This window comes from Oryctolagus cuniculus, chromosome 4, assembly GCF_964237555.1.
Source record: "Oryctolagus cuniculus chromosome 4, mOryCun1.1, whole genome shotgun sequence".
Classification (NCBI taxonomy): Eukaryota; Metazoa; Chordata; class Mammalia; order Lagomorpha; family Leporidae; genus Oryctolagus; species Oryctolagus cuniculus.
This window is the reverse complement of record NC_091435.1, coordinates 39,603,556-39,675,644: the sequence shown is the minus strand read 5'-3', so window position 1 is coordinate 39,675,644 and position 72,089 is coordinate 39,603,556. Positions and strand designations below refer to the sequence as shown.

The 72,089-nt window shown below is 37.7% G+C and overlaps 1 long non-coding RNA gene across 1 annotated transcript; it reads right to left on the bottom strand.

Annotated features, from left to right (window-relative positions):
• Positions 1–36,209: 36,209 nt before the first annotated feature.
• LOC127482967 (uncharacterized) lies at positions 36,210–48,435 on the bottom strand. The gene is made up of 3 exons (XR_011387798.1): positions 48,378–48,435; positions 37,736–37,932; positions 36,210–36,653 (listed from the first exon to the last, which is right to left on the bottom strand). It is a non-coding gene; the product is annotated as an uncharacterized lncRNA (long non-coding RNA).
• Between the last annotated feature and the right edge of the window lie 23,654 nt (positions 48,436–72,089).

Below are 72,089 nucleotides of genomic sequence, written 5' to 3'. Positions count from 1 at the left end.
TTACATATTTTGTTCGAATGTTTATAGAATGGCCTGCATAAAGTATAGGTGGAAACAAAAGAAAGAATAAATGACCAAGATCTTAGAAACCTAGAGTCAGAAGCCTGTCTAGAGTTGATTGTAGATGAATAATCCAGTTCTCTCTTAACGGAATTGTATTTGAAAAGCAATAACCAACATAATAATTAGTTACAATAATTCATATTTGTAAAAAATTAAATATCTACTTTTGTGTGAACCACTGCAAGAAACCTTATCTCCAAAAGCTCCTTCTACCCAAAACTTTTAGACGTAAGAAAGTGCATATATTTTTGAAATTTTTAAAACATTTTTGAAGGCTCTTTTTTCTTACATTTTTAAGATAAACAGGTTTTGTGCATTTTGTGTGTGTGTGTGTGTGTGTATTTAGGAACATAGTTATACTTCCCAGCCTACCCTCCCTCCAACCATGCTCCTACCCTTCCTCTTCCTTCTTCTCTGGTTCCCTCTTAATTTTTTACAATGATCTACTTTCAATTTACTTTATACTCATAATATTAGCCATATAGGCCGGCGCCGTGGCTCAATAGGCTAATCCTCCACCTTGCGGCGCCGGCACACCAGGTTCTAGTCCCGGTCGGGGCGCCGGATTCTGTCCCGGTTGCCCCTCTTCCAGGCCAGCTCTCTGCTATGGCCAGGGAGTGCAGTGGAGGATGGCCCAGGTGCTTGGGCCCTGCACCCCACGGGAGACCAGGAGAAGCACCTGGATCCTGGCTCCTGCCATCGGATCAGCGCGGTGCGCCGGCTGCAGTGGCGGCCATTGGAGGGTGAACCAACGGCAAAGGAAGACCTTTCTCTCTCTGTCTCTCTCTCACTGTCCACTCTGCCTGTCAAAAAAAAAAAAAAATATTAGCCATATACTAAATAAAGAGTTCAACCAATAGTAAGAACAAAGAAAACATTGTGTGGGGAGCAACTCGGACTAGACTAAGTTACTGGAATTAAGACTTATTCTATGCATCTGCTCTCCCACAATATGGCGCTGAGAAGGGAGTAACAACTTCTACGCAGCTGCCTCTCGCCAATTTGATTGACTGAGCTGCAGGAGCTGATCTTGTTCCTGATTGGAGGAGAGCAGCGTACTCGGCGTGTGGGTAGCAGAGTTGGGATTGGTGGAAGAGGACTATAAAGGAGGAGAGAGACAACATGCACCAGGAACATCTAAGGGGAACATCTATCTGAAGGAACACCTGTGCAGCCCCCGAGAGAGCTGGCCGGCGGTGTCCTGCTCCCCCGCGGAAGTGGGGAAAGTGGCTAGGAGGAACCGCCCTTCCACGGAGGTGGAAGGGACGGTAGCCAACCCGGGAAGAACCAGCAGCAAACCCGGGAAGGGCCGAGCAGACAAAAGAACAGCGCAGGGTCCTGTGTCGTTCCTCCACGAAGAGGGGGAGCGACAACATTGCTTGTCAACAGTAGAGACAAGGGCTGTAAAAAATCATTGAATCTCAAAATGTAATCTCACACCAAAGATTATATTTTTTGGTACTCTGTTAGTTACCACAGATCAGGGAACATACAGTATTTGTCTTTTTGGAACTGGCTTATTTTACTTAGTATAATGGTTTCCAGTTACATCCATTTTGTTGCAAATGACAGGATTTCATTCTTTTTTACAGCTGAATAGTTTTACATTCTCCCTCTCTCTCTCCCCATATATATATATATATATATATATTTATAAAATAAAATATATAAATACTATCTAGTCATCAGTTGGTTGACATCTATGTTGATTCTGTATCTCACCTATTGTGAATTGAGCTGCAACAAACACAGGGGTACAGATAATTCATTTGTATGCTGATTTCATTTCATTTGGGTAAATTCACAGAAGTGGGATTGCTGGGTCATATGGTATATCTATTTTCAGCTTTCTGAGCTATCTCCATACTGTCTTCGCACAATGGCTGTACTAGTTTACATTCCTATCAACAATGCGTTAGGATACATTTTCCCCCACATCCTTACCAGCATTTATTGTTTTTTGATTTCTGTACGACAGCCATTCTAACTGGGGTGAGGCGAAATCTCATTGTGGTTTTTATTTGCAAGAAATACCTCTTTTCTAGCTAATCCTGACAGATCTCAATGAACTTGAATTAATATTGTCTTAAATTTAAAATTTTCATCTTTATAGTGACAAACTCTCAGTACATTATTTCGCATGTTTGTTTATTTATTTGAGAGAAAAACCTAAAGATGGAAAGAGACAGAGAGACTTCCATCCACTGGTTACCTCCAATGATGTCCTAATAGCTGGGGCTAAGGCAGGACTCAAACCAGTGGATATGGATTCAATGTAAATCTCCCAGATGAGCGACAGGAGCCTAGTTACTTAAGCCATCACTTCTGTCTCCCAACGTCAGCATTAGCAGAAAGCTGGCATCAGGACACTTGGCTAAGAATGGAAGACAGATATGCTGATGTAAGACATCTTAACTGCTGGGCTAAATATTTGCTCTAGGTAAATTATTTCAATACTTATTTAAGTGTTACACTTCAACAGGTAACTGAGGATAACACTTATTGAAAATATATCCGGCCGGTGCCGCGGCTCACTAGGCTAATCATCTGCCTTGCGGCACCGGCACACCAGGTTCTAGTCCCGGTTGGGGCACTGGATTCTGTCCCAGTTGCCCCTCTTCCAGGCCAGCTCTCTGCTGTGGCCAGGGAGTGCAGTGGAGGATGGCCCAAGTGCTTGGGCCCTGCACCCTATGGGATACTAGGATAAGTACCTGGCTCCTGCCATCAGATCTGCACGGTGCACCGGCTGCAGCGTGCTGGCCACGGCGGCCATTGGAGGGTGAACCAACGGCAAAGGAAGACCTTTCTCTCTCTCTGTCTCTCTCTCTCACTGTCTACTCCACCTGTCAAACAAACAAAAAAAAAAAAAGAAAATATATCCAAGTAAAAACTAATTATTATAATGAGTTCATTTTAATAAGACACTAAATATGTGGAACATTTATTCATATAAATTTTTCCCCAGAAACCTTTTATTTAAGGTATACAAACTTCATGCATTTTATAATACAACTTTAGGCATATAGTGTTTCTTCCCACCATTCCTGCTCTCCTATCCACACTCTCACCTCTCTTGCTCCTCCTTCTCCTATTCTCATTCTTATTTTTTACTAAGATCTATTTTCATTTAACTTTATACACATATGATTTACTATACTAAGAGTTCAAAAAATTGTGTGAAAAATAACTTCCTCAACAGTTGAGGCAAAGGCTGTTCAAAGTCATTGCATCTCAAAGTATTAATTTCACATCTGTAGAATACTTTTTAGGTGTTTCATTAGTTATCCCAGATCAAGGAGAACATATGGTATTTGTCCTTTTTTTTTTTAAGATTTAATTTATTTATTTGAGAGGTAGAGCTACAGACAATGAGAGGGAGAGACAGAGAGAAAGGTCTTCCTTCTGTTGGTTCACTCCCCAAATGGCCACTATGGCCGGAGCTATGCTGATACAAAGCCAGGAGCCAGGTGCTTCTGCCAGGTCTTCCATGTGGGTACAGGGGCCCAAGGACCTGGGCCATCCTGCACTACTTTCCCAGGCCACAGCAGAGAGCTGGATTGGAAGAGGAGCAGCCGGGACTAGAACCGGCACCCATACAGGATGCCGGCACCACAGGCAGAGGATTAACCCACTGAACCACAGAGCCGGCCCCTGTATTTGTCCTTTTGGGAGTGGCTTATTTCACTTAGTATGATGTTTTCCAGTTTCATCCATTTTGCTGCAAATGACAAGATTTCATTCTTTTTTTTATTTTACCGCTGTGTGGTATTCCATGGTGTACATATCACATAATTTATCCATTCTTCGTTGACTAGCATTTGGGTTTATTTCATAGCTTAGCTATTGTGAGTTGAGCTGCAATAAGCATGGGAGTACAGATTACTCTTTCATATGCTGAGTTTATTCCCCTTGGGTAACTTCCCAGTAGTGGGATGGCGGGGTCATATGGTAGGTCTATGCTCAGATTTCTGAGGTATTTCTATACCGTCTTCTATAGTGTCTCTATCAATTTACATTCCCACCAACGGTGAATTAGGGTACCTTTTTCCCCACATCCTCTCCAGCATTTGCTGTTTGTTGATATCTGTATGACAACCATTCTGAGGCTGAAATAAAACCTCATTTAGTGTTATTTGCATTTCCCTGACAACTAGTGATTTTGAACATTTTTTCATGGGTCTGTTGGCCATTTGGATTTCCTCTTTGGAAAAATGTCTGTTTAAGTCTTTTGCCCATTTGTTTTTTTAAAAAAAAACTTTTATTTAGTAAATACAATTTTCCAAAGTACAGTTTATGGACTACAATGGCTTCCTCCTACCCATAACTTCCCTCGCACCCGCACCCCACCCATCTCCCGCTCCCTCTCCCATTCCATTCACATCAAGATTCATTTTCAATTGTCTTTATATACAGAAGATCAACTTAGTATATATTAAGTAAAGATTTTATCAGTTTGCACCCACACAGAAACACAAAGTGAAAAATACTGTTTGAGTACTAGTTATAGCATTACTTCACATTGGACAACACATTAAGGACAGAGATCCCACATGAGAAGTAAGTACACAGTGACTCCTGTTGTTGACTTAACAAATTGACACTCTTGTTTATGGCGTCAGAAATCTCCCTAAGCTCTAGTCATGAGTTTCCAAGGCTATGGAAGCCTCTTGAGTTCGCTGACTTTGATCTTATTTAGACAAGGTCATAGTCAAAGTGGAACTCCCTTCAGAGAAAGGTACCTCCTTCTTTGATGGCCCATTCTTTCTACTGGGATCTCACTCTCAGAGATCTTTCATTTAGGTCTTTTTTTTTTTTTTTCCAGAACGTCTCGGCTTTCCATGCCTAATATACTCTCATGGGCTCTTCAACCAGATCCAAGTGCCTTAAGGGCTGATTCTGAGGCCAGAGTGCTGTTTAGGACATCTGCCATTCTATGGGTCTGCTGTGTATCCTACTTCCCATGTTGGATCGTTCTCTCCCTTTTTAATTTTTTCAGTTAGTATTTGCAGACACTAGTCTTGTTTGTGTGATCCCTTTGCCCATTTCTTAACTGGGTTGTTTGTTTTGTTGTTGTTGAGTTTCTTGATCTCTTTATTTATTTATTTATTTAAGATAGGCAGAGTGGACAGTGAGAGAGAGAAAGTGAAAGGTCTTCCTTTTGCCGTTGGTTCACCCTCCAATGGCCGCCGCGGCCAGCGCGCTGTGGCTTGCGCACCGTGCAGATCTGATGGCAGGAGCCAGGTACTTATCCTGGTCTCCCATGGGGTGCAGGGCCCAAGGACTTGGGCCATCCTCCACTGCACTCCCTGGCCACAGCAGAGAGCTGGCCTGGAAGAGGGGCAACTGGGACAGAATCCAGCATCCCGACCAGGACTAGAACCCAGTGTGCCAGCGCCACAAGGCGGAGCATTAGCCTAGTGAGCCACAGCGCCGGGCTTCTTGATCTCTTTATATACTTTGATTGTTAATCCTCTATCAGCTTCATAGCTTGCAAATAATTTCTCCCATTCTATTGGTTGTCTCTTCACATTGCTAAGTGTATATTTTGAAGTGCAAAAGCTTCTCAATTTGACGTAAATCCTTTTGTCAATCCTGGCTTAGATTGTCTGTATGTCTGGGATCTATTCCAAGAACCCTCTCCTGTGCCACTGTCTTTTAGGGTTTCCCCAATTTGTTCTCTAATAATTTTATATCAGGCCATACATTTAGGTCTTTAATCCATTTTTTGTGGATTTCTATATAAGGTGTAAGGCAGGGGTCTTGCTTCATACTTTTGCATGTGGAGATCCAGTATTCCCAGCATCATTTGTTGAAGAGACTGTCCTTGCTCCAGGGATCAAATTTTGCTCCTTTGTCAAAGATAAGTTGGTTGTAGATGAGTGGGTTGATTTCTGGAATTTCTACTCTGTTCCACTGATCTACCAATCTGATTTTGTGACAGCACCAGACTGTTTTGATTATAACTGCCTTGTAGGATGTCTTGAAATATGGTATTGTGATGCCTCTGGCTTTGTTTTTGTTGGATAAGATTGCTTTAGATATGGGGGGGTCTCCTGGGTTTCCATATACTTTTCAGCATCATTTTTTTCTTTATCTGAGAAGAATTTTGCTGATATTTTGATTAGTATTGCATTGAATCTGTATATTGCTTTTGGTAGTTTGGACAATTTGATGATATTGATTCTTGCAACCATGAACGTGAAAGATTTTTGCATTTTATGGTGTCTTCTTCTATTCTATTTCTTTCCTTAATGTTTCTAATTCTCATCATAGAGATCCTCTTCATCCTTGGTTAAATTTATTCCAAGGTATTTTGGTTTTTTGTAGCTATTATGCATGGAATTGATCTTAGAAGTTCTTTCTCAGCTATGGCATTGTTTGTGTGTACAAAGGCTATTGATTTTTGTGTATTGATTTTATATCGCACCACTTTACTAAATTTTTATGAGTTCCAATAGTCTTTTAGTGGAGTCTTTTGAATTCCCTATATATAGAATCATGTCATCTGCAAATAGGGATAGTTTGACTCCCTACTTCCCAATTTGTATCCCTTTGACTCCTTTTTCTTGCCTAAAGGTTCTAGCTAAAATTTCCAGGACTACATTGAATAGCAATGGTAAGAGTGGACATCCTTATCTGGTTCCAGATCTCAGTTGGAATGCTTCCAGCTTTTCCCCATTCAATATGATGCCAGCCCTGGTTTTGTCATAACTTGCCTTGATTGTGTTGAGGAATGTTCCTTCCATACTCAATTTGCTTAGAGTTTTCCATCATGAAAGGGTGTTGTATTTTATCAAATGCTTTCTCTGCAGCTATTGAGATCATCATATAGCTTTTCTTCTTCAATTTATTAATGTGATGTATAAACATTAATTGATTTGCAAATGTTGAAGCACCGTTGCATACCTGGGATAAACCCCACTTGTTTCAGATGAATGATTTTTGACTTTGCTAGTATTTTGTTGAGGATTTTTGTGTCTGTGGTCATCCAGGAAATTGGTCTTTAGTTCTCTTTCTCTGTTGTGTCTTTTTCAGGTTTAGGAATTAACATGATGCTGGCTTCATAGAAGGAGTTTGGGAGGATTCACTTTCTTTCAATTGTTTTGAATAGCTTGAGAAAAATTGGAGTTAGTTCTTTTTTAAATGTCTGGCAGAATGAAGCAATGAAGCCATTCGGTCATAGTCTTTTCTTTGCCGGGATGGTCTTTATTACTGATTCAATTTCCATCCTGGTTATGAGTCCATTTACTTCTCTGTGTCTTCATGATTCAATTTATGTAGGCTGTATGTGTTGGGGAATCTAACCATTTCTTCTAGGTTTCCCAATTTGTTGCCATACAGCTTTCTAGTAATCCCTGATGATTTTTTTTATTTCTGTGATGTCTGTTATTACATTTATTTTTTTCATCTCTAATTTTATTGATTTGGGTCTTTTCCCTCTTTTTTTGGTTAGTTAGGCCAATGGTATGTCAATTTTGTTTATCTTTTCAAAAAATCAGCTTTTCTTTTGGCTCATCTTACTAAATATGTGCTTTAATGAAATGTCTATGTGATTAAAAATTTAAAAATTAGTAACAAAATAATATTCACCTTCTAGAGATGTTAAAAAATTGCTTTGTTGACTTTACCAATTGACACTCCTGTCTATGGCATCAGTAATCTCCCTATGCTCCAGTCATGAGTTTCCAAGGCTATGGAAGCCCTCTGAGTTCTCCGACTCTTATCTTGTTTAGACAAGGTCATAGTCAAAGTGGAGGTTCTCTCCTCCCTTCAGAGAAAGGTACAACAGGAGTCACTGTGCACTTACTCCTCATGTAGGATCTCTGTCCTTAATGTGCTGTGCATTGAGATTTAATGCTATAACGAGTACTCAAATAATATATTTCACTTTGTGTTTCTATGGGGGTGCAAACTGTTGAAATCTTTACTTAATGCATACTAAACTGATCCTCTGTAAAAAAAAAAAAAAGAAAGAAAGAAAGAAAAGAAAAGAAACTATCAACTCCCAACTTGACTCTCACTGGGATTAAACATGACAATAGGTCTGATCTGATTTCATCATCATTAAAAAAAAATCATCTATTATTTTTCACTTTATGTTTCTGTGTGGGAGCAAACTGTTGAAATCCTTACTTAATGTATACTAAGCTGATCTTCTGTATATTAAGATAATCGAAAATGAATCTTGATGTGAATGGAAGGGGAGAGGGAGTGGGAAAGGGGAGGGTTGTGGGTGGGAGGGACGTTATGGGGGGGAAGCCATAGTAATCCATTATTCGTACTTTGGAAACGTATATTCATTAAATAAAAGTTAAAAAAAATTGCTTTGAAAAAATAATGAAATCATGTATAAAAATGCATGTACATTATATGGAATATACTTTTGAACAGCCAAAGATGGCAAAAGTAAGTCATGATTGAAATCATAGTCCCAGTTTGGTCTCTTTAGTAATATTGAGATTTGATTTTAAAATTACTGAAAATGATTACAAGCAAAGTGTTTAAAGATCATAAAGTGAAAGAGTCCAATTAAGTAACTTCAGAATTCAGAATTTTTTAAACTATTGGTTTCCAATTGTCTTTTAAGTGCAGAACTTTAAAAAATTAATATAGGACAAAACAAAAACAGTATAAATAAATTATGTAGTGGTTAATAAAAAATGACAAGACCATAGGACTACATATTGGATCCTTCTATTCCTATATAGCTGGCTGTGGAATACAACATAATAACAACCACTTTAGATTTTTCCTATGTCTTCTAAGATTTTTCACAACAAATCATAAGCAGATCCAATAGCAACTTGGTACATGTATTTATAGCACTTGGATTCTGCACTCTGTTTTACTTTGCTTCTGAGCTGCTCCTTGATTCATGATAACTTAGCTTTCTAATGGGACGTGTCACAAAGATACAAGAAATTCTGTGTTTTATATGCTTTCCACCATCAAGAGCAGTCAGATCTAGGCTAGAACTTCTTTTTTCTTCACTGGTGACTGAGGAATGTATCAATATAGGTTGAAGAAAATAAGGGTGACTTACCAAATATCTGTACCTGTTTCTTTTTCCTAGAACTCTTTCTCACTCCCTTAGGAAGTCACACTGAAGATTTCTGTTTGCTTTCTTCACTTTGCTGCATTCTAATGATACAACTTTCCAGACCACAACATTTTGACATTCTCTTCAGTATTAAAGTTGGATTGTGCTCTAGCATTCTTGTACTCTGGTTGAAAAAAATATCAAAGAAGATGGTCATTACATTTTATTTTAATCACTTACTTAAATTCCTATTTGTAATACACATTAGTATATTTATTTCACATAATAGGTTTACTCATTGATTAACATTGAATTTAACTGAATTGTGCTTCAGATGGACATTAGAGGTAATTTGATGTAAACGTATATATGAAAGATGTAAAAAAGAACAGGAAAGCAAAAAGGAAGAGGAGGATGATAATGATGGTGATGGGGAGAGGATACTGTGCAGGTGTTCTTTAAAGTGAATTTCCTTTATATTTTACTATGTAATGATAAAACAAACCATAGATTATGAGACTGCAAAAGGAACACTTGATAATAGACTGTTATCCCAAATATGCAAGGAGTTCTCAAGACTCAACAATAAGAAAATAACCAACTTAAAAATGGGCAAAAGATTTGAACAGACATCTCTCACCAAAGATATACAGATGACAAGTAAGTATATGACAAGAGATAAAACAAGATACTACCACTCATCTGTTAGAATGACCAAATCAAAAAATGCACAACCACCAAATACTGGTGAGCATGTGGGACAACAGTGGCACTCATTCATTTCTAGTGAGAAATGGTAATCTGTGTTGGAAGATAACTTGGTAGTTTCTTATAAAACTAAATGTACTTTTACTGCATGATCACTGGCATTTAACCAAATGAAGGGAAAACTTAAATTCACACAAAGACCTTTACATGGATATTGATAGATTTATTAATAATTCCCTAAACCTAGTTGCAAATAATGTGTTCTTCAATAAATGAATACATAAATAAAACCTGGTACATTGAGACAATAAAATACCATTAAACTCTAAAAAGAAGTGAGTTATCAAGGCAGGAAAATACATGAAGGAAACATAAATGGATTTTATGAGTATGATGATTACAGATGCCCAGATAGACATTTAAACATTACTTCTGGGTGTGTCTGTGAGACTATTTTCCGGAAGACAATAGCAACTGAATTGGTGAAATGAGTTAGCAGATGGTCCTTCCCAATGTGAATGGGCTTCATGCAATCTGTTGAAGGTCTAAATAGAACAAAATGTTGCTAAGAAGAAAGTTGAATTCACTCTGCCTGACTGCTGAGCTAGGACATCAATCTCCTGATCAGGGTGCTCCCGGTTCTTGCAGCCTCATTTTCTACAGCAGATGTTTTGAATTTGGTAAACCAGAAAGACAAAGTGGCTCACAGATGCCTTTACTCATGCTGTTGCCATTTATTCACTTTATTAAAATATCAGCCCCTCACTATTTTCTCATGCCTGATCTACCAGTTCCACCAAGGATGGATTTGTACACTTTATTTGGATGTTAACAGAATTTGTGTGATTTTTTTCATTAGTACTTAATCCAATGGTTTGTAATTATTTCTTTATGTGTGATCCCCTCAATAGCCTGAGAGCAACCTGAGTAAGTAATATATCTTAATAATGTTCCTATCCCCAGCATCTAGTTCAAATACTGAAAAGTAACACAGTCATTATTCATTAAATTAAGGAATAAATACATGACATAATTAGTGCAAATAAAGTGACTATTATCATTCCAATCTCGTAGAGGAAAGAATTAACAAAATTCAAGTCAGTGACATAGAAAAAGAATGTTAACAAGAGAACTCGCAGTTTTTACATGAGGAAAAGCAATACTTCTTGTCATTATTCCTAATCTACTTTGTTGTATGAGTCCTGAAATGATGAGTTTAAAAGACGGTACCATGTGATTGTTCATGAATTTATTTTCCTTTAGCATGAATAACTTGAAGCTCATGCATCATGAATCCTTGTAGCTGAAGTTTTCTACATATTTAGTTATTGTATTAGTCAACTTTTCATTACTATAATAAAATAACTGGGGCAAATGACTTGATAAAGATAAATGGACTATTTGGATCATAGTTGTGGAGGTTCAAATCAAAGATGAGGCAGTCCCACTGGCTTAGTGTCTAGTGTCTGCTCAGAGCAACAGACACACTGGACAACCCCATGTAAAGAAACCATCACAGGGTGAGCCAGGAAATAAAGAAAAACCTGGACCCCAAACTCAGACTTTTATAATGACTCTTCAACAGAACTCAAGTGAGTACATGTGATCTACCTTCGCAGGCTACGTCCCCAGTGTTCTTACAACCTCCCACTGGGTCTTGCCAGCTCATGTAGCCAGGCTGGGGTGCCCTCAACACATGGGCCTTTGGGAGACATCCATAATAATATTTAAACTGTAGCATTCTACCTCTGAACTTCAAAAGTCCCTGTCCCTTTCACATTGCAATTACATGCCCCAATCCAAAGTACTGCATTTTTATTTATTGTTAAAGGAATTTACTAATACATTAGATTCTAATGGTCACAGCAAATGTATGATAATTATTACAACACATTTCTCATCAATTATCATGTTAATATCATATTAATACAAACAGAACATATGCCATGGGAGCTCATAGATACATTCTAAGAATATAATAGTACTTTCTTCCCTGCCTCTCTTCATCCTTTGTGCTTTCTTTCTTCCTTTTTAAATTTTTGAGATCATATATTTTAATTTACATTAAAGTTAAAGGCTAAATGCTCCACTAATTAAAGAGTTCAACAAATAAAATTAAAAGTCATAGTTCAACAGGAATATAGGCAAGAGCTATAAACAATAATCGAGTTAAAAGATGTGTATTTAAATTGCAGCCAATAAATTTTAAAGTAATCACAGATCATTTAAACCACAGTAGTGTATCATTCCTAACCATTGGTTTAACAAAAATATAAAACAAAGTTTGACAAAACTATATTTGCAGAAAAATTGATACAAGCAGCCATTTCTTTCTTTTTGTTTTTTCTTTTTTGACTTTTTTTTCTTTTTTAATTTTAACTCATATAAGGGAGAATATGTGGTAATTTTCTTTCTGTGTCTGGCTTATTTCATTCAACATGATTTCCTCCAGTTGCATGAACTTTGCTGCAAATTTTAGAATTTCATTCTTTTTATAGCTGAATAATATTCCATTGTGTGTATCACATTTTTCTTATTCATTCATCTAACGATGGACACCTTGGTTGATTCCATATTTTGGCTATTGTGAGCAGTGCTGCTATAAACATGATGATGCAGGTACCTTTTTGATTAATTTGTGTTCATATATTTTATGTATATACCTAGAAGTGGGATTGTAGTATCGTATGGTATGTCTATTTCTAGTTTTTTAAAGAAATCTTTTTTTTTTTTTTTTTGGCAGGCAGAGTAGACAGTGAGAGAGAGAGACAGAGAGAAAGGTCTTCCTTTGCCGTTGGTTTACCCTCCAATGGCCGCTGCGGCCAGCGCACTGCGGCCAGTGCACCGCGCTGATCCGATGGCAGGAGCCAGGTACTTATCCTAGTATCCCATGGGGTGCAGGGTCCAAGGACTTGGGCCATCCTCCACTGCACTCCCTGGCCACAGCAGAGAGCTGGCCTGGAAGAGGGGCAACCGGGACAGAATCCGGTGCTGCAACCGGGACAGAATCCGGTGCCCCGACCGGCACTAGAACCCGGTGTGCTGGAGCCGCAAGGCAGAGGATTAGCCTAGTGAGCCGCAGTGCCAGCCTTAAAGAAATCTTAATATCATTTTCACAGTGGGTGCACTGACTTTTGTAACCACCCTCTTAAAATCTCAAGAGAACTCCCTTCCAAAGGCACCTCTGCAGTAACCAAAGGACATCACACTCAGTTTCACATCCTAAAGATTCCACCCCCATAGTAGTGCTACTCTGATATACATGGGTTAGGAGACACCAAAACTAATATCTGAATCATAGCAATAATTTTCAGTGCTCTACTTAAGCTATCAATAAGAAGATAGTTATTGCTGGCATACCTTCCATATAAATTACAGCTAGAGGAAGCAATGCCTCAGAGGGCATTGGCCCATCAATATGGGATTCAAAATAAAGCATCATATTTGATTCTGCCGTTGATTCAGATCTTTATTCAAAATTATGCTTATTTCTTTTATTTCTAGTACATTAAACTACAGTGTCATTCACTTAGCATCACCTTTCCCAAACCTTCTTACTATCCCATAAACCTCTACTCATTCTACCATCTCAATTAAGTACAGCCTCAAAAAGGAGGGAACATGAAAAAACAATGCAAGCAAAAGGGAAAAAAAAAACAGGTATCCACAGATTATGGGAAACATGATCAAAAATGCATGTTGTGGAGGCCAGCGCTGTGCTGACATCCCTTATGGGTACCGGTTCTAGTCCTGGCTGCTCCTCTTCCAAACCAGCTCTCTGCTAGTACCTGGGAAAGCAGTAGAAGATGGCCCAAGTGCTTGCACCCCTGCACCAGCGTGGGAGACCCAGAAGAAGCTCCAGGCTCCAGGCTTCCGTTAGGCACAGCTCCAGCCCTTGCAGCCATTTGGGGAGTAAACCAGTGGAAGGAAGAGCTTTCTCTCTGTCTCTCCCTCTCACTGTCTATAACTCTACCTCTCAAATAAATAAATAAAATCTTTTAAAAATGCATATTGTGGATGAATGCTTTATCCCATAAAACATTGTTTTTTCAAGGCAAATACTATTTGGGACTGTGGGGCAATGGAAGTAGGGAGGGAAGGACAGAAGCAAAAGAAGCAGAAGCAAATGCTAGCATCCAGTAGTTTATTACCTGTATATCATGAAAATTGTGTTCTGATATGTGAATAAGCAAATGACAACTATGAGTTTTGATTTATTTATCTTTGATGCTTTTAAAATTGGTCCTGTTTAATAAATTTAATTAGTCCCTGTTTATATCATAGAGTGAAAAAATTATGTAGTCTACTTTTATAATCTTATCAACTATTTATTTGCTTTAATCTTCCATTTACATTCCAATGGGTTAAAAACTAAAATTCACAGTGATAATCACTATCACTGATTTTTTTTTCCAAAGTAATAAAGTATCTATTGTATTATTGTATTTATTTGTATTATTTTAAAATATTTACCAAATTTGTTTACATATCAAGTAAAGGAGTAGCCAAGCTTCCTAGTGGTTACTGCTTTAATGAAGTGTTTTGATTACTTATTTCATAAAGATTCTGTTTTACTTTAAATCCTTCTCAATTATTGAAATGCTAATTTGTATCCTCTACATTGGTTCACTCCCCAGATAGCCACAGTGGCCGGGGCTGCACCAATCCGAAACCAGGAGCCAGGTGCTTCTTCCTCATCTCTCATGCGGGTGCAGGGGCCCAAGGACTTGGGCCATCTTCTACTACTTTCCCAGGCATTAGCAGAGAGCTGGATTGGAAGAGGAGCAGCTAGGACTAGAACCGGTGCCCATAAGGGATGTCAGCACAGCAGCTGGAGGATTAACCTACTGCGCCAGGCCACCAGCCCCAGGAACTCATTACTCTTTAAAAAATGTAAAACCATTCTTACTAGTAATAAAGAGAAATAATCTGACTTCTCAGAATTAAGCAATGCCCACAACAGATATTCAAATGTCATCATAAGTTCAGCTAACATTTATTAAGTGCAGGACCCTATAAACAAAAAGTGTATTATTTTTAAATAATATTTTCTGGTATAAAAGTGTTTTGATCATCAGTGCTTATTTAAAGCAACTTAAGATAGTAAATCAGAAGGCACCACCTTTGATATCATCACAAGCAATATAATTTCAACATTGTGATGAGGTTTATGTTTTCATTCTAAATATCTACATTTGTGTATACATATTCAAACATAATGTCAAGTTTAAAATAAATTTTTCATTCTGCTTTTTTGTCACATTTAGTATCCAATCTTAAGGTTGTAAAGAAATCAAGAGCAAGCTTCTTCTGGTGAGAATAAGATGACTCCCAACTCTGAATGGATGTCAAGAATAATATTTAATCACTTAAGGATCTACAGCAATCCTCAGATCTAACAACCTCCATCTGCAAGGCCCTCAGAGCTACAAATTTCAGAATAAAATTCTCACGTGGTTTCTGTGCTGCTTTCTGCAGAAGTAAGTTCTTGGTCATCGACCCTTACTGATCCTTCTATTGTCATGGCTTTGCCATCACTCTTTGCTCTGAGACTAACAGCACTAGTCACATCATGGTGTTTTTGTCCTGCTCTTGTCGGACTAAATGAGACTCCCAGGTCACCTCAGCCTTCTGCTCTCAACCCTCTGCATAGTACTATACCTTACCTACCCCCTTCCCAATTCCCAGGATGCCTCCATTTCTGAAACATCCCCCAGCACACCCTCTGGAACTAACCATTCATCTGAGACAAAATCTTTTTAAAGTGAATGTGTTCTCTGAACATTTCCTATGCTTCTTCCTGAAACATGGACCTGGATCACTGTCGAACAAACTGCTAGCTCTGCAGTCCTCTCCAGTGGCAGCTGGCTTTGTGTTCACAGATTTCCTAGCAGTGGCCCTGAAAATGGGGTAGGCTTCCTCCCTGCTCCACGTTTTCCTTTTTAGATTCTTTTTAAAAGAGTTGAATCTCATGCCATTAGACTATGTAACTTTTATCTTCTTATCAGAGTTACTTACTGCCCCCCTCAATTATGGACAATTTTAATTTGTCTAACTGCATTGCTGTCTTCAATCTTAATGATTTCAACATCAACATAGTTTATGTCTCAAACACCCTAGGCTAGATTACTTTTGAATGATCTTGTCCATCATCCTACATCACCCACTCATGTTTCTGATTATATCTTTCCTTTTGTCATTTTTGATCACTGCAAATGCTGTATAATCTGGTTTGAGAATCCTACTTTTTAAGCATTACTTCTAAAATCCTGAGTCATTGTTTCTGTATCTTAACACTTACAATAATTTAATCCCACCTGCCACTAATCCTATGTTATTTTCACTGTCCCTCACTCACCTCAAGTCCTTAATTTATACTTTATCCAGATATTTCCACTACTAACCCTAATAAGCACTAAGGACTATAAACAATTTTATGCTTACACCCTCAGATTTCTTGGCTCCTTCTCAAAGTGTAATATTTATTTGTTGAAACCTCCACACTCTGTCACTAGATTTATGTAACTGACTGTAATTTAAGAGAAATGCACAACCATACCAGTCAATCTCATCTTAAATTTATATCTATATGTAGCAATGGATATTCTATTGCTTCTTTGTAATCATAGCACATTTCTATAGCTCATTCATTCTTAATTCTTCTAACTATTCTTGACTCTTCTAGAAATCTCCTTCTCCATGTTAATTTTCATTACTCTCATTTCTCACCAAGAAAACTTCAGTGAGCAGAAGACATTTCTATAAGACAAGAAGTTTGTTCATGCATACATACTCTCCAACTTCTCTCATATGATAATTAAATGCTGCTATTTTAAGAAAGCCTTCACTTATATACTATACTGCAACCTCTTGCCCATCCAAAGACAATGCTCCAAAAAATGCTGTTACCAAAATAAGTTTTTTCCCTATCCATTAGAGCATTTCTTCAGCTAATAGGCATATTGCTTCTATCTTATCTTTTAAAAATTATCCTGATATCTTTTCTCTCCTGTTGCTTTACTGCTCTCCTCTTTATATGAAAGTATCTCAATAAACTATTTCTCTCTTAAACCCACTGTGTTTGCAATTTTTGCTTCTCTACCCACTGAATCTGTGATTTTCAAGATCACATTGAATTTTAGGTTGCTAAATCCATGAGTTAATTCTTAGACTCCATTTATTTGATTATATGGCAGCATTGAATACTGATAAAATTATTTTCTTGGAAGTGCTTTATTTGCATGGTTTCTGTGACTCCCATTCTCCATCTACATTTCAGTTTCTTTCTCCTGAGTCGCATTTACTGGTTATTTTTAATTCTCTTAGCTGTTTAACAATAAAATACTCAGATTTTCACCTTTTTTTGTTATCTCATTGCAGTTCATGGCTTTAAACTCTATCTATACTCCAATGATTCCCAAATTTTATCTAACTCAGGATCTTGGAATCCTGAACTCATGTATCTAAGTGCACATTACCAACACCATGTCTAATAGTCAACTCAAATTTAACTTTTTTAAAATTGATGTACTGAGAGTAATAGCATAGGGTTATGGGGATAGACCCTTAATACCTTACTCCATTCAAATGCTGAATCCACCTTTCACTTGCTATATTAAAAAAAAAAAAGATAAGTACTTTTCCTAGTCTTCATTTCTTTCTCATTGCAATGGGAATAACACCAGCACCTAGTTCCTGTACTGTTGAACAACATAACCAAATAGGAATTTAATTTTGTTGGTTGTTTAAAGAAAAATATCACTCTATGTAATGACAAGGAAATATGGTTATCTCTCTACTTAGAAAGACTTAGAAAGATATTTTGGCTGGCTAGTAGTTATATTTTATCAAATTCCTTTACAAGTATATGACTGTGGATTTTCTTCCTGTAAATGCATATTTAATGAAGAACTTCACTAATATATTTCCTAATATAAATGGATAATCTTGGATAATCATTACTTTATTATGCCATATGATTTTAAACTCTAACTTTTAATTCCTTTTCTTGGTATTTGATTAAAGATATTTATATCCACAATTTAAAGTTGGATTGATCTACAATTTCTATTTCTGTGCTTTGTCAAACTTCAGTAAGAAGTTTTTGCCAACTTTATAAGATAAAATGGAAAGCTCTTTCTAGATCCAATCATGGGATTTGAGAAATATCTGTCCTTTCAATGATTTCCAAGAGTTTTTCTATTAAGTCACTGGTGTCCAGAGACATTTATAGGTAATATTTGTTGGTTTGCTTTACCAATCTGATTTCCATTGTTTCTGTTGTAGATGTGTTTGTTTCCTCTGCTGGTCCTTGCATGTGATTCCTTGCTTTGTATGTGCATTGTGATTTTGACTCTGATTTAATGCTCTTTGAAACTACAGCAATGAATTGAACTTCTTAGAGGCCTTGTTTAGAAACACAATTTTTCAGAAGCCATTGTGTTTATTTCTGCCAATCATCATGGCTAGTATCAACCCAGAAACATTTTAAATTAATTCCTTTGCTGGGACATTTTGGACCCCAACAGTTAAGTGAATTTAGTTCTGACACCAGTATGAGAGAGTATAGCTTATGTTCATAAATTTTCAAAAATTATTTTAGTTTTATTTCTACACTCTACATTATATTTACTAGAGTTCACTCTTATTCTAGAATTTCCTGTATGACTTACTACTTTAAGAATCTACCAAAACAAAAGCTCAAATTCCACTAGAATTTGATATACTTACAGCAAATGCTGTCAAGAGTGTAGTTGATTTAAATTACACTCAATTTCATCATAGCACCTTCTTTGTCATTTTATTTATGCAATTGACATGAGTTGTTGTATGACCCTACATCTTTGTAAGAATTTGATAGACAATATATTCATCATGGTACATCTGTTGAAATAGTAATCTACCCTGCAGGTATTTATTCCAATATATTTAATCCATGCCATGATTCAATTTGCATTTTGCTTTAAACTCTCACATTAATGAAATCAGTGAGAGTGGACATAAGTTTTCTTCAGTGGTCCCTAAGATCATATTTGGTGAATCACTAGAAGGATCCATGAGACTCAGACATACAGTTGTTCTAATAGCCAATATTTATCATGTAAAGTAGAGTAGTAAAGCAGTAAAGTAGATAGCTTACACAGAAATAAAAAAATGACATCAGGTGAAGAAAGGAGGAATCCATGAAAAACTTTCATCTCTTCTCTCATCTGACAGGTTTTGCAAAGCACACTCTCCCACTTAAAAAAAATACATGTTATGATTCTTCCCTGGGAAACTTATTTAAAACTCAGGGGTTAGAAGATGGAACAAGATGGTGGCTAAGTAAGATCCTTCACTGGTTGTATTCCCACAGAGATATCGATAATTTGAACAATTATTCATATACCAATCTACCTTTAAAAGCACTAGGGAAGTCAGGTGGGAGGTCATAGTGCCAGACTCTAGTATAATAATAAGACAAATTGAAGACTGCAGGAAGTCAATGGTAGCTCTCATCACACCTCCCCCAACTTTAAGCAGCTGTGTACTACCTGAGGAAGAAAGGGGGAATTATGTCCAGATCTCAATTCCAGATTGTCTTAAGTATAACCTGATACCAACAGTGCCTCATGTTCCCTGTCTTCAAATCAGTATTCACAGATGGAGACCCTGGAACCATCAAGGGTCTTCCTCTAGGACCCCTCCCCAACCTGGAGGAGCATAGTATAGAGAAATACCTCACCCATTGGGGAATGGAGCAGTAAAGTGAGCTCAGGACCAGACATTACAGAGGATATACATGATGGTTGTCTGAAGAGGCTCACTAAGCACACAACATTTGTCCTTCTATCTCTTGAGATCAACCCTGAACTAAGAGAGACTTTACTTGCTGCGGAAATGGTAAGCACATCACTCCACTCATGCCATATATGACTAAGGCATTTGTATTGAAGAATGATGGAGTCTTTACAGGCCCTGAGTCTAGCTTGAGGAGCCTCTAGATTAGCATAGTACTGCATTGTCCTGGAGAAGAACCCAGCCATGTTTTTTTTGTTTGTTTGTTTGTTTTTGACAGGCAGAGTTAGAGTGAGAGACAGAGAGAAAGGTCTTCCTTTTCCATTGGTTCACCCCCGCAAATGGCAGCTACAGCCACTGTGCTGCTTTCTCCTGGTCTCTCATGCAGGTGCCGGGCCCAAGCACCTGGGCCATCCTCCACTGCCCTCCTGGGCCACAGCAGAGAGCTGGCCTGGAAGAGGGGCAACCGGGACAGAATCTGGCACCCCAACCGGGACTAGAACCTGGTGTGCTGGCGCTGCAGGCAGAGGATTAGCCAAGTGAGCCGTGGCACTGGCCAAACCCAGCCTTGTTGTACCCAGTCTTACCCACACTCTCCTTACAAAAGCCATTTGAGATTCCCACCCACCTAAAGTCCTATGAATCAGCTGCTTCAGCAGCTCTGCAAACTCATCCTAGCAGAAATTAAGAAGCACAGCCAGAGGTTTTGGCCCACAGAGACTCCCCAGATTGTTGGGTGGCCTCACCACCCTCCTGCTTCCCTGCATGCAGCTAGGTGCTCTTCATGCACACTCAGGACTGGCAAGCATCTGGACAACCAAACCTGAGTAATCCTCCCACAGAGACCCAAGGAAGTGGGAGAGTAGCCTTGTCTACATATCCACAGCACTGGAAAACAACCCCACAGTCTTTCTTGAGCATAACTAAGTGACCAAATCAAGCTTCCTGTGACCCAAGAAGTAATTCAACCACCTATTCTCAGAAGTTCACCCCACAGAGGTCCTTGAAAGCCCATGCCTGGCCTCTCCACCGCATCCTCTGCCCTAGGAATCAACAGGGAAGATCTTCCTGTGCAACTTGGCTGCAAGAGATCCTGTGAATTTATGAATGCAGCCCCCACACACTCAGACACTCACAAGTGCCCATGTAGATTCATTGGTGTGTTCCAGTCCCAGCATGGATCTCAGACTCCAACAGACACCACACTCCATGATGAGGTACACTGTAGCATACTCACCCGGGCGGACAAGGGTAGTCCTACCCTCTCACAAGGGTAGTCCTACCCTCTCACAACCCACAGAAAGTAGCAGTTATTTCACATCTTCAATTGAGTGCACTACACCCAGACTTCTCAGTAAATCTGCTCCATCTAAGGAGTTGCATCAAACAGAGGACACAATTCTGCAGGCCCTTAGTTTAGGCCACTGAAACTTTAGAGACAATTCCAACATTGATTACAGCTGAAAATCTACACTGACATCAACTAAAGCTCCTACCTAATATCAAAACCAATATAACATACCTAACCAATGTCCCAGGCCACATCACCAGCAGAATACCATTTACTAGGAAATCCATCCTATACAATTAACAAAAGCAACTGACCCACAAAATACACAAAAACCAACACTGGGCACAAGAAGAATGAAATAGCAAGATAGTATGACACCTGCAAAGAAATACAGTAACTCTTTAGCAACAGACCACAAAGTAAAACAAATCAACAAGTTGCCTGACAAAGAATTAAAGTGACTTTAAGACTTTTTTTTAAAGATTTATTTATTTATTTGAAAGTCAGAGTTACACAGAGAGAGACGAGGCAGAGAGAGAGAGAGAGAGGTCTTCCATCCGATGGTTCATTGTCCTATTGGCCACAACAGCCGGAGCTGCGCCAATCCAAAGCCAGGAGCCAGGAGCCTCCTCCGGGTCTCCCACACGGGTTCAGGAGCCCAAAGACCCGGCCATCTTCCACTGCTTTCCCAGGCCACAGCAGAGAGCTGGATTGGAAGTGGAGCAGCCAGGTCTGGAACTGGTGCCCATATAGGACGCCAGTGCTTCAGGCCAGGGCATTAACCCACTGTGCCACAGTGTTGGCCCATACTTCAAGAATTTAATGAGATAAAGGGATTATAGATATAATCAATGACACTAGGACACAGAGATTTTTAAAAAGCTAGAAATCTTAAAGCAAAATAATTGAATAAATCAAATTAAAAATACAGTTAAGAGGCTCAACAGCACAACTGATCAAGTAGAAAGAAGAATTTTTGAGATTAGAGTGTCTTTTGGAAAAATTCAGTCCTATTTAAAAAAAAAAAGAATGAAGAAAGGCTTTAACACTTAAGGGATGCCATTAAGAAAACATTTGCATTATGGGAAAAAAATCTCATACCTTTTCAATGTAATAATTGCTGACAAGTTTCCAAAATTGGGAAAGATATAGAAGATATAGACGTCCAAGTCCAGGAGGTCTAAGGACTCACAACAAGATTTAACTGAAAAAGATTCTTCACATTGCATATTTAATCAAACTTAAAAAAAAAAAAAGACAAAAGGGAAGTCTGAAAGCATCAAGAGGGATTAGCATTGAGACACAGCAGTTAATCTACCATTTGAAAGGCCTGCATCCCACCTGAGAGCGCCTGAATTAAAGTTCTGGCTTCACTTATGAATAGCTTCCTGCTGATGTGCACCCTGGGATGCAGCAGCTGATGACTCAATTATTAGGTCCCTGCTCTGCTTTCCAAGTGGGAGACTTCAGTTGTCTTCCATCCTGGCCCAGCCCTGGCTGTTGAAGGCATCTTGAGAGTAACCACTGTATAGAAATCTCTAGCTCTAGCTCTAGCTCTAGCTCTAGCTCTATCTTTATCTCTATCTCTATCTCTATCTCTATCTCTATCTCCTCTGTCTCTATCTATTTCTCTATCTCCCCTGTCATTCTGTCTTTCAAACAAATAAATATTTTAAAAAATAAAAAAAATTCAAGGGAAAAACATCAACTGCTTATAAAGGAATTCCATTTGACTAGCAGCAGACTCTTGATTGAAACTTTATAGGCTGAAAGAGATAGGATAAGTATTTGCAATTCTAAAAGAAAAAAAAATGCCAGGCAAGAATACTATACCCAAAAAGTATCCTTCAGAAATGAAGGAGAATAGAGACCTTCATGGCATGCAAAATGAAGGAATCCATCACCACCAGGCCAGCCCTACAAAAACTGCTTGAGGGACTCTTACATTAGAAATGAAAGAATAACCACCTCTGTGACTACAAATCTTAGCAGCATAAAGACAAAAGAGGAAAAGAAAAATATAGGAATTAATATTTTAAATATTTTTTGATTTGAAATTCTATAAATATTATTTCACCTGTATTAAATGTATAGTTTTGCAATCTCTTTTTTTGTATTGATCCAAAATTAATAGAAAGTGTTTTGATCTATCTTTTCTGAAACAACAAATTATTGTGATTTTATTTCTTCCTTAAACAGAATTAGCAGAATTCATCAGTTAAGCTATTTAGGTCTTTAGTTATCTGTGGGAGAAGGCTTTTAAATGAATTCAATTTCTTAAATACATGTGGGCTATTTAATGATTTTCTTTCCATCTCAGTTGTTTTTGGAATTTGTGTATCTGAAGAAATTTGAACATTTCACATAAATTGCCAAAAGTATTTCTATTGTTGTTTAATAATTCTTTCTTTTTTTAACTTTTATTTAATGAATATACATTTCCAAAGTACAGAATATGGATTACAATGGCTTCCCCCCCATAACGTCCCTCCAACCCGCAACCCTCCCCTTTCCCACTCCCTCTCCCCTTCCATTCACATCAAGATTCATTTTCGGTTCTCTTTATATACAGAAGATCAGTTTAGCATATTTTAAGTAAAGATTTCAACAGTTTGCTCCCACACAGAAACATAAAGTGAAAAATACTGGTTGAGTACTAGTTATAGCATTAAATCTCAATGTACAGCACACTAAGGACAAAGATCCTACATGAGGAGTAAGTGCACAGTGACTCCTGTTGTTGACTTAACAAATTGACACTCTTGTTTATGGCGTCAGTAATCACCCTAGGCTATTGTCATGAGCTGCCAAGGCTATGGAAGCCCCCTGAGTTTACTGACTCTGATCATATTTAGACAAGGCCATGGTCAAAGTGGAAGTTCTCTCCTCCCTTCAGAGAAAGGTACCTCCTTCTTTGATGACCCGTTCTTTCCACTGGGATCTCACTCACAGAGATCTTTCACTTAGGTTTTTTTTTTCCCCCAGAGTGTCTTGGCTTTCTATGCCTGAAATACTCTCATGGGCATTTCAGCCAGATCCGCATGCCTTAAGGGCTGATTCTGAGGCCAGAGTGCTGTTTAGGACATCTGCCATTCTATGGGTCTGCTGTGTATCTCACTTCCCATGTTGGATCATTCTCTCCCTTTTTGATTCTATCAGCTAGTATTTGCAGACACTATTCTTGTTTATGTGATCCATTTGGTTCTTAGTCCTATCATTATGATTAATTGTGAACAGAAATTGATCACTGGGATTAGTGAGATGGCATTGGTACATGCCACCTCGATGGGATTGAATTCGATAATAATTCTTTCAAATATTAGAAATCCCTGCTAATGCACCTGGGAAAGCAGCGGAAGATGACCCAAGTGCTTGGGTCCCTGCATCCATGAGGGATACCCGGATGAAACTTCTGGCTCCTGGCTTCAGCCTGGCTCAGCCCTGACCATTAGTTGTGGTCATTTTGAGAATGAGCCAGGAGAAGAAAGACTTTCTCTCTCTCTCTCTGGTCTTTCTCTCTTTCTGTCTCTGTCTCTGTCTCTCTCTCTCTCTTCCTGCCCCCATCTCTTCACCTCTCTCTGCAAGTCTGAATTTCAAATAAATAAAATAAATCTTAAAAATAGAGCTACCCTATTATGCAGCAATCCCACTACTAGGTATATATCCATTCTATATGAAATTATTCTGTTAAAGAACAGCTGCACTCCATGTTTTTTGTAGCACTATTTATTTAAGCCAAGATGTGTAATCAACTTAAGAGTCCATAAACAGATGAATAAAATATGGTATATGCATATAATGGAGTACTACTCAGTCATAACATTTGTATCATTTGTAACAATATGCATTAACCCAGAGGACAGCATGTTATGTGAAATAAGTCAAATAAGAGAAACAAAAACCATTTGATCTCACTCAAGTTGAAATCTGAGGAAACTGATCTCATAAATGTTGAGAGTATAATAACAGTTACCAGTGAATGAGGAAAGATTTGTTAATGGTACAATGTTACAGTTAGATAGGAGTTCTACTGCATGTTGTATTGATACTGTATTATATATTTCAAAATAGCTAGGAGAGAAGATTTTTAATGTTCTCACCACAAAGGAATGATAAATGTTTAAGGGTTTGGGTATGCAAATTACTCTAATTTGATAATTACTCACCATACACATAAATTGAAACATCCCATTGTGCCTCATAAAGGTGCATAATTATGTATCAATAAAAAACGAAAATAAGTAAATTAAACTGGGGTTAGGATTTTTCACTCTGGGCTAGGCACAGAGGCCTTTTTGCAAATAACTACAAGAATTTACATACTCACAGAAGGAAGCAAATGTTAGTATCAACTACATTGTTTAGGTTAGGAGCCAGCACTGTCCAGAGCGAGTTAAACTGCCTGCTGCACCAGCATCCAATTTATTTCCTGACTGCTCCACTTCCATTCTAACTCCCTGCTAATGTGCCTGGGAAAGCGACAGAAAATGGCCCAAATGCTTGAATCCCTGAAACCACGTGGAAGACCCAGAAGAAGCTCCTGGTCCCTGGCTTTGGTCTAGTCCATTGACAGCCATTGTGGCCCTTTTTGGGTGATTCAGTGGATGGAAATCTGTCTCTATCTGTCTCTCCATCTCTTTCTCTCTGTAACTCTGCCTTTCACATAAGATAAATAAATCTTCAAAAAATTACAATGTTTGTACCAATAGTCTAGATCCAGTAAAATAACCTTACTAGCTAGGGAATGTTTCAGAAGCCATCTTCCTAGATACCAGTCAAAGGCCATTCTTATCAAAACAAGCTTTCTAAAGAAAAAAGGGTTTAGAGCTTCTAAACTGACTTTTTTGCATAAAACCCCTCACCAAAACTCTTTTAACACTCTAATCTTTTGACTGTTTGATTACCAGCAAAGAATTAGTGAGAGAAATTATAATTTATTTGTAACCATGTAAACTGATTCATAATTAATTTATAATTACAAAATATTTTAAAACATATTTTGATGTATCTAACAAATCTGTATCACATAAATAGCATATCCACTCCAATAACTGTGACTTTCATTTCTACAATAAAATACTGAGAAGTCCAATTTTCTCTTTCCAACTACTATACCCTATGAAATAGGATTTAGAATGTATAATTATTTTAATCAGATTACTGCAGTGAGTAAACCAGTATGATTTATTTATTTACTTACTTACTTACTTACTTACTTGAAAGTCAGAGGGACAAAGAGGGAAAAGAGAACACACACACACACAGAGAGAGAGAGAGAGAGAGAAGAGAGAATCTTCCACCCCCTGGTTTACATTCCAAATGATTGCAGCAGTCAAGGACAGAGCAGACTGAAGCCATTCCGGTCCCCCATCTGGTTGGCAAGGGCCGATACTTGGGCCATTATCCACTGCCTTGAGAGCTACATTGTCAGGACGCTGAATGGGAAGCAGAGCAGCCAGGACTGAGCCCGTCATTTGTGTAAGGGATGCCGGCACAGAAGTGGTGGATTAGCATGCTGAGCCACAATGTCAGCCCCTCGCCTAGTATATCTTAAGTAAAATAACATTATATGAGTTACGTGAAAACGAATTGCAACATGGCCAGATTGGGAAAGGAAAACGTTTTCTCTAGGATCCACGGCAGAATCCATTTTGTAGAAGTCCTAAACCCCGATATTCACAAATGTGAGTATAGGTTAAAGAAAGCTCTTTATTCATCAGCTATGTCGGATATGCATGTTTCTTGAAACAGTAATTATCTACACAGTTTCAACAGAGCTCAGGAAATGGTGTGCCTTGACTAGGAAAAGTTGGTCTTATATGAATAGGTAAGTCAGGATACAGTAGATAAAATAGAATAAGGACACACTCAACTATAGCATCCAAGACATCTTAAGATTCCTCCTAGAAATGAAGACAAATAGATACAGATAATCCCAAAGCGAATTAATTTATCCCAAATATGTTGTAAAATGTAAAAAAGAAAATTCCTTGTTTGAATGCAAAGAGAAACAAGGTCATCTGAGGTAACGAGTTTTTGCAGACAAGCAGGAAGCAGATCTGTTTTATGCTTCCTCTCACACACACTATGCTTTGGCTGTGTGATAATTCATAAAAGCAGAAAACAAGTGCAGAATTTTAGAGTCAAATAAGATTTTCTCATTGAATTGTGAAACTAGAATTGGCCAATCTCTAGCAGCTGCCTCTTAGAATTTGTGTTTTCTAAATGTTAATCGGCCCCAAGTTAGCAATGAACGTGAACGTTAAATGGAAAGCTTTTGTTTTGTTTTGTTTTATCAGGGCACACATACAATCTTTTCTTTTATGGTATATTCTTGTAATTTTTCCAACTAATAAATCATACCACACATTATACTATAAGCATTTTTTTTCTGCTAACTAGTCTTTAAACCAGTCAACTAGTGATTATTTCAAATATCAAAATCCAGTTCTTATCAAATGGGATTTCATGAAAAAGATGACACAATTTAAAGATTTAAAATATGTTTTTCCTGCATGAGTGTATTTTTATCTAAAGTTCATCCTTTTTATAGTCCTATATTTATGTCTGGGTGACGGCTATTCAAAAGCCTGAGCAAAAAGAAAACTACTTTGTATACTTCTTTTATTAATTTACTGATTGGTTTCACAGTTGGAACCCAGATGTAAATATTTTCTCCTAAGCCTTTCTCCAATACTGGCTAAACTACCATCATAAAATATTACTTTGAGCATAAAAAGGCTCTTTGTAAAGTTCCTATATGTTGCAATAATTTATGAAACACAAAAATAAAATCAAATTTCTTCCAAGTAAATATTACTTAAACATTTAAAAGGAAAACTTCATAAGAGACATCCCACATATTTAAAAGGATCATGACACTGTATTTATGAATGGAATGAAAGCATCATGTAGAAATTAAATCAGTTTCCTTTAGAATTAACATTCTAATTTCTACCCAGAGTAGCTAACTAAATTTGGCACCGTGGACCTACTCCTCACTATTCAGAATTTTCAACTGTATTTAAAACAGAACACATCTACCTCTTTCGCATCAAAACACAAACCTAAGGGAATCAAAACACAACTGAAAGACATTCTTCATATTACTACCCAGAGGAGAGGGTTTGGAGCAAAAGGTGTAATTAAAAGTATGACTAAGCAGAGTTACACTGAGGAGACTTTTCACAAGGCAGAAGAATGAAAAATGGAACAAAAAGGAACAAGTGGCCCCCAAATATGATATTGCCATCTCTGACTAAATCATTTGAGCTCAAAAATCTCAGCTTTCTGGTATAGGACCCAGTTGCTATAGAAACTTACAACTGGGAGCTAAATAAAGTAATTTCTATGCTAGTGTTGGTGTCTATAACTTCAGCACCTGATGCTAACCAAATTGTGCTCAATAAACAAATTTAAACTTTAAAAGCCTGCAATGCGATCACAATGCTTTCTATACAACTGATTAATCTCAATTGATCTTGGCTCAGAGCACAAGAACATAAGAAATCTTAGAAACAGAAAAAGACTACTTAAGACCAATATGCCTGCATCCTTTGTTTTTCTTATCTGATTTCCTACTTTATCCCCATACCTCTATCCTGTCTTAGTTTTAAAATAAAAAGTCAGCTAGCTCACTCTCCAGCTCATCGATAATCCTGCTTTCACTGATCCCTTTTAGACAATTTATTCTATATTAAACCACTCCCTCTTGGTCTCCCCCTTTTCATTTATCCTACTCTAAACCTAAAGAACAAAGAGATCAGGCAGCCCAATAGATACTTATGCCTTAATCCTCCCAGCTGGCCTGTTATTGCTGCACATTTGAGTATAAGATTATTCACTACTTGGCAAGAAGTAAAGAATCTGAAGTAGCCCCTTGATGATCCTATTTGCATGGGTATGTCAGACCCTTACCCATGATGTCACAAAGCAGTGTGTTTGGCTTTAGTAATGATCTCTTATTAAGAAAAATGAGACCAGAGGGTCTACATATGTATGTTTGCACCCTTCCCCAGCCTCGCTTTAGAAAGGAACAATGCTGGCATTATATTGTTTAAGTCCTTTGTTCTTCTTTAGTGGATCCATACATTCCAGGTCGATGTCATTGTGAGGATTTAAAGTGTGAAAAACTGATCTGAATACATTACCTCAATAACGCACATGAGTACCATTGCTTCAAACACCAACACATGTATTTTTTTCCAAATGTGTTTTTTCTTATCAGAGATTTGCAGTGATAAATATTTTAGGGTGCACTTTTATCAGTTAAAATACTGTGTTTATTTCATATTTTATAAAGCTCTTGGCCCCAGTCCCAATATACACAATGGAGGCTTAGATAAGTGTATAAAATATGATATGATGTTAAAGAAGCCAAGATCAGTCCAAGGCAGAGTATTTAGCACTAACATGAAGGGTCTGTTGCCTGACGATGGAGAAAATAGGTTAGAAGAAACACTGTATTTTTTAGTCATCCCTGGCCCAATCATTTATATTTTATAAGTCATATTTACTATGTGCAGAAAAAGAGAAATTTAAAATGAAAGAAAAACAGAAAAGAATGAGGTAAGTGAGGGCAAGCATGGTTAATCCACATTTTATAAAATTGAGTATTTCTATTTTCTACTTTGAAATGAAGATGCAATCTTTAGGAAGCAATATTTTCGTTTAATTATCAAGATGCTTTCAAACACCAGGGGAGATTTTGAAACACCAAAATAGGAACTGATAATATGAGCACACCATGCATTCATAAACCTCTCTCCGTGGGTTCCTCTGGATTCTGGCTGCTACCTTGGCTTTAGCCCAATGAGCTTTTAAAAGCAAAGAGGAAATACTGGAGGGTAAAACCTAAGGATTGACCTGCTACTCTCACTCAGCGTTTGACCACAAGTCTCATTAGGAAGCAACATGGAATAGTTTTAGCTACAAAAAGGCACCCAAGAGAACAACAGAAATATATTAGGTTAACTGTTGGATGCACAGTGCTGCCTGTATACCAAAACAAAAACATCCTGGGAGAGACATGAGCTATGTCAGAAACAGAGTCTGCTAACAACTGTCAGCTGGGATTTTTTGAGTAGCATTTAAATCCACCAAGCAGTATTTGAGAGCAGGTGACTTCTAAAAAGAATGGAGGAAATGAAATTCTGTTAGCTATGGGAATAGAGAAAGAATGGAATTTGGTATCTCTCAGTCTGTCTCATTTTTTTTATGTTCAAGAGACTTTATTTTCTTTCTCCCTGCATGGAAAACCTCAAGTCTCATATATCTACCTCGATATGAATAATATGCTCTCTTCACACACAATGTGTAGCACTTAATAGACAATTTAACGAATGTTTGTTTTAAACAGAAAGTAAAGGACCTGAAAGCACATGAGGAAAGAAGAAAGAATCAACTCTGAGTTTACTTTCAAGAAGATAAAGAACTGGGAGGATAAGTGAGTTTGGATGGTGCTGAGATTGGGCAGAAGAATGCTTACATTTTAGTCTCAAGCTTTAAGTGGCAGCTGGCTGCCTGGCCCTGACCAGGTGGTCAGTCACCGCTCACTAGTAGAATTTGGCATTCAAGGCAAGCAGCTGCAAAGTGGAAATAGCCCAGCAGTTTTGCAGAAACAGAGGTATGGGCCAGTTTCCGGTTCCAGGCTCCCAGCCAGCCATGATAAGAGAGGGCTGAAGACACCTGCCCATGCTCATAACGGAAAGCACAGAGCTAGTCTACAATAGAGAGCACCAAGCAGGAAAGATCACAATCCAAGGTGCCAACAAGTCCCCTGAATCAAAGGGGAGGAATGGACTATCTGTTAACCACAGCATCCTTGGGATGCAGACCAAAGTGTGATAATGAATGGGACCTTGAAGGCAATCTGTCCCCCCAAATTTTCATCAGTGGTGATTCCAATGTAACCAGGGTCATGTGAATTTGTGACATAGTAGAGACTGGACAATAGGTCTGCTGATGGTTAACCCAAACCTTTGCCACAACAACTGGCTCAGGTAAATAATTTCCATTTTATCACCTTGCTTTTCTCAACAGTGATAGTCAAAGCTTCTTCATAGATGTACCAAAGCAATTGAAATAATCTTTACTTTTCTCTTCCATTAAAATAATTTGAGTGTTTTCCTAAATAAACATAGAAAAAGAGGAATTACTATAAACACAGTTTTCCCATTTAGCATTCAAAGCACACTTACTTTGTTATCTCTGATTGGGCACAATTTTAAGACTAATAAAGATTTTTTCCTTGACTCCGGGATTATTTGAGAGATTCATTCATGGTGATGATACCGCAATGTTTTGTAGAAAGTTTAATCTCATAATTTCATTAGTCCTCCAATTTATTTTCAAATTTATATTATTGGATTTTGCTTATCTAAATCTAAATGGCTTTGGCAAGGGTTTCTCATTATTTCTTAGTAAGTCTCTTAAATGTTTATTTGGGTGGCTATTTGAAGGGCAATATTAATATACCATATCCATAGGAAAATGAAGATGCTAAATGAGAAGTCAAGTGAATAAATAAACCAACATGTTAACTATGTCGTTTTCCAGTGTCTTAATGAAGAATCCTGCTTATTTGTGGAAGTAAATAGAATTTTGGACATCATTTGTGATTTTTATAACATGGAGGATTGGATATGAATCTACAGTATATTAAGTTGCTTATTCTTTCTTTAGCCATGTTCTTGTCTCTTCTGTCATTAAGCACAAAGAGCAGAACATATAATGATATATGCAATTTTAAAAAATAATCAAACTTAAGGCACAGGCATTTGACTTAGCATTTAAAACACTGGTAAAGGCACCTATGTCCCATGTTGGAGTGCATCTGAATCCTGACTGCAGCATCCTCCTAATATGGATCCTGGGATACAGCAGGTAAGGACTTGAGTGGTTGGGTCCTTGTTACCCACACAGGAGATGTGGATTGAGTTCTTGTCACCCAGTTTAAGTCCAACCTGATCTCACCCATTGTGGGCATCTATGGAGTGAGTCAACAGATTTGAAGGAGTTTCCCTGGTGGACCTCAGAATCTCAGCTACTACTTGCCTTCTTTCCTGGCTTACTACATTGCTAGATGTTTCCCTAAAACTATATCAAGAGTTTTATAAATTTTTGTCTGGCTACCAGCCTAATCAATTTTGGATAAAGGAGAAGGGAAGAGATCATCTACAGATGAAAAGATTGAGATAAATAGCTCAGAATTCTGAATTTACATTTTCTGCTACTAAAATAACAAATCCCCCATCCTTATTCAATGCTGTCTCCCATTTGGCTAACATTTCATCATATGACAGCAGATGTGAAAGTCAGACTCCATTAAGTGTAGCTGATGAGAGAGACAGAGAGGGAAGAAAACTGTGGGTAGAAACATACATATTTAGAAATCTTCTTTGAAAATTTCCTAAATGTTGTACTCAGTTCAGTTGCAATTCATTTTGGTTATTTGATTTCTTGGCTCTTCCAAAGAGATGGAGGGTAAGCATCTAAAAATAGCATGCAGTAACAAAAATTTCTCTTCTGAGGCTGCTATAATATGCTTTATGCATAGAAAGTAAGTGACATGGCCGGCGCCTTGGCTCACTAGGCTAATCCTCTGCCTTGTGGCGCCGGCACACCAGGTTCTAGCCCCGGTCGGGGCGCCAGATTCTGTCCCGGTTGCCCCTCTTCCAGGCCAGCTCTCTGCTGTGGCCAGGGAGTGCAGTGGAGGATGGCCCAAGTACTTGGGCCCTGCACCCCATGGAAGACTAGGATAAGCACCTGGCTCCTGCCTTTGGATCAGTGCAGTGCGCCGGCCGCAGTGCGCCAGCCGCGGCGGCCATTGGAGGGTGAACCAATGGCAAAGGAAGACCTTTCTGTCTGTCTCTCTCTCTCTCACTGTCCACTCTGCCTGTCAAAAAAAAAAAAAAAAAAGTAAGTGACAAAAATGCAGAGAGGCTCAACAGAGGACAATGTGAAGCTGGTGCTATAGCAAAAGATGACTGGAATATACAAAACATTACCATTCATCTACCTAGTTTGGGGAACAATAGAAAAAATAAGTCACTTCATCTCTGAACACTGTGTTCAATAGCATCAAACTCCAGTGTGGTATGCGGGGGAGCTTTTCTTCACTGAGAATACTGTAGGGAGAACCAACAATAGAAATAGAATGGAACGATGGACCATAACAGCTAATTAGCCTCAAGGTTGGCTTGACCCAAGAAAAAGAATATAACTTTTTAAAGCAGTGCAGAGAATTATGGATCAAGGTGCAGATATTGCTCTTGAGCCATTTTCTCAACACTAATTGCAGAGTTTATTACAAGGTATTGTGTAATTTGTTTCTGATGACTGCTGGAATGCTGTGAAGAAAGGAAACATGAGGGAACTAGACCAGAACTGGCTAAGGCAATCCTTTACTTAAAACTAATAGGCATAATGGAAAAGTCACACATCAACAATAGTGGGAGGAAATTTTGCCAAGTCAGAGATAGATAATGAAAAGTCAAGTGAGAGGGTGACATCAACACTGTTCAGTCTCATCAAGTGGCTGATGAGGATGAGGAAACTACATTGTTCCTTGGGGACAGAGATGAGCCAAATAATGACAACATGTGGGAAATAGACAATTTAATGAATTCAGAAAGCATGACAATTATCTCAGCATCTGATGGGAGGAATAGTGCAAATGAACCGCTTAATATGGCTAAGTCAATATATACCCAAAAAGTATTAGGTGTAAATGATGTAAAATAGATGCCTAGAATTCAGAGTATGGAACCACGGCAATTGTCCTGTGACAACATATAAAACCTGCATTTCTAAGGCTTATGATCAACTGGGAATGGAATGCAAAAAACAAAAGGCTTTGTCTTTAAAGTGACTGACATTTAAACTTAGTACTGTATCATTGTGGTACAGCAGGCAACAGGAAACCACAGAGAGAAGAGTTATTGGATTAAGCAATCAAAAATGGAATACAGGGTTAATTCAGAGATAGTAGCCATAGATTGTGAGGAACAAGGGAAGGTGTTGAGTTATTAGAGCACTAGAGAACAGGTCTTAATAAACTGTGATTTGCCTATCTTAGAGCGAGGGTAAATGACTACATTTCGAGAGCTGGAACTGGAAGACAGGCTGCTGCCAGAGTGTTACTTATTTCTCCAAAGAAATGCAATGAAGCTGGTTCTAAGAATATAGAATAAAGCCAGCAGCTGGGACAAACTCCAGGGGTTAAAAGGTACTGCCGAAGTGAAGCTGTCTGGAGCAATAGACAACTAACTGAAACAAACATGTGTCTCTTTTACGCAGCTATCTTTCATCCTCCTCTACTGGTCTTTATTGGCAGAACTAATAAACAATAAACCACTGGCAAAGAAAACATGGAGTTTACAGAGCCCCAGCATCAGAGAACTGCAACGAAACAGTTCATAATTATCACCACTGGAAACATAAATTTTAACAACCATTATGCAAACAGTTAATGTTCTTCAAAATGCTAAGAACAGGACTATCATATGATCCAGCAATCCAGCTCTGGTTATATATCCAAAGAAAATGAAATTAGTGTCTTGAAGAGTTAACTGCATTCCCATGTTCATTACAGCTCTGTTCACAATAGCCAAGGTGTGGCATCAAGAGTCCATTAATGGGTGAATGGAAAAAGAAAATGTCATAGGCACACACATACCCAGTGAAATATTATTTAGCATTTTAAAAGGAGAAAATCCTGTCATTTGGAACAAAATGGACAAATCTGGAGAACATGAAGTGAGATAAGCCAGGAAGAGAAAGAAAGGAGAATGCATGATGTCACTTACATGTAGAATCTTTAAAAGTTGAACACAAAGACTAGAATGGTGGTGACCCAGAGCTAAAACTGGGGGAGGAAAAGGGGTTAGATACGTGTTGGTCAAAGAATCACAACTTTTACTTAGAGAGTATAAATAGTTTCAAGAGATCTATTGTACAAGATGGCACCTAAAGTTAATAACTGCATTGTATTCTTGAAAGTCTTTAAGAGGATAGATGTTAAAAGTTTACACCACCAAAAATGATAAGTACTGGAAATAATGCTAATGTTCATTAGCTCTATATAGACATTTCAAAATATGCGTATTTCAAAACATTGGTATACATTGTAAACATGATTTTAACTATAAATGCAAACTAGGTAAAAAATAAGAAATGGTAATTTTTCACTGTAAACTACAATCTTGAATCTGAAGGCTGGAGTAAATATAAAGGATTTTCATGACACCAATAGTGCTATAATAATAAGTCCTATGAAGAGACGGCATGTTTGATGTTCTCTCCAAATGTTTACACAACCAAAAGAACACCATAATGATCACAGAATTTTTTAGGTTAAATTTATCTATAAAATTCCATAAACTCAGTTATTTGTCTTTTTTAAAGATTCATTTATTTATTTGAAAGTCAGAGTTACACAGAGAGAAAGAGAGGCAGACAGAGAAAGAGAGAGAAGAGAGAGAGAGGTCTTCCATCCACTATTTCACTCCCCAATTGGCTATAACTGCCAGAGCTGTGCCAATCCAAAGCCAAGAACCAGGGGCTTCTTCCGGGTCTCCCACGTGGGTACAGGGGCCCAAGCACTTGGGCCATCTTCTACTGCTTTCCTGGGCCACAGCAGAGAACTGGATCAGAAGTGGATCATCCAGGTCTCGAACTAGCACCAATATGGGATGCCAGCACTGCAGGTGGCAGCTTTACCTGCTATGCCACAGTTCTAGCCCCAAGTTATCTGTCTTAATAACATAAGCCAGAGTAAGCAGAGTTTAGCTAATTCGAAGGTTTAATTTCTAAGTTTCAATGAGCTCCTTCTCCATACACTTTACCAGAGGTGTTAATGAGAAGCAAAATGGATCGTAAATGAACTGAAAATATTCAAATATAGAAAGAAGAGAGGAAATAAACACAAGGTGAATAGTCTATAATTGAATAACTGGCCTCTGAATATTTACGTTAATATTATGAAAGTGTCTTTCCTAGGAACCTGATTCTTCATGGCAATGCACAAAATGACAATTAAAAGATGAGATATATAAAACAGATACAACTTCTATAGTGGTTGTAAGAAGCCTAATGAAAAGATGCGAATTGTTTCAGAAGTAAAAAACAACAGAACAAAAATATAGGATAGGTGTCCTTCATTCCAATATGTACATGTTTGTTATTTAAAAGATGTTAAATTTTTTAATAATATGTATTATGCATTATGAGAAGTACATGAACGCATACTGATGGATCATGATAAAAAAAAAAAAGGTGCAGCTATACTTAGATAACAATTAAGTAAAGTATGATGAACCCCCCCTCCAAATTGATTCCCTTGGTATAACAAAGACATATGAGGATAAATAAAAATTTTCATAGAAAAGATAATTAAAAGCTGATGTACATTTTCCATGAATATTGTTGAGGACCCCTCTTATATCATATGAATTGTGTATAAATGTTACTTTGGGGGAGTTCATAAAAGAAAAAGAGTTTGCCTATGTTTCAGTTAGCCATTGTTCCAATATACTGCAAAACAATCCACACAAAGCTCAAGAGATAGAAACAAAATTGTGAATCTTTGTCTTGGCTATGTTGTGTTTAATAGAAGATAGGCTTAGCTGGTAGCTTTGCTTCTCTTGAAGTTGCTGGGTCTCATGTGCTTCACAATGTACTTTATTGGGTTAGATACAGTGAATCTCTTCCAAATGCCTTCTGTCCTCCCAAATGAACCACCTGAGCTGTGTTATATTTACAACAATGCCATAGCTGCAAAAGGGAAAATTAAAGTAACAGAAATGCATGAGATATTATTTGAAGCATTAATGAAGTGTAATTGATAAATAAAACTTCTGCACATTTATGGTATACAAATTATACATACACATTTTAAAGTAATTACTATGATGCTAACTAAGATAGCTATCACCTTGCATTTTGTTTGCTGTAGAGAGAATGTTTAATATCCTCTCTTAGAGTTGGAGAACTCAAGGGGCTTCCATAGCCTTGGAAACTCATGACTGGTGCATAGGGAGATTATTGATGCCATAAACAGGAGTGTCAATTTGTAAAGTCAACAACAGGAGTCACTGTGCACTTACTCCTCATGTAGGATCTCTGTCCTTAATGTGCTGTACACTGAGGCTTAATGCTATAACGAGTACTCAAACAGTATATTTCACTTTGTGTTTCTATGGGGGTGCAAACGATTGAAATCTTTACTTAATGTACACTAAACTGATCTTCTGTAAAAAAAAAAAAAAGAAAGAAATTATCAATTCCCAACTTGACTCTCACTGGGATTAAACATGACAATAGGTCTGATCTGATTTCCTCATGATTTAAAAAAAAATCATCTATTATTTTTCACTTTATGTTTCTGTGTGGGAACAAACTGTTGAAATCCTTACTTAAGGTATACTAAGCTGATCTTCTGTATATTAAGATAATCGAAAATGAATCTTGATGTGAATGGAAGGGGAGAGGGAGTGGGAAAGGGGAGGGTTGTGGGTGGGAGGGACGGTATGGGGGGGAAAGCCATTGTAACCCATGAGTCGTACTTTGGAAATTTATATTCATTAAATAAAAGATAAAAAAAAAATATCCTCTCTTAGCAAATTTCAAGTATACAATAAAGTGTTATTAATCATAGTGACCATACTATACATTATGTCTTCAAAAATTACTGATCTTTTATAACTGAAATTTGATACCCTTTGGTCAGCTTCTCCATTCCCCACTTGCAATATCCAATTACAGCAACCATTCACATGAACTTGATTTTTTTAGATTCCACATATAAGTGAAATAGTATGTTATTTCTCTTTCTGTGTCTGATTTATTTCATTTACCATAATGTATCCCAGACTCATTCTTGTAGTTGCAATAACAAAATTTCCTTCCTTCATAAAGCTGAATAATAATCTGTTATTATATAGATGTCAATTCCTCCATCAGTGCACATCCAGGTTGATATTCATATCTTGGCTATTATTATTTAATGGATCACTCAACCTTTGATTATAATTTAATTTGAAATCATGTTCACCTAAAAATTTAATAAGAAAAAATAAATAAATAATGCAGCAATCACCATGGGAGTGCAATCTATCTTCAAGATACTGATACAATTTCTTTTGGATATACATCCAGAAATAAAATTGCTAGATCATATTATAGTTCTATTTTCTGAGAGACTTATACCCTTTTTTAATAATTGCTGTATTAACATATTTTCACTAGCAACCCACAAAGTTTCCCTTTGCTCTAACTACTCAAGACTTGTTATCTGCTATCATTTTGATATTACCAATATGAGGTGATATCTTATTACAACTTTGATTACATTTTCTCACTGATAACAAGTACTTAAAACTTTTTAATGTGCCTATGGTCATTTGTTTGAGTTCCTTGGAGAACTTAACTCATTTTATTAATATAGTTGTTCTATTACCTTTCAGTTATTTGCATTCTTACCTATTTTGGATAATAATCCTACATCAGATATACATGCAAATGTTTTCTCCATTTCTGTGAGGGGTCTCTTCATTCTATTTTCTTTGCTGAGCAAAACAGTTGAGTTAGATACAATCCTGTTTGTCTATTTTTATTTTGAAGTATATGCTTTTAGTATTGTATCAAAATAATCATTGTTTTGATGAATATCAAAGCTAATGGGCCTTATGTCTTCTATTATAAGTTTCATGACTTGTTTTTAAGATTTTAAGTCACCTTGAGTTGATTTTAGTATCTGATGTGAGATAAGGGTCCAGTTCCATTATTCTATATGTACATGTTCAGTTTCGCCAACATTAATTTTTGAGTAGACTTCCATGTCCTTTTTTGGCATCCTTGTTAAATATCACTTGAATGTAAATGTTTGAATATATTCTGGGCTCCCTATTCTCTTCCATTAGGCTATATGTCAATGTGAAAATAACCTGCTGTTTTGATTATTATGGCTTTGTAGTCTATTTTAAAGTCAGGTAGTGCAATTTCTCTAGCTTTCTTTTCCTTGTTCAAGATTTTTTTTTCATTTTAGGTGGTTTCATTTAGCGATTTTATACAATTGGTAGGATTGTTTTCTCTATTTCTGAGAAAGGCACATTCAGAGTAAATTCAATGCAATGCATATAAAAATATATTAATATCTTTTAATATGTCTATAATTCTTTCCAAACCATGGACATGAGGCATCTTTTCATTTAGTTGTCTCTTTTTCAATTTATTTTATAGTTAACAATGTTTTGTAGTCAGCAGTAAACAGATTTCCACCATCTTATATAAATTTACTCTTAATATTTTTATTGCTTTTGATGCTATTCTTTTTTCCATTTAGTAAATATAAATTTCCAAAGTACAGTTTATAGATCACAATGGCTTGCCCCCCATAATTTCCCTCCCACTCACACCCCTCCCATCTCCAGCTCCCTCTCCCATTCTGTTCATATCAAGATTCATTTTCAATTCTCTTTATTTAAAGATCAACTTAGTATATATTAAGTAAAGATTTCATCAGTTTGCACCCACACAGAAACACAAACTGTAAAATACTGTTTCAGTACGAGTTATAGCATTACTTCACATTGGATAACACATTAAGGACAGAGATCCCACATGAGGAGTAAGTACACAGTGACTCCTGTTGTTGACTTAACAATTTGACACTCTTGTTTATGGTGTCAGTAATCTCCCTAGGCTCTAGTCATGAGTTGCCAAGCTATGGAAGCCTTTTGAGTTCGCCGACTTTGATCTTATTCCAACAGGGTCATAGTCAAAGTGGAAGTTCTCTCCTTCCTTCAGAGAAAGGTACCTCCTTCTTTGATGGCCCCTTTCTTTCCACTGGGATCTCACTCACAGCGATCTTTCATTTAGGTCTTTTAGGTCTTCTTTTTTTTTCCCAGAGTGTCTTGGCTTTCCATGCCTAAAATACTCTCTTGGGTTCTTCAGCCATATCCAAATGCCTTAAGGGCTGATTCTGAGGCCAGAGTGCTATTTAGGACATCTGCCATTCTGTGAGTCTGCTGTGTATCCTGCTTCCCATGATGGATCATTCTCTCCCTTTTTTATTCTATCAGTTAGTATTTGCAGACACTAGTCTTGTTTGTGTGATCCCTTTGACTCTTAGACCTATCAGTGTGATCAATTGTGAACTAAAATTAATCACTTGGACATAGTGAGATGGCATTGGTAAATGCCACCCTGACAGGATTGTATTGGGATCCCCTGGCACATTTCTAACTCCACCTTTTGGGGCAAGTCAGCTTGATCATGTCCCAAATTGTACATCTCCTCCCTCTCTTATTCCCACTCTTATATTTAACAGGGATCACTTTTCAGTTAAAATTTAAACACCTAAGAATAATTGTGTGTTAATTACAGAGTTCAACCAATAGTACTAGAATAAAACAAAGAGAAAATACTAAAATTGATAAAGTATTACATTGTACATCAACAGTCGGGACAAGAGCTGATCAAGTCACTGTTTCTCATAGTGTCCATTTCACTTCAACAGGTTTCCCCTTTGGTGCTCAGTTAGTTGTCACCGATCAGAGAGAACATATGATATTTGTCCCTTTGGGACTGGCTTAATTCACTCGACATAATGTTTTTCAGATTCCTCCATCTTGTTGCAAATGACCGGGTTTCATTGTTTTTGACTGCTGTATAGTATTCGATAGAGTACATGTCCCATAATTTCTTTATCCAGTCTACTGTTGATGGGCATTTGGGTTGGTTCCAGGTTTTAGCTATTGTGAATTGAGCTGCAATAAACATTAAGGTGCAGACAGCTTGTTTGTTTGCCAATTTCATTTCCTTGGGGTAAATTCCAAGGAGTGGGATGGCTGGGTTGAATGGTAGGGTTATATTCAGGTTTCTGAGGAATCTCCAAACTGACTTCTATAGTGGCTTCACCAGTTTGCATTCCCACCAACAGTGGGTTAGTGTCCCTTTTTCCCCACATCCTCTCCAGCATCTATTGTTGGTAGATTTCTGAATGTGAGCCATTCTAACTGGGGTGAGGTGAAACCTCATTGTGGTTTTGATTGCATTTCCCTGATTGCTAGTGATCTTGAATATTTTTGCATGTGCCTGTTGGCCATTTGGATTTCCTCTTTTGAAAAATGTCTATTGAGGTCCTTGGCCCATCTCTTAAGTGGGTTGTTTGTTTTGATGTTGTGGAGTTTCTTGATGTCTTTGTAGATTCTGGTTATCAACCCTTTATCTGTTGCATAGTTTGCAAATATTTTTTCCCATTCTGTGGGTTGCGTCTTCACTTTCCTGACTGTTTCTTTTGAAGTACAGAAACTTCTCAATTTGATGCAATCCAAAATGTTAATTTTGGCTTTGACTGCCTGTGCTTCTGAAGTCTTTTTGTTTTTGATGCTATTCTAAACAGGGGTTTTTCTTTCTCTTTCAAGCAGTTCATTGTTACTGTATACAAGTTCAACTTATTTTGTATGTTGATTTTGTATTCCACAAAAATAATAAATTTATTCAAAAGCTTCAAGTTTTTCATGAATGTATTTGGATTTCTTGAATTTAAGATCATGTCATCTGCAAATAAAGATTATTTCTTCTTCCGTGATTTGTGTGCCTTTTATTTCTTTTTCTTGACTAATTGCTTTGGCTGGGACTTCCAGGACCATTTTGAGTAAAAGTAGTTAAGAGTAGTATGTATTATGGGATGACCCCAAAAGTACATCTGTTAGAAGCTTTGGCATCAGTGTAATGATATTGAAATGCAGTGCCAACTTAAAAGTCAAGACCTAGTGGTATGTGATTGGGTCATGATGGCCCCTTGGAAAAACATATTTTCTCATACACTGTGTTAGATACAACAAGAGGGGATCTGTTACAGTAAGAAGATGTTGTTTTAGAGGAATTTAGGCTTTCTCAACTCAGTCTTTTGCTTCCACTCTATCTGTTGTCTGTGAGCGTGTGTGTCTTGTACTCCCACCATGTGATTCTCTATGGCACAAGGCCCTCAACAGAAAAAGCAACATGCTTTTGAAACTCCAGAATGGGAACTAAATAAATACCTTTTCCCTGTAAAATGCCTGTCCACAGATATTTTGTTATAGAAACACAAAAATGGACTAAGAAAGTAAACTTGTCTTATTCTTGGTATTAAGAAAAAGATTTTACCTTTCTTTCCACCATTGAGTATTTTGTTAGTTGTGAGCTTATCTCATAGGGCTTTTTATATTGAATTACTCCCTTTCTCCAAGTCATTCATTGATAGTTTCTGTCATAAAAGGATGTTGAATTTTGTTAAGTGATTTTTCTGCATATATTCATATAATAGCATGAGTTTAACCCTTAATTCCATTATATGAAAAACAGTATCACTTCCAACAATGTACCATTTTCTAAAGCCTGAATCCAAGGGTAGTAAAGTACTTCTGTCCCATGATAAAGCATAGTGAATATGTGGCTTCTGAAAGGAATGAAGAATTGAGAGAAATCATGTAATCTATTTCCAACTTGATCTCTATTTTAGGGGAAAAAGTCTCCATACGCATTTTGCAAGGGAATTTCTCATTCATTGAAACATCATCTAACAGAATTCTACTGTGAAATATACTAGTGGAATGTGTCTCTCATAAAGATCAAAATAAGATTTTAAGTGAAAATGAATTATAATTTGCTGTAAAAGCAAAAGAAAAGATAGATTTAGAGCAAATTGTAAGGGTGAATAAGAACAACATTTCCTCCATCGATAGATAATCAGTCCAAGAATAAAGTTTATAATAAGCCATGAGGAGATGTACCCCTGGGCCTCTGTGTTAATCAGGAAAAGGCTTTCTCTGTGAAGACAGTCACATTAGAGTTCAGAATTTGGCAAGTGGAATGTTAACTAAATTTCACCTCCCACCTATTCTTAAGTAAGTCTCATTGTTAAGGGAAACTTTAACACTAGTGGAAGAGAAGAAAGCAGAATTGCCTTAAGAATTTTCCAATTTTATAGATGTGCCTCACTGTGGTTTTATATCTTATAATTCATATGAATTCACTTTAGTAATTCTTTCAGATGCTGTCCATTCTATTGTTCCTTCCTGTCTTTCTTTCAGAAACATTTACTGAATTTGTACTATCTGATAGGTATAATATAGGCATATAAAACATGGCAGGAACAAGACATAAAAAATCCTGCTTTCATAGAGATTACTAGTTTTATAAGACTAAGTATAAAAGTGAAAATTAAATCTGAAGAAAAATATGATATGGCATAAAATACATGTATGCCTGTATATTTTGGTAATCCAGGTTCATTATTTTGTATATAATTATAGCTATAACTAAAACCAGTGAAAGGTCAGCAACATTTTGCAGGAGATTGTCAAAATAAATGAATCTGTAATATAATCTATGTCATAGTTTATGTAGTCCATGCAACATTTTGCCATTTTAAAAATTTACTCATTGAGTTGAACTTAAGAGAAATTTATTTATAACATTTTCTGTTTGCATTGTGCCTAATAAATAGTTTTAAGATCTAGAGAACCTTTCCCTTGGCTACGAATTAATCTATGGAGTATTCAAAATGGCTGAATGTGCAAGTTAGGAAATGAGCACATTTGTTATAGCAATAACCCTCAATTGAATTATAGTCTTAGGTTTTTCATGCAAGATATTTTAAAATTGTCCCTATCAATGGTCCAGTTTTCTCGTTAAAAAAAAATGTATTTCTGAAAACAACAACCAAAGCAAACAAAATAACTAAAATGTAAGAAATTGTTTAACTTTTGTGTCTCTACAATGTCAGAAGAAACACAGTGAAGAGGGTATGTCATAATCATTCTACCACAATAGATAATTCTTGATTTTTGTTGTTTGTTTTGTTTTGCTTTGTTTTCTGCCTCTGTATCCTCTAAATTTTCTTTAGAAGTTCACAGGCATTTTCAATGTCCTACTTATGGAAAATATAACATTATGTTCCTGTAAAAATGTTTAAAAGCTATTTGGGACCTATATAATTAGAACCATGAAATTATAATACAAGTATCCTTTCCTTTGACTAAATACATTGCATACTATTGCATATTGCAAAAGAATTTTCCTCCTTTAATCCCCTTTGATTGCTATAACTTGGTGATAAATGAATTCTTAGAGGAGTAATACGTATATCTCACCTTAAATACCTTAGGTTGGCTCTTGTGCAAATCACAGGCTAGCCTCCTAGGTGTAGTAAAAATGGAATGAAATGGAATTGAATCCATCTCTACTAAGCTAATTCCTCTCTACTTCCTATGTTGGATTTTGACAACTGTCTAGTTTACTGAGAAACATATCAATAAAAAGTTGGGAGATGAAAAAGTTTTGATAGGATATTTTTCTAATCTTGAATTTTAATACCTTTCTGTACAAGCAATAAACACTCTGCCTGGAATCTAGGATAAGTTCAATAAATGTTAGTTACAAGGTTTCCTATATATATTATGATATATTTTTACTATAAGTGAGGCTAGTTTCCCTGTTTGCATCATGTAAACCAAAGTGAATACTTTTTTTAACTCCAGACTGTATGTCTTACTGCAGGCCATACAATCTTGTCAGAAGTAACCACCTCTGCTGCTGTAGCATGAAAGTGAATCATGAACACATCCAGTGTGTATGGGGGGTGGGGGACTTTGTCCTACTAAATCTTAATTTTCATAAATAGGTAGTAGGCAGGATTTAGCCACCAGGCTATAGTCTATTGCTGATGTAGACTATTTAAAATTGAACATTTTAAGTTGAACTATAGAGTGATCCACAGAATACAGAATAAACCCAAGGGAATTTTGTGTACATTTCAATTTTTTAAGATTATTTATTTATTTGAAAGGCAGAGGTAAAGAGAGAAAAGAGAGAAAGAGAGAGAGAGAGAGGTCTTCCATCTGCTGGTTCACTCCAAATGGCTGCAACAGCTGGAGCTGAGCCAGTCTGAAGCCAGGAGCCAGGATCCTTTTCCAGGTTTCCCACATGAGTGAAGGAGCCCAAGGACGTAGGCCACCTTCTACTACTTTCCCGAGTCACAGCAGAGGGCTGAATTGGAAATGGAGCAACTGAGTCTTGAACCAGCACCCTTATGGTGTGCCAGCACTGTAGGTAGCAGCTTTATCCACTATGCCACAGCACCGGCCCCTGTACATTTCATTTTAAAATTTTGTCTAAAGACCTTCTGTATGGCCCAAGCCCTGGGGCCCCTGCACCCAATGGGAGACCCAGAAGAAGCTCCTGGCTCCTGGCTTCAGTTCAGCGCAGCTCCGGCCATTGAGGCTAATTGGGGAGTGAACCAGCGGATGGAAGACATGTCTCTCTGCATCTTCTCTCTGTGTAACTCTATCAAATAAATAAATCTTTTTAAAAAAACAGAGCTTTTGAACATTTTTGAATTATGTCTAACTCCTTTAAACCACTTAATTTTTTCAAGGTTTCAAAGATTCTGTAATAATTAAATAATATAATATTTAAAATATAAAATAAGGAGTCTTGTTTTACATTATATATGTGATGGTAACCCAATTAACTTTGGAAATTTACTGCTAACAACTGGAAAGCACCACCACAATTGGAACTAATTTAAAACTATGTGATCGACTCAATCTGTGACTGATATCCATTTCACAATGTTATAACCAGCATTAATCTATAAAATGGGAAAGATATAAGGTTTATTTCATTAAATTCAAAAGTAGGAAGAATATTAGCATAGAAACTTCCAGTCAGGGAAAAGAAAATCAAAAATAAACAAAAAACTCAAGTCTCTCAAGCTGAGAAATTACATCTAGTATCTATGGTGTTATATTTCAGGGTAATTTGATACTGTGTCTAAAAGCAGATTGATGTCTGCAAGATCCTTCAATACAGCAAAGCAAAAATATTCAGCCTAAATATAGGACAGAACAATATCACAGAATTGACATTGTTGGTGAAAGCCTGTGAGAATCAAATAAGAAAGGATTATAAATCATTATACAGGTAAAGTGCTATCTGGTTGCCTAATAATGTTTCTGCTAATGATTTTCCTCTCCTAAAAGTTCACGCCAACCATTTGATTTCTTTCATGTATCACCCATACAATTTTGTTCTTCCTAGTGTCTCAAATACCAGTCACTGAGTTAAAACCATTTGGCAGGCAGTCATAGAGTATCTATGACAAAGAGTAGTAATTGTATTTAAGTTCTTATCCTAAAAATAGAACTGTCATTTCTGTGTTAGATGAGATGGGTTTGAAAGGCTTACAAGGGTAACTCTCTTAACGAGTGGGGATGACAACTAAAGCTATGAACACAACCACTGACCACTTCTAATAATGCCATTCCCTCAGAAAGTATCCTACCTAGTTCCTGTTTAACACATCTTTGAATCACTAATTTATGACTTACTGATTCTACCTCCAAGTTTTATTGCTGGGGTTAAAGCAGCAAGCTTTTTTTTTTTTCAGATGGTGAAAGTGAAAATAGATTTGCAAGAAGAAGGCACACTTGGGAATGCAAACCAAAGTCAGATCATGGAAGAATCTCTTTGATCCTAATTCCCTGAATCACATACAGGTGTCGGACCTTCTTAGGCTCTGTTGATATTAACTAGGCGAGACAAGAGGTGACTTGTATGAGCAGTCTGTTTGTTGTTCCAGATCTCTCCTATAGCAGTTCTTCAAACTGTCACAGTGTTTAAGAAGCCCTCAGAGAGCAATAGCATAAGCACTCCTTGTGTTTATGCTCAACAGAGACAACTAGAAATGATGAGTTTATTTTGCAAATTTAATTTAGGAAGATTTTTCATTGTGCATACACATCTTTTTCTGAAAGTCACAGGCAAAGTATTAAATTTCTTTCGGGCCAAACTAAATGCAGTTTTTGCTTTAACTCAGTTGAGAAATATAGAAGTACAAGAACTAAACAATATTAGAGGGAATGGCAGCATTTAGTTCATTGTGCATGAGAGTAGTTCAGAGTTTCACAGAACTATATATGAGCGCACAAAAATTCATCTAGGTGCTGCGGTCTATTTTCAACCATACTTTCTGCTGCATACAAACAATATTACCAGAATGTAAACAATAAAGATGTGTGTACTTTAGCAGAACATAGTAACTGAGACTGTTGGAATTCGAATTAAAGAACAAAAACTAGATTTAAATCCCTAACCCAGAACTTATTAATTCTATGTCTTTGATAAGTTACTTAATTATAAGCCTCAATTTCCACACTTATATAACGGAGATAATAAATACACCTACCTCATAGAATTATTGTGAGGCTCAGATAAAATACTTATGAAGCTGCTAGTCCAGAGCCTTGTGCAAATTAAGCACTGATTACTGAAAGCTTGTTGGATTAGGGCAGGGAGAAATGAGTTTATTAAAAATCATCCCCAGATCAATCATATGGCCCAACAAAAATGATCTCAACAGCACCAAGTATTTATCAGACAATGAAAGAAGGGAGATCTGCCCCTGTAGAGCAAAGTTAACTACTGATTCATATCTCCCAAGTGTGTAAACACAAAAGTTCTTTCTGGTTTCTCATTATCATATTTACACCTAAGACCCAATCAATGAAGAAAAGACATAGGTGAGGATGTGGAAAATAGTCATTATTGGATCAATTCCTTTATAATATTATTCAATACATGTGTAGATATGAAACTACTAGTTAGTTCTGTTTAAGCAGAAAAAAAATTGCAATATTCTGAACTGAAACATAGAGGATATATTTTGTTTCTTCTTATCAAAACAAGTATTTTAAAAAGTCTGGGCTGGCGCTGCGGCTCAATAGGCTAATCCTCTGCCTGCGGTGCTGGCACCCCGGGTTCTAGTCCCAGTCGGGGCGCCGGATTCTGTCCTGGTCGCTCCTTTCCCAGGCCAGCTCTCTGCTGTGCCCCAGGAGGGCAGTGGAGGATGGCCCAAGTCCTTGGGCCCTGCACCTGCATGGGAGACCAGGAGAAGCACCTGGCTCCTGGCTTCGGATCAGCGTGGTACGCTGGCCGCAGTGCGCCAGCCACAGCAGCCACTGGAGGGTGAACCAACGATAAAGGAAGACCTTTCTCTCTGTCTCTACCTCTCTCACTGTCCACTCTGCCTGTCAAAAAATAAATATATAAATAAATAAAAATAAAAAGTCTGTAAAGTATTTTTTGCACAGACTGATTCCTTATCACAATTTAAGAAGCCATTTTGCAATGCTCATTAGATAGTCAATATTTTTAACTATTAAAAATGCTTGCCTATCCCTTTAAAATATCCCAAATAATTTAATATTAACAAATTCAATGAGGCTCATAAGTAAAACTACTTAATTTCAGCTTGAAGAATTCATTTCATAAAAACAATAGCACAAATTAAACATTGCTTTTACTACCTTTCATTGAGTTTGTGTGTCTTAATTATAGAACTATTGTCTACATTGATGTCTTACAAACAATTTTTATGAATCATTAGTAATTTTTAAAAGTATTTAATGACTTAAGAATCATTTCTACTTTATTTCCCCTTTACTTTACCTCCAAAATTTTCTCACTTCTTGATGTAAGAGAGCCACATCATTGTTAATCCTGTAAAGATAAAAAAGAGAGAAAATGGAACAGGTGTGTAGCCTAGTAGTTAAAACACTTGTTAAGTTGCACACTTTCAGTCTTGGAGTATTTGGGTTCAATATTTGGCTTCAGTTCCTAAGTCTAGCTTCCTGATAATTCAGGCCTTGAGAGGCAGTAGTGGTGATCAAGTAATTAGGTTCCTGCCACCCAAGTAGAAAGATATGGATTGAGTTCTAACTTCCAGATTCCAGCCCAGTCCTAAAAAGAATAGGGGCCAGTGTGGTAGGATAGCAGATTAAGCTGCTGCCTGCCACATTGGCATCCCGAATGGGCACTGGTTTGAGTCCTGGCTGCTCCACTTCTGATCCAGTTCCCAGTTAATATGCCTGGGAAAGCAGTGGAGGATGACCCAAGTCCCTGGGCCTCTGTACCCACATGGGAGACCCAGAAGAAGCTCCTTGCTCATGGCTTCAGCTTGGCCCAGTTCCAGCCATTGCTGCCATTTGGGGAGTGAACCAATGGATGGAAGATATCTCTCTCTCTCTCTCTCTCTCTCTCTCTTTCTCTTTCTCTCCTTCTCTCTGTGTGACTCTGCCTTTCAAATAAATAAAATATATCATATATACATATATATGTTTATATATACACATACACAAAAAGTATGTTTACGTATTTCATAGGTATAATTCAATTTATTTTATAATCATAGGATTAATGCACAATTAACCATCATATTCAGTAAGTAAAAGTAGAAAGACCACATTCCTCAGGAGCATAGATAGTTCTAAAAAAGCAATCAAAACATAAAATGTCAGTTCCATTCTCATACATTTTTTGTATTATGTATTAACTATCACATATCACAGCAAACATATTTGTCTTTTGGGGACTGGTTTATTTCACTAAACATAATGGTTTTGAGTTGCATCCATTTTGTTGCAAAAGACAGGATTTCATTCCTTTTTTATGGCTGAGTAGCATTCCATGAAGTATGTATACATATACATACATACATATATATAATAAAATATATAATTTCCTTTATCCAATTTGTAATTATATCATCATAGGAATGTAAATTTTATCCACAAACTACTATTTACTGAGAACTTATAGTGCAAAACACTAAGACGGACCTACAGATGCTAACAGTACCATGACTCACTCAGATCCTCTGTTTTATTGTTCACTGTTTTGTTAACATGGAACCTCATCCTCTCCCAAATTCTAGTTTGAATTAAAGATTCAACTTACATGTTACCTTTTCCTCAAAAACATGCTTTGCTCTCCTATAAAATTCTAAACAATCTTGTAGTATAATATGATAATTTCATTCATCAATAGGTTCTTGACTAACTTCCACAGAGAATAAAAATTCCTTTGAGAACAGAAGGAGGTATTAATATTTTGTCCAGAGCCCCAAGCACAGTGTCTGGCAGAAATGGACATACAATTCAAAATATGAACAAATAAAGTTACAAATGATTCTAGGAGCTTCCGTAACAAATAAGACTATATAATGGATGCAAATTTCATCCCATCTCTGTTTTCTTTTAGTAACACTCATCATTTCACAATTTTATTGTAAAGTGTCCTAAGGCAGAAACTTTTAACATTTATCACCTTTATAATAACTATAAAGCCAATAATGCAGAGATTATTTCAGAGAACCCATATAAAAAGTTAACAAAAAGGAAAAAGAATCAGGACAGTAAGTTAGAAAGGAGAAACTGAAAGAAAGAAAGAAAATTCTGTTCCATCTGAGGTAGTGGTAATATGTATTTCCAGTCAATTTCCCTTTCTTCTTCACCAAGGCTCTCCTTTTGTCATTGTGATTACTAAAGGTATGATAGTGTGTAGGTACCCAATGATCTGACACAACACATACAGAATATTGTTCATCCTTTGCTGTGAAAGCATTTACCAGTATATGAAGTAAACAAGTTTTATCTCTAAAAATATACTTTAACTTCCTCTATTTCTTATTTGTATTCTATGATAGGAGAAGCATGTTTTTCCTGGTGGTCATATCTAACATGTTTGTAGGCTGTCACTAAGTTTTCATTGCAAATAATGCTAACTTGGACCTAGTTTTAAGGCATAACATAAAGCCACTACCTACAATGCCAGCATCCCATTTGATACTAGTTCAAGACTCAGCTGCTCAACTTCGAATCCAGCTCCCTCCTAATGCATCGAGGAAATCAGTTGAAGATAGCCCAAGTACTTGGGGCTTTGTACCAACATGGGGGACTCAGATGGAGTTTCAGGCTGTTGGATTCACATTGGCCCAGCTCTGGCCTGTGCGGCCATTTGAATGGGAGTGAACCAGCAGAAGAAAGATTTCTCTCTCTCTCTCTCTCTCTCTCTCTCTCTGTTCCTCTCTGTGTGTAACACTGCCTTTCAGGTAAATAAAATTTTGAAAAAAAAAATACTAAATATAAGGAACTGTAGGAATGGAAAGGTATGAAACTTTTCCTTATCTGTCAAAGGAGTCATAGCAACACTCTCACAAAAAAGACAGGCTAAGAAGAGAAAAGAATAATGAATTAATTTAATCAGTTTTGAATAACAGCCATCAGAATGAAAACCCAAAGACCCAGTGTCAATTTTTATGCTTATGTTCAATGAAGAACAGAGAGCTGGTAGAATATAATTAAATAAACAGGAACTGCCTACTGGTAATGGACTGAGAGGGGAAACCCAGCCAGAACTGTCTTGGACTCACTGTGTACCATTTCTTCATCCTGCACATAGATCATGACCCCTTCAGGGATGACAGCCTCCTGCTCTATTATCAGACAAGTAGGTCAGAGAATGCACCGATGGTCAGCTCTTAAATGAGAAGATGGAGCAAGGTTGGTGTAACATTTCTAGGTTTTATAGCTGTCATTAGGGGAAAGAGATTCTAGTTTCTGTACAAGGAATTCTAGTTTTTTTTTTTTTTTTTTTTTTTTTTTTTTTTTTTTTTTTTTTTTTGTCTGACTCGGCAGAAAAAGGGAAATGAGAATGAACGGCTGTAGGAAGTCAGAATGGGGCCAGCACTGAGGCATAGTGGGGAAAGCGGCTGTCCATGGTGCTGGCATCCCACATGGACACCAGTTCCAGTCCCAGCTGCTCCACTTGCAATCCAGCTCCTTGATAATGTACCTAGGAAAGCAGCAGAAGATAGCCCAAGTCCATGGGCCCCTGTGCCCACATGGGAGACTGAGAAGAACCTCCTGGCTCCTGGTTCCTGGCTTTAACCTGACCCAGTCCTGGCTGTTGGGGTCATTTGGGGTGTGAACCAATGGTTGGAATATATCTCTCCCTCTCCCTCAGCCTCTCCCTCTCTCTCTCTTTCTATCTCTCTCTCTCTCTCTCTCTCTCTCTCTGAAAGTCTGCTTTTCAAATGTACAAATTTAAAAAAGTCACAGGGCCAGAGTTGTGGGGCAGCTGGGTAAAGTCCTGTCCTACAGGGCCGGCATCCCATATGGACACCAATTCAAGTCCCGGCTGCTCCATTTCCAATCCAGCTTTCTGCTGTGTCCTGAAAAAGCTATATAAGATGGCCCAAGTCCTTGGGCCCCTGCACCCATGTGGGAGACTTGGAAGAAGCTCCTGGCTCCTGGCTTTGGGTCAGTTCAGCTCTGGCCATTGCAGTCATTTGGGGAGTGATCCAGCAGATGGAAGACCTCTCTCTCTCTCTCACTCTCTCTCTCTCTCACTCTCTCTCTCTCTCTCTCTCTGGTTTTACCTCTCTCTCTGTAACTCTGTCTTTCAAATAAATAAAAACAAATCTTTCAAAAAAAGAAGAAAGTCAAAATGATAATTTTACTTCTAAGGCTCTTCCAATGTCCTTCAGTTTAAAGTGCCAAACTTTGGGGTATCACTTCCTGACTCCCAACAAAACACTGTTTTAGTATTCTTGATTAAATGATTTCCTAAAAATTAATCAAGTGACTCCTTCCTAAAAAATTCACCATGCATCTTAATGAATGTATCTCTATGGGTAGTGCAAAAGAGAATAGAAAGCATTCCTCTTTTCTCAATGAGTTTCCACTCTTAACGTGTTCCTCTGAGCTGTCAAATTGTAAAGTGACTACTTTCCTGAGATCAACTCAGATTTGCATTCAACTAGCCTTAAATTCTATGTAATAATTAATGAAAGATACAATCTATTTTATTTTTATGGAATAGTCACTGATTTTTCCCTTCTATCTTGTCTGTTGACTCCCAAACCACCTTGCAATTTATGTGACAATGTGGCTGCTGGACTTGAGCATCTGCTTTCCAAGTGCTTCCCCACGTTGCCTGAGTCTTGTAAGACAGTGATAAATCCTGTCTGATGATAGGTGACTTAAAATATATATTTTCCTCTGTTCCCACTTTCTTCTGAGGAGTATTTCATTCTATTTTTGAGTTGGGTTGATTGATTCTGTACTAGTTTAAACTCAAGGTCTACAGCAACAAGATGAGAAAAAAAGTGATAGAGATATATTTAAAAGGTGCCTTGGTTTTATCTTCTGATTCATTCAAAAGAGAAGTTCTTTTATGGATAAAAGTTCCTTTATTAAGCTGTAGTTCTCTCAGTCACTACTGGAATAGGCATTACAAAAGAGAAATGCTGACAATTTAATATACACTAAAGGTAAAAGAAGGGTATATTGAGCACTAAAGATTTAGGCTTTGTGCTATTTCTCTCTCTCTATCCCTCTCCCTCTCTCTCTCTGCATATTTGCACGTGTTGCTTAATTCATTCAATAATTGAAGTAGAAATCTTTAACTGAATAGTGAATATGTAACAGATAAATAAGTATAGGGACGTTATAAAAGAAAACTTGGGGGCCAGCATTGTGACATAGCAGGTAAAGCCACCGCCTGCACTGCCAGCATCCCATATGAACACTGGTTCAAGTCCTGGCCATTCCACTTCCAATTCAGCTCTCTGCTATGGCCTGGGAAAGCAATGGAGGATAGCCCGAGTGCTTGGGCCCCTGTAGCCACGTGGAAGATACTCGGAGGAAGCTCCTGGCTGCTGGCTTTGGATTGGCCCAGCTCAGGCAGTTGCAGCCATTTGGGGAGTGAATCAGCAGATGGAGATGGAAGACCTCTCTCTCTCTCTCTCTCTCTCTCTCTTTCATGCATAATAAATAAATATATAGTTGGGCCGGTGCCGCAGATCACTAGGCTAATCCTCCACCTACAGTGTCGGCACCCTGGGTTCTAGTCCCGGTTGGGGCGCCGGATTCTGTCCCAGTTGCTCCTCTTCCAGTCCAGCTCTCTGCTATGGCCCAGGAAGGCAGTGGAGGATGGCCCAAGTGCTTGGGCCCTGCACCTGCATGGGAGAGCAGGAGAAGCACCTGGCTCCTGGCTTCAGATCAGCGCTGCGCACAGGCCGTAGCAGCCATTTTGGGGGTGAACCAATGGAAGGAAGACCTTTCTCTCTGTCTCTCTCTCTCTCTCTCACTGTCTAACTCTGTCAAAAAAATATACATAGTTATAAAAAGATGACTTTCTACCCATTCCTGTGAATAGGGTATATCTTCACTACTTTAACTGTAATTATTAACTGGTAAAAGGTTAAGAACATCCTCAAAAAATCTCCCTTACTTGTATACTGCCTTGAGACCTCATTAAAAACTTGCTGCCTTTCCTTGGAGACACTAATCCTACATAAATAAAAATACTACTTAGGAAAAGTGTAATATTAAGATAGAAGGAATTTCAAATTCAGCATTCATATTTCTGAGGTGCTCAGGCCATGGAATGACTTTTGATAATATTTCATGTACTGATGGAAATTCTGGTTGTAAGACGAAGACCTTCAGTTCATCAATTTTTTTAAAAGATTTATTTATTTGAAAATTAGAGGTACAGTGAGAGGAGGAGAGACACAGAGAGAGAGAGAGAGAGATCTTCCATCCACTGGTTCACTCCCCAGATGGCCACAGTGACCTTGTCTGGGCCAGGCCACAAGCCAGGAGCCAGGAACTTCTTTCAGGTCTCCCACATGGGTGCAAGGGTCTCACTGGGGCCATCCTCACTGCCTTCCCAGGCCATTAGCAGGGAGCTGATTCAGAAGTGGAGCAGCCAGAACTCGAACTTGTGCCCACACAGGATGCCAGTGTCACAGGCGGCAGCTTTACTTGCTACACCACAACCCCAGCCCTCATCAAATACTCTTGATGTAGCAGCATATTATACTTGCTAGAGAGTATGTGAAGAGAGATAACTATAGTCTGTGGGTTGTTTGTATACTATAATTTGCATACTGAAGTGATTTGGGACATTTCTCAGCAATAAAGGGCTAACTCTTTGAGAACTATTCATTCCTTATCTTTTATTTGTTGATACCCAACACAATGCAAAATGTCTTGAACTATGTATTTGAAAATGTTATGCATATCTGTATCTTTATCCTTCTTATGATTGCCCATACTGATGTCAAACATCATGAAAATTACGTTCTTGGTATAATTACTTTTAATATTACTTAGGTCACTCACTTCTTGTCCTAGAACAGATATACAGAAGCTTAATGGATCCTTTTTATATCATTGACTCCCGTGTTTTTAGGACTCCTAGCTTACCCACTTTGATATACAGAACACCCAAAACATCATAGTTACCCTTTTCTCCTGAGATTGACATTTCTTACTTCTTAATCAAAACCCACAGCAAGTATTGTAGAACAATAATTCTTTTTATTAATATTTACTTATTTATTTGAAAGATAGAGTTACAGAGAGGCAGAGGCAGAGAGAGAGAGAGTTTTCCATTTGATTGTTCACACCTCAAATGGCCACAATAGCTGGGTCTTGGCCAGACCAAACCCAGGAACCAAGAGTTTCATATGGGTCCCCCACGTGGATGCAAGGGCCCACACACTTAGTCCATCCTTGGCCCCATCCCAGGTGCATTAGCAGGGAGCTGGATCAGAAGCAGAGCAGCTAGGACTCAAATCAGTGCCCATATGTGATGCTGGCACTGTAGGTGGTGGCTTAGTCAACTATGCCATAGCACTGGCCCTAGAGCAATAATGCTTAAAGATTGCAGAAGAAATACTGTTTCATTCATTTAATGGATAATTTTCATATCTACTAATCATATTAGATATACAAAATCTTTTTAAGAAATTTTACACACCAGATTCCTATATTATACATTCTTTTTAATACCATACATTTTTATCTTTCTGTAATGAACCTTTCTCCCAGTCATTATTTCTTCACCCTCTTGTTTTTTTCTTCACAATATTTATCAACATTTGAAATTACATCGTAAGTTTATTTTTACATCATCTGTCTCCACGCACTAGAACACAGACTCCATGAGGGTAATGATGGTTTTATTCACTGCTTTATTCTCAGTACCTAGGGTCTTGCTTAGGTTGTTGCAGGCACTCAATAAGCATTTGTTAGGTGACTTCCCCAGTCAATCAACTAAGTCTCGATTTCAGATACTACTCAGTTCTTCACCATACCACATAGGGGGAGCTTATGTTACAAAAGGGACTGTGTCATAAATCATAAATCTATTGAGACTAAATGAAGGTTCAGAGGCAGGAGTAGAAGCCTGCTTCATTGAAAACAAAAGAATATCTATTCACAGATTTTCGGCAGTCAAAAATTCATTTGCTTTGTTGAGATACAATTATTTAATCAATTCTCCATAATAATCCATTCCTCTTCATGTAGTTTATCTTGTAGTTAATGACTTAAAGTTGAAAATTTCCATTATCTATGATCAAATTCCCTAGCATATTTACACCCAAAAAGAGGGCTATCATTTCAAACAATGTTTCATAAGGCTGCAAGGTTTTGAAATAAGCACTAGTAAAAATATAAATCCACACAGAGGTGTTTTTAATCATTTACAATAAAGAGAGTGCATATATGAATTCCTAACAAATCTGTGACTACAGGAATGTGCCAACCGCAACGGTGGCACCAACGATTGAAATGCTTTACAGCACTCCCAGAACACCTCCCAGCCCTGTTCTCTGCAACGGTCCAGAGTGTACAACAATGAACAAGGACTGCAGCAGCCAGAGGGAAGGGGATGTTTTCAAGGAAAATAAGACATTTTATGCATGGAAAGTATTATCTGCATAATTGGGTAGAATGCAGCAAATGTTTTAAACAGTTCATTTTGATCATTATTGTCAGTTTTGTTTTTTCAAAGAAAAGACATGAACTAGAGATTTAAGGCTACAGATTCCTTTGTTTAAAACTGACTATAAATCTTAGAATTGTGCCTGGAAAATCGTTTTGAAAACATGAAAGCACAAAGGAATATTCCATAACATGTATACGAATCTGAGTAGACTCAGTGTGATCACTGAGCTGCATGAGCAGCTAAAAGCCCCCCCCCCCATTTCCATTTCCATCTCATGCACTTTCTGACAAAATCAAGGGATTAGGGAGGGGATATGCTAAACACAACAGTCAAAACAGTAATAAAGCATAGCCATTAAGATATCCCTTGGGAAGCCCACAACCACATTGAGGTGACTGGGTTCTGGTTCCAGTTGTGCTTCTGATCCAGTTCCTGCTAATAATTACCCGCAAGTAAAGGATAGCTCAAGTAGTTGGGTCTCTGCCACCACTTGGGATATCCCAAATTGAATTCCCATCTTCTGGCTTTGGCCTGGCCAGTTCTGGCCCTTGTAGCATTTTGGGAATGAACCAGTGGATGAGTGCTCTCTCTCTCTCTCTTTCTCTGTCTCTCTCCTCTTCCTTCTCTTTCTCTCTCCTTTCATATAAATATATAATAAAATGCTGATTATAAAAAATGAAAAACATTTTTAAATAAATGATTTTTGAGATTTGAAAAACATTGCTAATAACCAAACTTTTACTGCAGTTAATACAAATGAAAAGGACTATGCCAATTCTATTATTTGGAGTTTAATGAAGCAGCAAAAGCTGGCAGATAGAAAGCATTGAAGTGGGTGTTGAAAAGCTGAGTTCTAACAACATAAGACTTTTTCTTCTATTTCACATGTTTGTTCCTTAGCATCTCATTTTTAAAGGTAGAGAAGATAAACTTTTTATTATCCAAGATTATAAAAAGGAACAAAGGTTGAAACTCTTAATATTTTAAGTATTACTGGTCTTGGTAACACAGGCAGCAGCAACATAAATTATCCTTGAAATCCAATACAAAAAAAAATCCAATAATCTAAGAAATCAACTTTGGACCATTCAATTAAGTCAAATATACAAGGTTCCACCACTAGAGGAAATTTAATGAATAGATTAACAAATTTAGGTCATTTTTATAAGTAATTTTGTATAATATAATGTTATATACTAAAATAATATACGTATTCAGTCTTTCCATATATACTTCACATTGTTGAAGATATCAAAATTCCCTCTGATGGTCTGATATTTGAGTTTGCTAAAATCAACTGGCAAGAGACAGATTAACAAGAGAAAAAGCAAAACAAATGGATTAATAGGCACATGTACACAAAAAGCCTACCAAATATGAAGCTCGCTGGAGTACCAGAGGGTTGAGCGGTTGAGCCTTTAATACTCTCATCATAAGGGAGAAGAAAATGTAGTGGATAGACACTAGAGGAGTAGTAAATGAATTCTAGAGGTGATGGATCAGCCTGGAAAAAGAGACAGTGACTGAGGGAAATGTTCTGTGCTCTCGGTGTGGTGTTGATTTTTCAGTCTTTCTCTGTCATTTAAGTTTATTCTTCCTTAATTAATGAAATTCTAGTAAGAAGATGGAAGACAATTTTGTGTCGTACTGTCTTTAGGTAGAAAAGAGGGCTTCAGAGAAACCCCTTCCTGCCTTTCTGTGCTTCAGGAGAGAAGGATGGCAGGCTTTGGGGGGTGAGGGGAGTGGCAGGGGAAGGTCAGGCTAAGACTGCTTCTGCAGCTCAGTGGATCCAAGTATCATGCTTTGGGACAGCATTTTCTGAGCCCCAACACTGCCACAATTAAAAGTCTGATGTTGATCTTGATCATGAATCAGAAATGTTACAGAGAGAAGTGGCACTGGTAAGTACCAGCCACTGCTAGAATCTGATTAATACGTGTTAAGCTGGTTGCTTTTTGTAATGATCTGGAGCCAAGTGATTTTGCTGATGAGAAAATACAGGCTGAGCTCTATCATTACCCAGGGCCGTATAGCTAGTAAATAGCACCCACATTTTGAACCCCCATCCGTCTGCCTCTAAAGCTCTTCCCAGTACCTTCTGTTATCTTTCCCAGTGTTTTCATCAACTCCTTCACGTTTTCCCAGCTGGGTTGCTCCTGAGCCAAGAACAACCTTCTCTTTGCAGTGTCCCTTTTCCACTTTCCGGTCATGTGAATCTAAGGTTGTTGTGTGCCAGGGGCTGGAAGAATACTGGTGGAGTTGTTGGCAGATGGGACATTCTTTATCCAGCCATCATGGTGGCAGCAATGACAACAGCAATAACTCCATAAACAGTTTATGAGTTGGCTTTTATAGGGGGCTTCCTCAACAGTGGCCACCAGCCAAGTAGTTATCCAGCAGAAAATGTATCAGCCTTTCTGGGCTTGCCTGGGTGTCATAGAAAAACAAATAACAATGTAGAACTTAATACACCCTGTTCAACCTGTTTACCTGAGCTTAATTATGTTCCAACATGTCAACTCGCCACCAGGCTTGAATTAACCTTATTTCCCCTTCTGGGGCCCTACCATGGAGTTTTACACTCAGGATTGACCTCCCAAGCATCGGGGCTTAGCTTATTTCCAACTCTTCCTCCTAAGTCTCATCAAAGAGTCCTTCCACAAATCCCTCCAGGACTTTTTAAGTGGTTACTTTGTAAATTGCTAACAAAGGAATTCATAGTCAGTTATTTTAAGACGACAGTTTAATTAAATAACTTTCCTAGAGTCTTTTGAATTTCAAAATAAATTCATTCATTCATTCATTCATTTATTCCTGAATAAATGGGTATTGGGTACTTGCTACCTGCAAGTATCTGCTATGGGAAACTGGAAAATGAATACATGTTCTCTCTCTCCCCTCAAACAGACTACAGTCTAGTCTAGTGGAAGAAATTATGATACTAATTAAATTAAATATTATTATAGCACACAGCACAAAAGGCTCTGAAAGTTTAGAATCCTGACTGGTAGCATCAGCATTATCTGAGAAATCATTAAAATGTCAATTTTCTGACCTTATCCCTTACTTACTGAATGGAGAATTTGGGGGCTGAATCTGAACAAGCTCTGAGAGATTCTGATGCAAACTAAAATTTGAGGACCACTGGTGTAGTGTTTAAGATAAAGCTACTGGATTCAGACTAATGGATTCCACTTTTGCTCTATAAGACACAGGTACTTCATCCAGACTAATTCGATTCCGCTTTTGCTCTACCATCTCTTGATTGTATAACTCTGTAACTTAAATTCTATGTATCTGCTTTCTTTTTGGTAAAAAGAGGGTGATAATAATGATAGTACCTATCTGATATGATTTGTGTAAAGATTAAACCACTTAATAGAGGTTAAATGATAAAACAGTGCCTAACATATTATAAATTCTTAATAAATGTACTTTGGTTCATTATAAGAATACATAACTGTTGAAAATACCACTTCTTACTTTAAAATCTAACTCTTGAAATCATTCAAATTTCATTTAAAAATCTATAACAGTTCTTTAATAATTAGTTTTTATTCAGAAAGCTAAGTTTTATTTTTTACACAATGAGTGGTACCATGACTTAACTAAAATCATGAATGTTTAATATGGAAATATGAAATATTATGGTCAACATGAGAATTTCTTTTCTTCCAATAAAGATCTATCATTTTTCATTTGTAGGTAGATTCTTTTTGGAAGTCTACTTAAGACTCCAAGTGACAAACAACTAATTCTACCTCTAAGTGTGAGAATCTTTGATTAATATTTGAATAATAATGCTTAAGGATTTTTAAATTGTAAGAATTATAATTCTGAAGAAAGACAACTGGTCTTTCAAGGACAATTACTGCATTTAGGACACTCCATAATGTGAGGAATTAAATTGTTTTGCTCTGTCTTGAATTTTATCTGATGTTTTACTAGAAAAAAAAAACATAAAATTTGTTTAAAGAAACAAGAAAGTATTATTATAATGAGAACACAGATTTTTTTTTTAAGATTTACTTTGGTGTCACTTTCTGCTTTCCATGAATTGGGGTAACAAGAGTGTCCCTCTGTGCTCCCTGCTCCTCTAAGACTGCCAAGCGATTAGCATCTCTTAACATTTCCAGGCAGCTGCCTAATGAAATGCTTGTTTCTCCTGAAAGTCATTTTGCATATAAAACTGTCTGATCCTCTGAAACTAACAAAGGTATTTCCAGGCCAAAAGACACCCGGACATTGCTGAATCCAATGTTCAAATATTAAAAAATTCCTTCTATAATTTACATTAGGCCTATCTATAGAATATAAGTGAAGGCAAGGTGATCATTAAAAAACAAAGTAGCCGCTACAAAGATTTTGTTCTCACTTTCAAAATGTCTTCATTCTGTAGTTCTTTCAGCATATTATGAATTCCCAGGTACATTTCTTCATTTGCTTTCTGAAATGGTTCCTTAGAGGGAAATCAGAACCATGAAGAGGATGCAAATGAGGAGAAAAGTGCCACTTAAGCTTTTTCCAGCTGTTCTTATCTCCATCTTTTTATAGCTGGTAGACCTTTGCCTTGTTCTTTGGGCTTGTGAAGATGAACAGATTTCTGCCCACTCTTAAGGATGGTTCTTTTCTATGTATTTAGAGTTCCATTTTCAGGACACAAGTTCAATTCTTTTATCTTCTTATTTATGCATGCTGGCCTAGAAGGGTTTAGGGCTTAACTTTAAGCAAATTCAAGTCAGTGCAGTAGGAAGATGCAGCTTTCTGACTCTTCTACCTTGACTGCATGCACAATTAAGCTAAAAGCTTAGGGCTTAACCTCTTTTCATTAGTTGCATGTGTACTTGCAGATTTTTTGCAAAATGTGGCAAGGATGGCACTTTCTTAGAGGTTAGGGCAGGGAATCATTCAATAGAGTAGTTGTCAGGATGTATTAACATTGTAGAGAGCACACCTTGACAACTGATAACACCCTAGAGTTATTGTCAAGGCCCAGAACCAGGAATAATCTGATCTTTGGAGAAGGTTAAAAGACAGAACTATTCCTGGTGTCAGTACAAGAGCAATAGGATGTTCCTGGGAACAGAGCAAAGATATCTGTCTCATAGCCTGTGCTGTAATCAGCCTATGCCATGTTCAGAGTCAGATGGAACATTTTCCAATTCCACACCTGCTCACAGATACCAATCATGTCATAAACACAGGGCCAAGTAAAGTAAATTGCATTGCAACTCTAACATAGACTTTTATATTCTTTATACTCAAAAGGTAAAGAGACCTCAAGGAAACAACAAAGTATGAAAGAAGGGGAAAGAGCATGAGAAACTAATCAAGAAATGGATCAAGATTGGATATGAATCCCAACATGTTCAATCCTAAAACAAATGATGCTTCTGTTTCTACTGGAATAGGTTGTGTTTTATTGGCAAGAGAAAATGAATAGGAAATATAGGGTTTTAATGTAAAAAGCTTCAGATTGACCACTGTTCTCTGTTCAAAGCATTTATCAGAAAAAATTTTTTTACTTATATCCTGTAATATAGAGAAATCTAAACATGGATATAGAAATGGAAAAGTACATCACACCACACACACACACACACACTACTGATTGTTTTGATTTGTCCTTTTCAAGTGAGCTAAAAGCTTTAGAACTTTTCAAAAGGTCTTCAGACTTTTGTTACTACACACAAAACCTGACTTACAATTTGCTCAAAATGTCTCAGCTGGAAATTTACTTGGACTCTATTCAATTTTATTGAATGGAATATTCCCAAGTGGTTATAGTCTTTGCAATGACTCAACCTATAATGGAAGGGAGCAAATTCCAAGAGCAGAGAAATGTTTTTGTAGCATGATATTGTAGAGGAGGAAGTTAAAAATTTTGCTAAAAATAATTATTAACAAGGAGTTCAACGTATTGGTCCTCTGTTTCACCATGTCTTTTGTGATCGCCTATCCCTCTTAAACTTATAAGAAAAAGGTAACCACTGACACAATTAAATCACAAAATACTATGCTATATGGACACATATTTCTCCCTCAACACCAAACAGATTATAGGAAAATATCAAATTGGCCAATAGAAATATGACACAAATTTCAACTATTCTTCATATTCTTCATATCTCTTCAGGAATTTTTCACTAAATATTTTAGACCATGGTAGAAAATGACAATTTCTAATGTTTTGAAGAGTTAAAAAGTAAAAGATTTTTTTCTATGTATTTAAATTCATAGCTAGTAGGTCATATAGAAAGAATATTTATTAGACCTAATTTATTTTGCATAACCATAGCCCTAAACAATATCCTATACACCAAATATTTAACAACTGATGTACACCTGAAGATGCCAAAGCTGCGTTTGGATTTAGTCAAATCATTAAATTAACAGACCCCAAAATCAAATAATGAGTCACTCTGGTTGACATTCATCAGTCAATTTAGTCAAACTAATCCATCTGGAATGTAAAAGCACAACTGAAGAATATAGTGGAGGAGGGGTAAAAGTAGGAAAAAAATATTATCTAATAATAATCCAGAATTTTGTGCTTTCAAATATTTTATTATTGATTAGCATTTTAAAAACTGTTTTGGAAACATTGGACATAAATGAAGCTAAAAATTATATTAAGAAACAGACTGGTCGGCGCCACGGCTCACTAGGCTAATCCTCCACCTGCAGTGTAGGCACCCTGGGTTCTAGTCCCAGTTGGGGCGCTGGATTATGTCCCAGTTGCTCCTTTTCCAGTCCAGCTCTCTGCTGTGGCTTGGGAAGGCAGTGAAGGATGGCCCAAGTGCTTGGGCCCTGCACCTGCATGGGAGAGCAGGAGGAAGCACCTAGCTCCTGACTTCGGATCGGCACTGCACATTTTGGGGGTGAACCAATGGAAGGAAGACCTTTCTCTCTGTCTCTCTCTCTCACTGTCTAACTCTGCCTGTCATAAGAAAAAAAAAAAAAAGAAACATACTGATAGGAGGAAATTAGATGAGGCCTAGGAATTATTTCAAAATAGCCCAGAGACAGTGAGAATGGATTAGTAGTGTAAGGCAACTAAGTAGATATTAGCCAATGCATGTAAGAGGGGATGAACTAAACAGATATTAGCCAATGTGTGTAATAGCGTCTGAAAAAATGAGAAGTTTCAAAGAAAATAAATTTATGTGCAATATAATGAGGAAACAAGTCATGAAAGCAAGGCCCAGTCTCGTCTGTTTCCTTTATCCCAAGGTATTCTTCCCTGTCCTTTATCAAAAGGAATTTACTGGCTTGAGGAAGTGATACTGCTGGTCCAACAAGGTTATAATCACTGGACTGAAAGAATCATTTGCCTCTCCAATAGATGGCCAGAATTCTACAGAGGGGCTTGTTTAAGGGAACTGCACAGAAATCCACAACCCACACCTTCCAGACAGAGAAGGAGGGGAGAAGAAACATCCATAAAAATATCCATAAAAATCCAAGTTTGAACATAGACTGCACTCTCAGTCCATTGCTGGGATGCCAGCCTGGACTATGAGGTATAGGAGTTTCTGTCTCCACTTTTCCAATAAAACTTTCCTAGAATTCCTTCTCATCTGCTTACTGATCAACCTGATTTTGTTGCTGTTAAATTCTCCTGGTGCAAATCATCTGTAACAGCAGCATACACAAATAAGACAACAATTTAATTCATTGTTCATAGTGGAATGTGTTTGAGAGATAAAAGAGAGGTAGTATAATTAATACTCATAAGTATATTTAAAAACAGGAAATGTGAGTAGCCTAAGTTCACTAGAAACAAGGTAAGGGAAATTCTAGAAGTTTTCCGATACTACCCATGTAGGAATTCATCATACTATTCTCTTAAATTTGCATATATTTTGAAATTTTCCATAATAAACATTTTGTAGCTTAACAGAGCATTAAATGTTTGGCAATCATAGCTATATAGCTTTGGTCAAATCCATTTCTGTATTGAGTTGACCCATCTCTACTGACGGCAAAGTTTCTTTCCCTTTCTAAAATTCTGAAATTCAACAGTAAGGGCATGTGAACCTGATTTTGATTGGAAATAAGTATGGAATCCAAAGAAAAGAGAAGCTTATTTAATGTCATCTCTAGCAGATTTTGATGGCATCATGAAAAGGAGACATGAGTAATAGTTAAATCAGTGTCTTGTAGAAAGACATCACTAATGTGAGAGAAGAAAAGAAATAAAAACAAGTTTGCAATTCTAGTATTTCTCTCTCCTTGAAAGAACAATAGTGCTATGAATCCAGAAAGCATGGGGCAAGCAGCATTGATGAAATAAGACATAGCATTGATTAAATTCTGTGCAAGCAATAAACGTCAACCAGAACAGTGCAGGCCAAACCTGAACGGTCCACTCTGTCATCATCAGTATGGATCACTACTGTTCTTTGCATCCTAGGATGATCTTTATTAATTGTAGAGGCTAGTAGACTCCAAATCCATTGACTGAACCTAGTGTTCTGTGATCCATTTTTCTCTAGCTGTGACCACACATATCTTTAATTAAACATGGCAGTCATTACTTCTTGTACCATAGCTCATCCTTGTATCTATTACTCATTCATATATATAATTACACAAATTAGTTCATTAGTCCTAAAAGGAATGCTAAAGAGCAGTTGTTTAAGAAACAATACTATCAGGGAAAGCACATTTTCATAAAGTTTTTACCCTAAGTTTTGATTCCTCCACAACATGGAAATAGTCCAAATACTCAAAACACAAATGCTTACAAGGGTTCAAATAAATGAATGGTCCTTCCTGATTTATTATTTAATTCACACAAAAAAGTTATGAGTTTTTATACATTAGTTATGTGTTGTTATAATTTCCACTTTGCCAATGCAAAATTGTGGCACAGCAGAAGTTACTAAAATGCTAGTAACAAGGGGCCAGCACTGTGGTGTAGTAGACTAGGTTTCCACCTGCAGCAGCAGCATCCCATATGGATACCAGTTCATGTCCTGGCTGTTCCTCTTCTGATCCAGTTCTCTGCTATGGCCTGGGAAAACAGTAGCAGATGGCCAAAGTGCTTGGACTCCTGCATTCATGTGGGAAATCTGGAGGAAGCTCCTGGTTCCTGGCTTCTGATCTGCTATTGCAGCCATGTGGGGAGTGAACCAGTAGATGGAAGACCTTTCTCTGTCTCTCCCTCTCTTGTCTTTAACTCTGCCTCTCAAATATATAAATAAAATCTTTTTTAAAAAATGTTAGTAACTGGTTAACAACTATTTAGTAACTTGGTAATCATCCAACTGGCCAGCCACAAAAGGAAGATTTAAAAACAGTCACCCTGACTCCTATCCTTAAGGGTTTTCTTGCAAGGCAGACTTTTTGAGTGGGAATAAGATATGCCAAAATGGACCCAAAATTAGAGAAACTGCAGGCTATACTTATATTGCCCATATGTTAACCTCCTAACAAATACTAAATTTAATCCTTTTTTGTTGCAAAGGAAATTTTAAAAATGGTTCATGTTTAAATTGCTCCATCACTGAACCAGTCACCAGTTCCAGATAGTATATTTCTATTACTCTAAGCAGGGATTGGCAAATGATGGCCCTGAGGTCAAATTCAATCAATGCTTGTTTTGTTCTAAAAGGAAGGAAGGAAGGAAGGAAGGAAGGAAGGAAGGAAGGAAGGAAGGAAGGAAGGAAGGAGGGAGGGAAGGAAGAAAAGGAGGGAGGGAGGAAGGGAGGAAGAATAGGAGGGAGGGAGGGAGAAAAAAAAGAGGGATAGAGGGAAAGAATGAGGGAGGCAGGGAAGGAAGGAAGCAAAGGTTTAATAGAGTCATGTCTGGGTTCCTGTCTGTGAATGCTTTGGAGCTACAATGACTAGTTTCAATGTACACTTCATAACCCACAACTCCTAAAATAGTGCTCTTTATAGCAAAAACTTTCTAACCGTCAGTGTAGGCCAATTATAGAAATTGCATTTCGTGCACTCTGATTTGTTTGAACAAGGGCAGACGACATTTTTTGCCATTGAGATGCTTCATGAATGGGGATGGAAGCACAAAGGTAAGTGTACTTTTCAAAAGGAAAATAAGAGAGGCATTTTCTCTTTCAGCCTTAAACAGTACTATATGAAGACATGATGCAAAGGCTTTGATGTGGACTGAATTATCTTTGGCCCAAAAAATATTATATCTTAACCTGCATATCTCAGAATATAACTATTTGAAAATGGGGTTATTGCAGATATAGCTAGTTAAAGATGAAGCCATCCTGGAATAGAGCTGCCCTTAGGTTCAATATGACTGATGACTTTGTAAGATGGCCATGTGATGATGGAGATATGAGGAGAACGCTGTAAAAAGATGAAGGGGGCCTGGCACTGTGGCATAGAAAGCTAAACCTGTGCCTACATTGCCAGCATTCTATATGAGGGCTGGTTCAAGTCCTGGATGCTCCAGTTCTGATCCAGCTCCCTGCTAATGCACCTGGGAACAGTGGAAGATGGCCAATCCCCCTGGTCCCCTGCACCCATGTGGGAGACCCAGATGAAGCTCCCAGTGACTGGCTTTGGCCTGGCCCAGCCCCAGTCATTGTAGCCATTTGTAGAGTGAACGGAAGATCTTTCTCTCTTCTTTTCCTCTGTATATCTGCATTTCAAATAAATAAAAAAATATTTTTAAAAAAGAAGATGATGAAGGCTACAGTTGAAGTGATCCATCTATAAGGCCAGGAATGTCAAAGATTGTCAGCAAACCACCTGAAGGAACCAAATGAACCTCACCTTTATGTTAGTCACCCAGCCTTTTAAAACCCGTGACAATTTCTGTTGTTTGTGATACTGTGCTGGAGCAGCCCTAGGAAATGTATAAACCTATATTGATGAGGGGGATAGACAGAGGGTAAGAGACAAAATGGTGAAACTGAAAACACACAGATGAACACATGGTACAAACCCAAATCACTGGGGAGGATGCTGACTGGCAGTTCACCAATCACAAAATTGCACTTCGAATTCTCATCTGAGATAGTAAATCCTCTTACTGTTTATTGTTTAGGTAACTTTACACATTGTCCTCTGTTACCTGCAAAGAGTGTATCATAAATTATATACCCTGAGCTTGTACTTTTCAGAATATATTATTTAAAAAGTGTTTTCTATTTGAGGGGCAGAAAAAGAGTGAGAGAGGAAGGGAGGAGAAAAAGGGGGGGGGAGGAGAGAGAAACAGAAGCTCCCAAGCTCTGGTTCACTTTGCAAATGCCAATGACATCTGGGGCTGGACCAGTGAGTGACCAGAACACAATTACTTGAACCATCACCATTGCATCATTAGCAGGAAGCTGGGATCAGGAACTGGAGCCAGGCATCAAACGCAGGGTTTCCAGTGTAGGAACCAGGAACTGCTCAGCTAAATCGCTATTCCCTCGATCTTTGGTTTCAAGTGTTCTAGTTCATTGCTCACATGAGCATAGTTAGACTTCTTAGGGATTACTTTCTTTTCTGTGGTTCAAAAAAGAAGGTTATTGTAGCAATTGTGCTTGGAAGCAGGCAGAAATGAAGAAAGGAAAGCTTTGGAGACTGAGGGCAAGATGATGATGCCCAGAGCCACTGAAGGGGTGGTTTGGAGACTGCTGAGTGGTTAGGATGGAAATCAACAATGACAGTTCAGTCTTCAGTTATGAGATGTAATGAAGCAGAGTAGTCAATTTTAAATAGAGAGTGGATTTGTGGATCAAATCTAATTAAGATTTCTCTGGTGGATGGCAACTTGATATTTACATAAAGGCCAAAGATTTTTAAATTTAACAATTAAAATAAAAACCACAGGCACATTCACTGAACAACATAAACTAACAAGATTTTAAATGCAAATGCTAAAAATAAGCCATGTAGCTACCTGAAAACATTTTACACACACATTTGCATGTATGCCAGGGGACAGAAAACATTATATAGTGACAGGAACGGTCTCAAGGGACAACATTAATAACATCAAAGTTTTATATGAGAAAAAATTCTGGTATCCCATTGCAAAATGTGTAAGTAGATGACTTTCATGACTGATTTTAGAAGAAAAATCAGAATTCCAAATTAATACTTGCAGAGCTTTCAAAATGACTCAGCTCTCACCCCCATTCACTGCCCACCCCCAGGCTCAGAGAACCACATTTAGTTAGAGCCATCCACTGTTACTGGCTTGTCAGGTGTACAGAACAGAAGAAGCCAGAGAATCATAAAAACACTATCTTTAGCTGAAAAATGAGGTTTGTCTCAAACACAATTCAAACTACCTTCAGAAAAGAAGCAACTCACTTAGAACTTACTTAGAAGTTGATACCACTTGATGATTCAGACTGTAGAGCACATGGAAATAAACAAAGAATAGGGTAATTTTTATTTTAATTAAAATGTTTCCCCATAGTAGATGTTTTCTCTAACCCCACATAACTAGGCAAGCATTTTTATAAACATAGTCCTTCCAAAAGAAGGGTAGCATTGCCTCTTTATGACTTGATTTCATAAGGTATTTTCCTGACAAACAACTAAAACATCAACTTTATCAAAAATAAAAAATAATAATAGACATAGATTTAAGATTTAGGGCCAGTGTGTGACACTGCAGGTTAATCCAACGCTTGTTGCTCTTGCATCTCATATTAGAGTGGAAGTTTGAGTCTGGGCTGCTCTGCTCAAAATCCAGCTCCCTGTTAATGCATCTGGGAAGACAGTGGATAATGACCCAAGTACATTGGTCCCTGCCACTATGTGAAAGACCTGGATGGGATTAATGGTTCCTGACTTCAGCTAGACTAAGCCCTTGTTGCTGTAGGGATTTGAGGAGTTAACCAGCAAATGAAGATCTCTCTCTCTCTCTCTTTCTCTCACTCTCTCTTCTCTTATGCTCTGCATTTCAAATAGCAAATTTTTGAAGAAAAAGAATTAAGATTTCATGTTGAATTTACAACCTTCTCTTTCTGTAGTTGGTTTACAAGAGCAAGCCCTATTCTAGTTTGGATTACTCAGCTGATTTTGTATATGAGCCACTTATTTTTGTAAACAGTTACCACACCAATTTTATTTCTTTTTTAAAGATTTATTTATTTGAAAGTCAGAGCTACTCAGAGAGAGAAGGAGAGGCAGAGGGAGCGAGGTCTTCTATCTGTTGGTTCACTCCCCAGCTGGCAGCAATGGCCAGAGCTGCACCGATCCGAAGCCAGGAGCCAGGAGCCTTCTCCAGGTCTCCCATGCGGGTGCAGGGGACCTAAGGTCTTGGGCCAACTTCTACTGCTTTTACAGGCCATAACAGAGAGCTGGATCGGAAGAGGAGCAGCTGGGACTCGAGCTGGCACCCATATGGGATGCTGGCACTGCAGGTGGCAGCTTTACCTTCTACAGATTTCTGTGGCCGGTCCCTCACACTAGTTTTCTTAAAATGACTCCTTTGCCTTTATAATCTCTACTGGTGACATTGTATTTATTTGTCACATCCAAATACCAAGCCTTTTTGTAAGTTTTTTTTTACATGTTGAACTTCCTTTGTTTTAAGACATTTATTTTAATTGAAAGGCAGAGTTACAGAGGGAGAGAGAGGGGGAGGGAGAGAGAGAAAGAAGATTGCGATCTTACATCTACTGGTTCACTCCCTAAAGGCCTCAACGGTCAAGACTGGGACAGAGCAAAGCAAGTATCCAGGAGATTCATCCATGTTTCCCAGGTAGATGCAGGCACCCAAGCACTTGAGCCATCCTCCACTGCTTTTCCAAGTGCATTAGCAGGGAGCTGGATCAAAAGCGAAGCAATCCTATGGAATGCCGGGGTTGCAGGTGGCAGCTTAGCCCACTACACCACAGCACCAGCCCCACAAATACCAAGTCTTATAATGATTTTTGTAAAATCATAACTCAGGTCTCTACACATTGTTTTTTTTAAGATTTGTTTATTTATTTGAAAGTCAGAGTACACAGAGAGAGACAAGAGGCACGCGCGGGGTGGGGGAGTGTCTTCCCTCTGCTGGTTCACTCCCCAATTGGCCGCAACGGCTGGAGCTGCACCGATCTGAAGCCATGAGCCAGGAGCTTCTTCTGGGTCTCCCTCCTGGGTACAGGGGCCCAAGGATGGGCCATCTTCTACTGCTTTCCCAGGTCATAGCAGAAAGCTGGATTGGAAGAGGAGCAGCCAGGACTCAAACCAGTGCCCATATGGGATGCAGGCACTGCAGGCCAGGGCATTAACCCAATGCACCATGGCACCAGCCAATACACATTGTTTTTAAATGCATATCCAAACAGTTATATACTCATAGGTGCTCTAGATTATGTTTGCATGTTCTTGTTAACCTCTTTTCCTACAAAAATAAAGCCTTTCCCATTAACATCTAGAAAACAGATCAGCAGAAACTATGCTTCTGAAGGCCTTAGCCAACATGACAGTCTTTGATAATCTCTGCCTCTGTCTCCTCTCTCTTTTTCTCCCTCCCCCTTTATGCCTCTCTTCAGCTCCTAAATATGCATAACACATTGCCAAGATGCTCACTGCCTTCAAATCCTTGTCAATGTCCAGGCTGATTTCAGTATCCATGCTAGATTAGAAACCCCTCAAGGACAAGAACCTCCTTGCCTCTTCTGTGTTGTCCTCACTCAGTCCCCATTAGCTCACACAGGAAGGACTTTTAAGCGAATGCTGACTGTCTGACTTAAACCTGCTTTCTTTCTTCTGGGTGTACTAAGCTCATCAGCAGCTGGTTGAGCATGCTGATTTGAAAAGCTTCTCCAATGTATATAATAAGTGATACATTTCATGTTTGGTGAATAACTGCTCTCACTTTAAAATTCTAAAGTACAGCATAAAAATAGCATATGACAAGGCTGTCCATCTGGAAGTTGCATTCTGTGCATTACGAAGTGAGAAGACAGTAAATCCTGAAGAGGATTCAAATTGGAGAGACCAGGAAAGTGTTTTGCCAACAGGAAAGGAAGATGATTGCTTTTCTCCAACCGTGCCATGTTGCCAAGTATAGGAATCCAGCTGTTGTGTAAGATTTATATTCATTTCACTTAACTATAAATGCATCATGCATCATTTTTCTTTAATTACTCAGATTAGCTGGGTAGGTGTAGGTGATGCACTGAGGTCTGAACGAAATCAAAATGAGCCACTGTGATAAAGTGAAAGGAAAATATTTTTATAGTCAATGGGAGAAAAAAGTATGTTTATGTAAAAAAATAAGATCTTGTCACTGCAACAATCTAATTAGCATTAAACTCTCTTTAGTTAGCCATGACTGAGAATCTTCCAATTATAGATAAAGCAATTTTGTAGAAGAAATCTATACCAATTTTTAAGACTTAATGGCTTTTCTATTTTGTACCCTCGTATTCACGGCATTTTGATGGGCAGCATTATCCTCTGTAGGCATGCTGCATTTCTCTTTCTTCAAATCTCTGAAAAGCTTTCAATTTCTTGAATTCTGACATCAGAATTCCTGGCCAGATTTTCAAATCCTCTATCAACTTCTTCTGCCCTCCAGTTCTTATGTAAGTTCCCCATCCAATTTTTGTCTGTTGAGTAGTTTTTAAAACTTTTTTCAAAATGTTCCATGTCCTCAAC